The sequence below is a fragment of the Terrapene carolina genome, unplaced genomic scaffold (assembly GCF_002925995.2).
Source record: "Terrapene carolina triunguis isolate 2854851 unplaced genomic scaffold, T_m_triunguis-2.0 Scaffold165, whole genome shotgun sequence".
NCBI lineage: Eukaryota > Metazoa > Chordata > Testudines > Emydidae > Terrapene > Terrapene triunguis.
The window spans coordinates 595,224-665,408 of NW_020664516.1; the positions used below are offsets into that span (position 1 = coordinate 595,224).

A 70,185-nucleotide genomic window follows, 5' to 3' on the forward strand; every position below is an offset into this window, starting at 1 on the left:
GTCAGAATGATTAGTCTAAGCCCACACTCCACTGCTTGTGTGCCATAGTCTGCGTGGAAATGGTGCTGTGGAATATTATATTATTGAATACAGAGCCGAGCAAGAAGAAGCTGTTGCATTAGATAACTCAGGCAATTGAGCAGGAAACACATATTCAGCCTATCCACATAGTTTGGGTGGTAGCTGCATGTTTTAGCCACAGTTGTAATTAGCATAAGCTGGTATTAGTTTAATGCTGTAAAAGCTAGCAACTGCTTTCCTCAGACTAGTAGCCCCATTAAGATCATGTGGGGTAACTGTCAAACGTACTGAGGACTCACCACTTCCATTGATTCACTAAGTGTCCTCAACATTTCCGACGCCAACCCCTACTGATTAATAATTTATTTGGGGGTGCCCTAGAAGAGAAACGCGGAGACAACTGAGTAACCACACTGAGGCTATACTGACAGGCTTTCAGTCACACAAATGAAATCAGAGACATCTCGAAACAGAGTGAAGCAATTTAAATTCACACACACTTTTTCATTGATACACTAATACCAACGTTTGAAATATCAGGGTCTTTAATGCCTACAAACGCTAACACGGCAAAGGATCATCCTTTCATCATACAAGTTCATCTGCAAGGCTAGGTGCTGTTGAGCAGGTGTGATGAGGAACACATCTGTGGAAATCTCTCACTCGTGGAAAATCCTACTAGAAGTATAATCTCCATGGTCACTTTGCTGCACGGGGCTGGTATTTATCGATCATCACTTCTGAGGCACCATAAATGTATATGGTGCTTTATGAAATAAGCCACAGTCCAGCCTCAAAATGCATCAACTTAAGGTAGACAAGACCCAAAATATACAAGACTTAGGCATAAATCGACATGCCTGGGACATCTCACTAAATCTCATGCAACCTGAAAACGCAGGAATAAAACGTGTGCTGTTCACATACACGTTACTGTCTCTTTCTTCCACTGCAAAAGTGCTTCTGTGTTCTGCCCTCCCTCTGTGGCTTCTCCGTGGGCAAAGTCCAGCTTCCATGCTAGTATCTGAAGTTGTGCCGCATGTGCTGGAAGTGGGGATGTCAGAGACAGCTCCTGGTCTTGACAAGTTGCCCTGCTTGTTTGGCATGTCTGTTAATGGCCCTAGAGACCATTGGTTATAGATGTCCATACACTGCACTGTGTTGTTGCTTGCTTAGAGTCCATAAGAGGGATGCTGACCAAATAATGCTATATAGAACTCTGCGTAGGGCTTGGAAAATATATCCGATATTAGCGAAAAGCAGACAAAAAAGATAAAGGTTCCTGCCAGCAAAGTCCATGGCCCTCATGCTGGTAAGGGAAACCAAAGACCATTCAGGTTAGGTTGGCTTTAAGTTTTTTGCAACTTTGTCAGGGGAGTCAGATACCACAGTGAGAGTGGTAAAAACTAACTAAACAGACTCAGCTGTTTAAAGCCAGAGGGGACAACTATGATAATCTATCCTGACTTCTCATCTAACAAGGGCTGTGCAATTTCACCCAGTAATTCCTGCAGTTGAGGAAATCATTCATCCCTTCTATGTAAGTGAACACTACTGAGCTGAGTAACTTGTGGTTAACTATAGTATTATCTTTTAAAAAAAATCCCATCTTGATTTAAAGAATTCAAGTAATGATTAATTTAACATTTCCCTTGGGAAGCTGTTCCAGTGATTTGTTATTCTCACTGTTAAGATGTTGCATCTTACTTCCACTTTGATTTTTTCCTCTAACATCAGCTTCTAGCTATCAGATTTTGTTATGTCAGTGTCTGTTAGATTAAAGGGCCCCCCAACATCTCAGCTTCTCTTTGTGTCAGTACTTATATTGATCAAGTTGCCTCTGAGCACCCTAGGTTACTGAAGATTCAATCTGTTTAAGGCTCTCATTATAAAGTGGATTTTCCAGACCTCAGATAATCTGTATGACTGTTCTCTGAACAGACCATTCCAGCTTTTCAATATCCTTTTCAAGTATGGACACAAGACCTGAGCACAGTATGCAATATAAAGAGGTAATACCACCACCCACCCTCACTGCTACTGCCCTGTTTGTACCAAAGGGTGGTGTTTACCCTTTTTACCATAGCATCACACTGGGAACTCACATTCAGTTAGTTATCTCCAGCAATATCCCAAATCTTTTCCAATCACTGCATTCCAGAAAACTGTCCCCTTTCCTGTATGTAAACTGTATGTATGAAAACTGTCCTCCATTCTTTGTTCCAAAGTGTGTGACCCTGCATTTAGCTGTATTAAAACATATTTGATTGCATTTAATGTATTTCTTTATGACTGCTGGGTCCTTGTCATTATGTGCCACCCCACCAGTCTTTGCATCATTTGCATAATTCATTAGTATGATTTTATTTTCTTTTTTGTCACAAATAAAATATACTGAACTGTGTTGGGTCAAGAACCATTTGAACTAAAAGATTGCTATGTTAGCCAGGACTGCTTCTGTGTTTATTTTAAATTCTCCCATACTAGGACATGTCTATGCTTGCTTTCTGTATCGGGACTAACTGAACATGAGTGATTATAAAAAAATTGCTTTAAAAACAAAGTCTAGGGGTTTCTTCCATTCGTCAAAAGAGAAGGAACTTCTTAAAAATGTTCAGAGAATGTTGATGGAAGGAGGTTGTGCCTAAGCCAAATGAAAGAAGACACTTGCAGAAGCACACAGTTAAAGTATTTCATTTTGATACAGCAACCCCCAAACACTGATTGTTGCTATGTCTGGATGTGCAACTCTCCCACTGACATCCTGTTCCCTCCCCGCCCCATCTACCACGTTATGTAAAAACAGACCCATTGCACAAACATCCATTAGAGAAAGACAGTAAGAGCTGACTTCTACGTCATTTCTACCCCACACAAATCACGAATCTTTGAGACCTAGGGACAACTATCCCAAATAAATAGGAACAAAATGAGATTCTTCTGCTGTTTTCTCTCCTATCGCAACAATCTAACTGTCAATGACAAGCTTTTGATCCCCGCTACCCACATGCTATTAGTGCACCGGTTGGGAGATTTAACGACAGTACTTATCAGATGGGCCGAATCACGGACACTGCTCCAGCTCCATTGCTGCCACCTGCGCTAACGTTGGCTCCCATCACTCGGAGCCGAACCCCCCCCGCACAACCATCCAGGGCTTGGCGGGGCCCCCGGCGAGGCGGCTTCGCAGGGTGTTTGTACACCGGTTAGAGCCCAGGGGGACTCCCGTGGAAACCCTTCCGGGAAGGCAGCCACGCGTTCCCCGATCACAGCGGGAGCTTCTGCCGCCCGGCCCTGCGCTCAGGGTCCTGCCCGTCTGAGGGCCCCGGAGGCGCACCTGGGAAGCCGCTTTCCTTGCCGTGGCGCTGGGGAGGCTCAGGGCGGACCCCGGCGCACCGGCGGGGCGAGGGGCCGGGGCCGGGCCCGCACTGACAGGCCGGGGGGGGGGGTCGCGGAGCGCGCGCCACACAGGCTCGGCGCGGCCCCGCCGCTGAGGGGCGACACGGACAGAGCGCGGCCCCGAGGGAGAACGCGGGCCCCGGCGCGTCCCTGAGGCAGGTGGATGCGGGGCCCCGAGGGAGGCGGCCCCTGGGGCCGGGCGGGCCCCGCACTCACCTCAGCCCACGGCGGCTGCGGTTCCGGCCCAGCCTGGGGGCTACGGCCCGGCGCTCGCGTCATCACGACGTCACCACTGCGCGCCGGGGACGCCCACGGGGCGGGCCTGCTGCCCCGCCCTGCGATTGGCGGTCGGTCGGGCCCCGGGGTTCACGGGGCAGAGGTCAGAGGTTAGCCTGGCTGCCATGGGAACCGCTGATGGGACGGTGTCCCCAGTCCCTCGGCAGCGCTGCGCCCAGCCCGGCCTGGGCCCCAGGAGCGAACCGGTCCCTCCCCCGGCGGGTTCTGGGACCCCCGGGGCGATGCGCGGGCCCGTTAAGGGGGCGGATTGCGGGGGCTGCTGCTCCCGCTGTGCTGGGGCCGAGCCTGAGCCCGCCCCCCGAGAGCCCCCCCCCCCCCCCCCCAACGGCCCACTCCCTCCCGGAGCCGCAGCCCCCCGGCCTGACCCGCCCCCAACACCTGACACACACCTCCTGGCCTGACTCATCCTCCTTAGGCCTGACCCCCAAAGACCCGATTCCCCCCAAACCTCACCTGCACCAGAGCCCACCAAAGCCCTGAGATCCCCCCCGAGCCCCAATGCTCAGGAGCCCTGAGCCCCGCTGAGTCTTGGCCTACCCCAACCCCCACCCCTGGGCCCTGACTGTTCCCCCCACGGCCATCCCTCCCCTCCCCACCAGCCCTCACACACACCACCCCCTGGCCTGATTCTTCCCCTTCCCCCCAAAACCTGACACAGCCCTGTCCCCAACCCTTAAATCCTGCCACCACACACACCCCCAAGCCTTGACACACACACCCCTCCCCATCCCCTCCACACAATTTTAAACACCCCCCCCCAAAACCCCACATTTTAAAAGACAGCTATTAACATAATGCCAATACATAAATTTGTGGTAAACAAATAAAAAAGAAAGCTGTGGTGCTACTGTGATTTTTTTTAAAGAATGAATAGAGGCTCCAGTTCAGGGGCTGGCAGGTTGAGGAGGCAGCTGGTTTTAGGTTAGATTGATCGAAGTTAAGATGTTCTGTCACTATGACGGTTGTTGTTAGTAGCCCTGAATTAAGACTGGTGAATAACTTGAATATAAACCAACACAGAACATAGTCACCAACTCGGCTACATCCCAAAGGCCGTGGTTAGGGCTCCGTCCAACTCCCATTGTGGGCTGTGCACACTGGCTCAGCCCCTTCCTGAGTCAGTGAGACTCAGGGAGAGTTTGGGCAAGAAAATAAATGAACTCCGAGGAAGGACTTCAGAGCCTGGCTGATAATTGTTGTTTGTTTATTTATTAGCTTTATAGCTCCCCATCATGGTCATCTCTAGGTGCCAGTATGTAAAAGGGTATAGCCTCAGTGCCTTCTAGGAGAGGAGCCAGATTCTCTCTTCCGCAGGATTTAAACCACACACTTCTCAGAAGATCCGGTGTGGTGGCTCCTTATTGTATTATTTATATTGTGGTTGTGCTCAAAGGCCTATCAAGGCTGAGACCTCATTGTGTTAAGCATGGTACAGCTGCCCTGGAAGACAGTCATTGCCCTGAAGACTCTCCGGAAGTAACGTCGTCAGGGTTCTGCAGCTCATTGCCAGAAAAAGAGAAGTCTTGCAAAGTGCCCAAGTCTCAGATCCATGGGGCCAGTGATACACCCCAGCTATTGAACAGTCTCTTTGAAGAACCCCTTCAGTGTGCCAGACCCCCAAAGGGTCTTGCTGTTCTGTCAGGGTAGGCCACACAGCTTCACCGCTCCCCTAGACTGAGCTGTTGGGCTCCAGCACTGAGCTCTGCCCAGCAAATATAGACACCTGGTAGACACTTGTATGCTCTTCGGGGACTAATGCACCCCAGCCAGTATTTGCAGTGAAACCTTAAATAGCCTTTTCTGAACAGAGCAGAGTTTATTAGGTGGAACACAGTGCTGGAAATCGTTAGGTTGGCATAGAGATAAAAGTCAAAGCATCGTCCATTCTAGTCAAGCCACAATTCAGCAGCCAAGCTGTAGTGAGCTCCATTGTCTGACTCCCTTCATCGGTTCCCAGATGAGAGAGCCCGCAGCTTCCTCCAGAAGCCACCTCTTTATTCCCTGCTGGACACGTCTGTCCTTTGTTCTCCCAGGCTGGGCCATGCTGAGGTCAACCACCCCTCTCTTTCACTGGAGCTTCCTGATGTTAAGTGTCAATTCGTGAGTCACTGGAGCGTGCATTGTCTCTCTGGACCCATTGTTGATCTGGGTCAGTTTCAGCCAGTTCCTGAAGGACTATGTCACATCCCTGTCTGGGTGGAATGAACAGACACACCTATGTCTTAGTCTGCCCTGAGAGCAAACAATCATTTCCCCCCACTGGGTAGCAATGTAACATAATGGGGGGAAACTGAGGCACACATAGGATTCATAAAAATATTCCCACTTTGTCGCATCTCTTCCTCCTGCAAGACTGAACTACGCGGGTCACTTTAACCAGTGACCAGGGGAAGTTCAAACCCACACATGCTATCCATAGATGCCACAGGATATTTCTCATCTTGGTAGCTATCCTACCAGGCACTTCCGAGATTCTTACAGCACAGTTTCTAATTAACCAAACTTACAGTTTCCAGTATCCAGTTCAGAGCAGTTTCACATCCTCCCTTAGGTCTGGTCTGTGAGGTGATACTAGCAGGGGGCACATGGAGAGTTTTCATGCTGCCCCATACCCTTTTGCCACCCCAAAAACCTTTGGGTTTGAAAGTGGATGAAGTCCTGACCATCTTCCAGTGAGTGATGAGGGCAGTGACCCCACATTCCTCCATGTGTCAGCCATCTTGGCTGCACCCTGGGGTGTCTTGACCCCTTGTTTGGGGTAGGAAGTGACCTCCTGAGCATTTGGGTGGGAGGTGGTCAGTGTATATTTGTCCCCCTGCAAGGGGAGTCAATCCAGCCTTATCTCTGAGGCTCTGGCATCCCAGGGTCTGGTGATCCAGGCTGCCCCCCACATTGGCAGGCCCCCTCTGGAGTTGTGTCTCAGTCCCAGAGCTGTGCATGTGCAAGGAACCCATTTCCCCTTTTGGGGTTAATGTATTGCCCTCACCCCCAGGACAGAGTCTCCCCCACTCCCAGGGGGTTCTGATTCTGGGTCTCTTGGTTAAGAGAACCCCACATGACCATGGCGACCCTCTGACCGGCTGTCTGTTACCAGTAACAGCCTTCCAGCTGCTTTACCCTTCTATGGGCCTTCTCTCACCCCTGGACAGGGGGCAACCATGTCTGGCAGTTCTCCTTCCCTGCGTGTGTCTCCCCACACTCAGCAGGGGGCTCAGCTCTCTCTCTGCTTCCCCAGTGAGGGTTGGCTGTGAGCTTGCTGCTGTAGTCACAGCATCAGGGAAGTTACACCTGAGGCAGTGTGACACATCTCCCATGTGGATTGGACAGTCATTCCCCAAAAGGACATCAAAGCTGATATCCTGGAGAAAAAACGGTTACTCACTTCTCGTAACTGTTGTTCTTCGAGATGTGTTGTTCATGTCCATTCCAATCAGGTGTGTGCGCAAGTGCACGTTGGCCGGAAGATTTTTCCCTTAGCAGCAGCATCCGTCGGGTCGGCCTAGGTGCCCCCTGGAGTTGTGCCCTCATGGCACTCAATATAGAGCCCTGCCGACCGGCCACCCCCTCAGTTCCTTCTTGCCGGTTACTCCAACAGAGGGGTAGGAGGGAGGGTATTGTAATGGACGTGAACACCACATCTCGAAGAACAACAGTTACGAGAAGTGAGTAACCGTTTTTTCTTCTTCGAGCGCTTGTTCATGTCCATTCCAATCAGGTGACTCCCAAGCGAAATTTAGGAGGTGGGGTCAGAGCTGTCCACTGATTGGAGTACTGCTCTTCCGAAGGCCGCATCGTCTCTGGCCTGCCGAGTGATTGCACAGTACGCGGCGAAAGTGCGTATGGATGACCACGTTGCCGCCCTGCAGATTTCCTGGGTGGGAACTTGAGCCAGGAATGCCGTCGATGAAGGCTGCGCCCTGGTAGAGTGAGCTGTTATCGGGGGCGCGGGAACCCCTGCTAGATTGTAGCACTCACTAATACAGGCCACAATCTATGATGACATGCGTTGGGCTGAAACTGGCTGACCCTTCATCCTGTCCGCCACTGCCACAAAGAGCTGGACCGACTTTCTGAACGGTTTCGTCCTCTCGATGTAAAAAGCCAGCGCTCTGCTGACGTCCAGAGTGTGGAGCCTCTGCTCCCTGCTGCTCGAATGAGGTTTAGGGTAGAAAACCGGGAGGAAAATGTCCTGGTGGATGTGGAACTGCGATACCACCTTCGGGAGGAAGGCCGGATGGGGTCTGACCTGAACCTTGTCCTTATAAAACACGGTGTAGGGCGGCTCTGAAGTTAGGGCCCTGAGCTCAGACACCCTCTGGGCTGAGGTTATTGCCACCAGGAACGCGACCTTGTAAGAGAGGTAGAGCAGGGAGCAAGTTGCTAAAGGCTCAAAGGGATGCCCCATGAATCTAGAGAGGACCAAGTTGAGGTCCCAGGCAGGAACCGGTTGGCGGACATGCGGGTACAACCTGTCGAGTCCCTTCAGGAAGCGGCTGACCAGAGGGTTAGCGAAAACCGAGCGGCCCTGTACCCCTGGATGGAAAGCTGAGATGCAGCCAAGTGCACTCTTATAGAAGGCAATGAGAGACCCTCCTGCTTCAGGTGTAGAAGATAGTCCAAAATGTGGGGCACTGAGGCTAGCATCGGGGGCGAGTCGCACTGTGCCGACCAGATTGAAAATCTCTTCCACTTGGCAAGGTATGTGGCCCTCGTCGAGGGTTTTCTACTGCCGAGAAGGACCTGTCTGAACTGGTCTGAACAGGAAAGCTCAGACGGATTCAACCATGGAGCTTCCATGCTGTGAGATGGAGCGACTGCAGGTTCGGGTGTTGGAGACGTCCGTGGTCCTGTGTTAGAAGGTCCGTGGAGAGTGGTAAGGTAATCAGGGCTCCCACGGACATGTCTAGGAGAGACGTGTCTAGGAGAGATGGCTGACAGGGCCAGGCCGGTGCTATGAGAATGACCCGAGCATGGTCTCTGCGGATCTTGAGCAGGACCTTGTGAAAAAGCGATATCGGTGGGAAGGCGTATTGAAGAGGCCCCCCCACCCCAAATGGAGGAGAAATGTGTCCGCTGTGGAACCCGGTCTGTGATTCTGGAAGGAGCAGAACTGCTGACACTTCCTGTTGCGTCGTGTGGCGAAGAAGTTGATCAGGGGACATCCCCACCTCTGGAAGACCGAACATGCAACGTCAGGGCAAAGGGACCACTCATGACTGCGGAATGACCTGCTGACGTGGTCCGCCAACTCATTCTGGACCCCGGGGTGGTTCGACGCCTGTAGGTCGACTGAGTGTTCTACACAAAAGTCCCATAACTTGAGGGCTTCCTGGCACAGGGGAGAGGAGCGTGCACCCCCCTGTTTGTTGATATAGAACATCGCAGTCGTATTGTCCGTCATGACCAATACATATTGTCCAGTTAGATAGTGGCGGAATATCTGACACACTAGGCGCACCGCTCTGAGCACCGTGCGAAGTACCAATCGGTCCGAAGTGATATGGGCCCATGCATGGTAGAAGGGGGATAGACGGGAGGAAAAGGTAAGGCAGGGTAGATCCAGTCTCTGGTCTGGAACACTGTCCTTGATCGCACCTTCAAAAGGCTGGTTTAGGGCCAGAGGGTGGTTTGGGCTGGCCAGAGCCTTGACTAGCAGAAGGGTGTTGCCTCCTCCTGCTGCTCCTGTTCCTCCTCCGAGAACCGTCTGTCACGGACTCACAGATCATGCCCACTCGTCACACCGTCCTGGCGGTTCTGTTGCTGGAACCTTTGAGGAGGTTGCGGGCAGAAGTGTTTCTGCTGCGTGGCAGGGGTGTGCAGGCTCAAGGATCTGAGGGTGGCTCAGGAATCTTTTAGGCTGTGGAGCCGTTTGTCTGTCTTTGCTGAAAACAGTCTCACCCTCAAACGGGAGGTCCTGAATCATTTGCTGGACCTCGTAGGGTAACCCCAAGACTTGGAGCCAAGCGCCACGCCTCAAAGCCACCCCTGTCGCCATCACTCTAGTGGTGGCGTCTGCAGCGTCTAATGCTGCCTGCAAGGAGGCCTGGGAGACTAGCTTCCCTTCCTCCACCAAGGCTGTGAACTCTGACCGGAAATCCGAAGGGACGAGCTCCATGAACTTCGTCATTGCTGCACAGGTGTTGTACGAGTACCTGCTCACGATGGCCTGTTGGTTAGCGATACGGAGCTGCAAACCACCAGTCGAGTAAACCTTCCTACCCACAAGGTCGAGGCATTTAGCGTCCCTATTCTTTGGGGAGGGACGTTGGAAGCCCAGTCTCTCCCGCTGGTTAGCTGCATTGACCACCAGCGAGTCCAGAGGCGGGTGGGAGTACAGATGCTCGAACTCTCTGGAGGGCACGAAATACCGCTGTTCGTTGCGTTTGACAGTAGGTGGCAAGGATGCCAGCGTCTGCCACAAGGTCTTAGTGGTGTCCACAACCGTCTTTATACAGGGCAAGGCTATGCGTGAAGGTCCCGAGGGTGCGAGGATGTCCACCATGGGATCTGCCTCCTCTACCACCTCCTCAGCCTTGATGCCCAGACCCTGGGTGGCCCTGTGGAGCAACTGCTGCAAGTCTATGTTGTCCTCTAACACAGGGGCTATGGCCGTCCCCGCCAACCCTTCGTCCGGCAACGAGGAAGAGGAAGCGTGTGCCGGTAGTGGAAGCTCCCTACCATCTGCCCCCGAGGGGTCACGTGACTCCCAGGGCAGCGTTGGAGGAGGTGGTGCCGCTGACGGTGCCGGGGCCATCGGCATCGGAACAGGCGTCGGCATTGGCATCAGTCGCACCTGAGGGAGCTGGGTCGGCACGCTCACAGGAGCTGCTGAGGTTGGGGGGCCCGGTGCCGACATCGGTACCGGGGGCCATAGGTGCCTGCATCGAGGTCAGAGCCGAGCACAGTGCCGGAGTTGCTGACGGAGCCAGAGGCAAAGGTGTCGGGACCGTAGGTGCCGAGGGCAGATGTGCAGCAGAAGGTGGCACGAAAGTGGCGGAGGCCACAGAAGATGCTGCTGAGCTTGGATCCTGGGTTCCTCCCTGGCCCTGGTGAAAAGCCCAGAGGGTTCAGAAGGGCCACTGAGGCGGATTCTGCCACTGCAGAGGTCATGCCTGGGGCTCTCTTCTGTCTCTCCCAGACCTTGATCTACGGCTTCTGCTCCTACCAGAGCGATAGGAGTCGGACTCTGACTCCAAGGTCTCAGACACTGAAGACCATGGAGGAGCCAATCCTCAATGCCTCGAACGTCGAGAGCTTGGGGACCAGGAAGGCTCTCTGTCAGAGCGGGTAGGCGCCGGTGGACAAGGTGAGGGGAAGCATCTCGACATCATAGCCGGCTTCCCTTACAGTGCACGGGAGGACACGGCTCCATCGGTGCTGAAGGTTTCTCCCTGGCAGGCGAGAACGGTGCCGTCAGGTGGAGGAGGTCCCGAGCAGCCTGGTACGCTTCTGGTGTGGACGGGAACTGTAGCTGCTGCATAGGTGCCGGTGATCGAGGCGGGGCCAGACTCAACTGCCGCACCTGGGCAGGAGTCGACATGGCCCTGGAAGGAGATCCAGAGGTGTGGCCTGCCTGAGGAGCTGTGATGGTGCCGAGCGTCCCTGGAAGAGTCCTTCCTCGGCGCTGAACTTGCCGATGGTGCTGGGCGCTCCGCATCGAGGATGACGCATTGGGGTCGGGTCTCTCGAGCCCGGGTCAGAGTGGGGGTGTAGAGCTGCCTCCATGAGGATCACCTTGAGCCGCTGTTCCCTTTCTTTAAGAGTTCTCGGATGGAACTTGTGGCAGATCTTACAGTGATCTTCCTGATGTGTCTCCCCTCAGCACTGTAGACACGACGAGTGCGGGTCACTCTTCGGCATGCGTTTGGCGCAGGCCACACAGTTCTTGAAACCCGGGGACTGCGGCATGCCACAGCGACAGGAACCAGAGTAGGGGGAAAACCCCCAACAAACACTATACTAAACTCTAGTAACTCTAACAACGCTAAGAACTAACTATATACAACGGAATAGACAGGAAACTTACTGAGCAAGAGCCAAGGAAGTTCCAGCCCCCGTCACTGGCGGTAAGAAGGAACTGAGAGGGTGGCTGGTCGGCAGGGCTCTATATTAGGCGCCATGAGGGCGCGACTCCAGGGGGCGCCCAGGACGACCCGACGGATGCTGCTAAGGGAAAAATCTTCCGGCCAACGTGCACATGCATGTGCGCGCGCACACACCTGATTGGAAGGGACATGAACAAGCACTCGAAGAAGAACCCCAGCTACCAGCCACCCCGATCCTTCCTGTATCTGCTAGGGATCTGAGCCACAGGCAAGGAAAATGGCTTCACATTTGGAACCTTAACCCAGGTTTCACCTCCTTTCAGCATTCAATGGGGTTTTACCACACAGGCTTTGACAAGGGTTCTCTCTGTCCCAGAATCTCTCCACCCCATGAATGTCTTCCCATTAATGACTCCCTCCCACTCCTACTGGGGATTAGAGGAGTCTGAGCCCAGGAGAGCACAACAAGACATGTATACTGGAGCGGGAGCCAGTCTGCCAGCACACTGAGCCCCAGAGGAACTGGCTGTGTGCCTGCTTTCCCTCAGAAGTTCACACTCTGAGCCGGAGCTACAGGTTGCTTTCTTTGTTGGACAGAGGGTGGCTAGCTCTTCTGTCCCAGGTAACCCGCATTTCAGCAGCCATTCGGCATTTTGCCCAGTTATGCCTAATTGCACCTCAGGTCTTTGGGATCTCTTGCATGTTATATACCCCTGGTTTGGGTTTACTCAAATCCCACTGCTGGGCTCCCCTTGTGACCACCTGGGGTTTATGCAGGAGCCAACCCTGTGCCCTGCCCACCTGTAACCAACCCCCTCGCAGCATCCGCTGTCACCTGAGTGCAGAGGCTGGGGCTCCCTGATGGACAAACAAGGGGCATGCGATGGAATTAATTGTAGCACCAGTTTATGGACACTGCTCCCAGGGACTGAGTCAAATGCAGGGCCAGGATTTTGAATAGGGATGGGAATGTTCTGACCATTATGGACACTTGTAGGTATCTGGGCTAAGGCGAATCAGAGCTCCTGGGGCAAGAAAACCTCTTTCACTCACATCCAGCACTTCACAGCTGCCCAGTTCTGAAGTGAGAGGTTCTGCTGGTCTTTGACGCACCAGGCTGGGGGAAAGACACAGAACTAGCTGGACCAATGATCTGATCCAGTCTGGCAAATCCCGTGGTTCGTGTGTGTGTGACATACCAGGGTCCAAGTCAGAGCGGGGGCGGGGGCTATGTCACCCCTGCCCTGCAATCTTGGGTGCCTTACAATGCCTTGCTGCAGTACCTCCCACCTGGGCCGCTTTCAAACAGGCTTCCAGCCTGCAGGTCACACCCGGTGTCTGCCAGTCTCCCCGCTACACCCTGGGTCTGCCAGTCTCCCCGCTACACCCTGGGTCTGCCAGTCTCCCCGCTACACCCTGGGTCTCACCAGCCTGGGTTATTCTGCAAGGTGACCCCAACACACCCCTAGTCCCACTTCTTCCCCCAGAAATGCATGTCCTACTCTGCCCAGCCCTCTCCTGGACAGTACAAATATATTCAATCCATTATCCCTTTAGGGGAATAATATGCCAGTTTATTACCTTAAATAGTCACCCAGACACTTCAATTTAAACACACTAGATTAGATAAACCAGTAAAACAAGTTTGTTTACTACAAAGTAATTTTAAGTGAGTACAAACAATGAGGCATAAAAGTCAGAAATGGCTACAAGAAAAATAAAGACAAAACACTAGTAGCTACTTAAGACTCTATCTTAGTTGCAAAGCAAATTTTCTCACCACATGCTTCCAGCAAGGTTACTGACCAAACTCTTCAAGTCAGAACCTCTCCCCCAGAGTCCAACAGCTGTTTCTTTTTGTCTTCTCAGGTGCAGGGAAGGGAAGGGGTGCCTTGAAGTGTTTGTCCCTCCTTTTTATGGTTGTTGTCCCTCTCTTGAAAAACATTTCCAGCTGAGACCCAGGAAACAAAGAGTCTGTGTGGAAGGATGTTCCCTGCTGTTTTTTTCAGCTGTTTGAACTTCTTTTGTTTCCCCTTCCTCATTGATGACTCTGCTTAAATGCCAATTAAGGCAAGCACACATTCCTTCCTTTGTTTAGGACAGACCTGACTTCTGCCTGGTCAGGGCTGTGGGTTTTGGAACAATACTTTTGTACAAAGATTATTACAATAGTGTGCACGGTGTGAATACGGGGGTGTATTCCGTCACACCAATGAAGATCTATTAGTGCTGTGTCAATGGGCTGCTTGAGGGGGCTGTCAATCACAAGTCTGATTTCCTCTCGGGTGGAAAGCACTGGTGGTAATCGCTTAGCGCCGTGCTGATCAGATCTGTGCATCACACTGAGGCTACACAGATTAAAGTGTCTCTGGTACAAATAAGCAGCGTGACTTGCTAGCATTCCATATTACGTCAAAGCAGTTTACACCTCGCCTCCCTGAAAGGTTTAAGGAATGATCAGACCCCAGTTCTCCTGCAGCCCCTGTTCTGTTCCTGTACTTGGAGCAGGAATGAGGAGGAGACGGCTTTAAGCCCTGTTTGTGCCCCTTGTGCCATAAGACCATCTAGGTCCTGCCCTGCCCCAGTGTAAATTAGAGCAGCCCCAGCTAGTTCATGCTCTGGTTGCAGTGGCCCCCTAGTGGTTGAACACTAGCTGCAATACAGCACACTGCTGCCACTCCCCCTGCATCCGAGGCTGCGAGGAGGGCTGGCATAGCCAGGGTGCAGTCCCCTTATACTGGAGGTAGTCCCTGGGAGCCCCTTCACACTGCTGACACAGTATAGGGGCACTAGGGGTGGAAGAGAAAATGGAGCCCACGGTGTGTGGTCAGATGAATCTAGATGTACACCTGTAAGGGAATCTGGGCTGACTCGAAGGGACTGTTTGCGTAGCACTTGAACCAATCCCACGGGAATTCTGCCCTGCTTGATCCCACTTCCTGCCACTGAGATGCCCACTGCTGCGCTGCATTTCAGTGCCGGCCGGGTGCATCAGCCGGTAGGAAATGTGGGAAACAGCCCTGTAATGAGCAAGCTCAAGGTCACCGCCTGCACAACAGGGTGGCGGCCAAGAGGGATGGATTCATGTTCAATTAAATCTGCTTAAAAAAAGCAATCCCACTTTACACACGCCCGAGTGGGGAAATAGTCCAGGAGCCGAGCTTAGAACAGTGTCGCTGGGTGCCAGCGTGGGGTCCTGCGCCGGAGGTGAGGCTGGATCAGCTGTTCCCTGCCCATGTTTGGAGCCGTGGGGATTTAGGCACAGCGGAGATCCCTGAGCAGTCGCAGAACAGGGCCAGCTCCGGCCTGCTGGAGTTTTCCAGGGCTACTTCTGCGCCATGACACTTCGTCATCAAGACGCAATCTGCAAGGGTCGCCTGCGTCTCTCCATAGGCTGGAGGACCAGCGAGATTCCTGCCTGAATGTGCTGGTATCCACCATGCCATGGGCATAGCAGCCCCATTCCCTGCACCCAAGGCCATGTGAGCCAGTGCACTGAGTTAGCACAGCAGCATCACAGCTGTGCAGAAAACACTCTGGTGGGAGTTCTGCCTTTTTGCGATGGCTCTTCTAGGGGTGGGTTGCCTGGTAGACAAAAGCAAAGCTCCAAGAGGAGTGCTTGGTGGCGCAGGCAATTAGCGAGAGGCTCCGGAGCCATTCGTCGCCCGGTCAGGGACCCCAGTCCTTGCCAGGTTGACAATGACCTCGCCGCTTTGCCTCCCGATGGTCGGACGTGGGGTTACTGTCCTGCCCTTTGCAGCTTGCCGTGGAATCATTTGGGGGCGGTTGTGACGCCTCATTGCCTTGCAGCGTGATGGTCTTCGCACACAATGGCATGCCGGGGCATTGTGGTGAGCCAGCTTAGCGGCCTGGAGAGGAGTCTGTCCCTAGACTATTGCAGCTCCTCGTCACGGTGACATTAGCAGGGCCCCTGACAAGGACCAGTCAGGCCATGAAGACTGGACTCCCCGCCCCGCCTGAAGGTCCCTCCGGGCAGAGGCAAAGCACATGGCGGGGGCCATGTAAGGGAAACCTGACCTGCCCAGGCTGGACCTGTCATGAGGCTGACGCGTGGGCTTCATCCCCTAGAGCAGGGGGGGTTGGGAGCCCTCAGAGGGTCGCGAGGTTATTACATGGGAGGTCGCGAGCTGTCAGCCTCCACCCCAAACCGCACTTTGCCTCCAGTATTTATAGTGGGGTTAAATATATAAACAAGTGTTTTTTAATGTATAAGGGGGGTGGCACTCAGAGACTTGCTATGTGAAAGGGGTCACCCACCAGTACAAACGTTTGAGAGCCACTGCCATAGAGCTCCCAGCCCAGCCGCAGGAAATCCTGGGCAAATAGAAGAAGGATTAAAAATTTGACAACCTAAGATGGGGAGGGCAGTGGTGGCTGTGACGGCTCGGGCCTCACGTCCCTGCTCCACGTGTGGCCGCCTCTGTCACACAGCTGCCTAGAATAGTCTCACCATCTGCTTCCCAGCCTCCCGACAATGGACTAGCCCCCGATTTCCCGCTGCGATTACAAAAAGTGACTTTATGCATCAGCTCCTTTTAACTCTCCCGTCTTTCCCCTCTGTGTGTACATATATAAAATTCAGGTTTGGCCCTTAGAAAAGAGAGAGAGAGAGATAATGTCTGCAAAGCATTTAATCTTCTGCCCGAAGAACAGCAGAGAGCAAATTAGGATCAACTCCAATTAATTTGCCTTGATGGGCAAAATCTGGAGAGCAGCCATTTCTAGGCATTAAGAACAAAAGCAGAGCGCGTAAAGTAGGTCGCAAAAGTTTCATAACCAGTGAGAGGGGCTTTCGCCACACGCCTAGCATACCAGAGCTGCCCAATGCCCAGGAGGGGTGAACCCACAGCTGGTTTCACATGCAGCACCATGGCCCCCACCACCAGCCTGGGGCTCCGAGCCAGCAGGGCTCTGCACTGGTGTTCGAGGCAGGGAGGACACGTACCTGCCTTGATCTGGGGAGGAAGCCAGGCTGTATTTCAGTCAGGGGCAGATTTAAGGGGAAAGGCTGGTGGGCAGATGCCCTGTGTAGGGCCTGACAGCATCATCCAGTGTGGGGACAGGGCTGGGGGAGGAGGAAACATAGTTCCGTTTTTGCCCTGCACGGGTGTTTGCTTTTCTCCTTCATCCCAGTGTCGCCTTGCAACTTGTCCTGGTTCGTCTCTTCCCCCACGTGCCCCTACCTAGCTCCCAGTCACCCCAGCCCCATGCTCCTCCCCTTCTTGGGCTCTGAGCACCCCATACACAGACTCCACCCAGCCTCCCCTGGGTCAGGTGTCTTGGCTGCCTCAGCCCCTTGCACTACGGTATTCCTTCCCCCCATGGGCACTGCCACTGAGTTCCCAGCCCCACCCGTGGTCCCTCAGCCCCCTCCTTCTCCTGCCCAGCAGCCTGGGGGTGGGAGCAGGGGAGGAGCAGTTAGCAGCTGAGCTGGTGGGAAAATACCAATTTTTTTTTTTAAGATAAATTTGGGGGAATTTTTATTTAATTTCCCACCATTCTTGTTTTGTTTCAGAGTTTGTTTGTTTGTTTTTTGGGATTTTTTTTATTTTTTCAAATCACATGTTCAGGAGAAATGTTTCGGTTTTGAAACCCCAGCCCAGAATTGTTCTGGTGTCGTCTTGGTAAAACAGAAAAGTCCATCCAAAATGAACAGTTACAAAAAAAAATTATAACTAGCCTCCCCTAGAGATGGGCAAAGGGAGAGGCAGGGCCAGGGGGAGACCCACTGACCCCCAGCCAGCTCCTACAGATCAGTGGGCTTCAGCCCTTTCTGTACAATACCGGGGACGAGGCCCATAGGGCATTTGCTGATCTGCAGCCCATGATTTCTGAGCCCATTTGATGGGGCTCCGAGGGGGTCAATTAGCAAAGCAATTCAGCCTTTAGCAGCTGCTGGAGACTGATCCCCTGCCATGGGATAGGGTATTAACCTGTTTGAACCCACATCCTCATCAGGGAACTAGGGCCAGGATATAGGAATTAGTAGTAGCCCTGCATGTCACCCCTCTCTGACACAGCTCCCACTGCTGCCAACCCAGCTCATCCCCAACACAGCCTCTCCCCCTTGGAGCCCCCAGCCGGGGGAATCTAGAATCATTTGAATGGCTGTAATCAGGCGCAGACTCACCCCTGCGGCACCTCCTGCTGGTCGTCTCGGGAATTAGCTCACCAACATCCAGAGCACCCTCTGCAGGCCAGGTGTCCCGCCTGTCGTTGGCCCCGTGTCCCTCCCAGACCCCAGTGCCCTTGGCTTGGGTGCTGCCCCCCCCCCGGCAGTACCCCACTCTCTCTCTGGGTCTCCCCACCCAGGGGAACCCCCACCCCCTATCCCAATATCACCTCAGTCATGGCTACTGCTAGTCACCATCTAGCCCCTGTGCCCTGGGGCAGACTGCAGTCTATCAGCCAATCATCACAGGCAACAAGGGGTTTGGACTGGCTGCCTTTACTCACCCTCAGGCTGCCCCTCTGCAGCCCCAATACCTATGTGGGCCTAGGACCAGGCCCTGCAGCCTGGGGAGTTGCTGGCCTAGGGCTTCCCAGCCCCCAAGGCCTTTCCCCAGCCCTGCCTCACTCTAGGTCCCCGGTGAGCTCCCTGCAGCCAGGCCTGTCTCTCTCTCCTGTCAGAGGGAGACTCCTCAGTTTCTGGCTGCCCTGGCCTTCTTATAAGGCTGAGTTGCTCAGCCACTTCCCCAGTCAGCCGGGGTTTTGCCCCTTTCCCCAGCCCCAGCCCTCTGCAGGGCTTTTCCAACCCCTTCAGGGCTGGAGCGGGCGTTCACTCCGCTACAATGGCCTCTATTGATTGCACACTGCTATTCCACCCGGATACGCAAGGGCCAGTGTTAGCATGTAAGCCTGTCTCTTAGCCTGGGAGATAATTTGGGGTGCGATTTTTGATACTTTTATGTCCCGACTAATATGTGTGAAGAAAGAACAAAGACGCTGTGTGTTGCTTCTACCTAACCAGATGGGGTTTACAGCACCATGAGAAGAGATAAGGAAGAGAGTTAAGGTGTTGCTGGGTATGGTGGGAATTTACTATATGCGTGTGCACTTGAAGACGGCCTCGACTTCTATCTCAAGGCAAGGTCAAGCAACCCGTCAGGAGGGAGAAGTGGGGATGGGTGGGAGGCATAAGAAACACTAACAAGCCAGAGAAAAGGGGACCCTGGGCGAAACATAACCTCACTCCTTACGCCTCCCAGGGGGTACAAAAGAGGTGGTACCGAAGCCCCCAGACTTACAAACCTCCAAATGGAACATGACCATCAATTGTAAGGGGTGGGACCAGGGTGTGCACTACAGGTATCACTAGGCCTGCTGGGAAAGAGGAAGGGGAACAGCGAAAACTGCAGTGTACAGACCTGTGGCTATGCTTGCTTGAGTAACCCAGTAAACATCGCATTGCCTGCACTTCGGACTATGGTCTTCTGCTTCCGGTCTGTGTGACAAGAACCAAGGGAGGGGCAAGGGAAAAGCCCTACCAGCCAACACAAAGCTAGACTGTGCTCCCTGCCCCACAACTTAGTTAGCTCCGAGTTAAGACTGACAGGCAGTACCCCGTTCCCTTCCAGAACGCGAAGGGCACCTAGCTTACAACAGTGAAAACCGCCTACAGCCCCACCCCACAGCCTTTAACTCTGCCCCCTGCAGCTGGCAAGTGACTATGCTTCAGCCAGGGCTGCCCTGTAACAAACCGACAGGAGGAAGGAGAGAGCTGTTGGGCAGAGTGCTGCCTGGAAAGAGAATTGGAACTCTGAGCAAAGAAACCACCTCCTGCTGTTTGATTCCTACTGTGTTCAGGGAAACGGGACTTTGTAAATAAACAGGATTGTATCAGAAGAATACTTGACTCCATCCCCAATTTCTTCCCTAATAGGAAAAACCCACAAGACCCCAAATTTTGGATAACTGCTCTGGTCAAAAGATGTAACAATGTCCTTTGACAAATATAAAAAGGGCCTTATGACTAAAATTGGTCCAATGCCTGACACTGTTTTTGGACCACTTATTTAAATAAACTACAGCATTTTGAGGGATAAAATGGATAGTGTGAACCTTTGGCTTGTGTAGATTGGATGAATTATTGTAGACAGCTTAAATTTGTTTTCTGAGTTTATTTTTCGTGATAAATAGATGTCACTGTTTTGATTGCGACCAGAATCATGTTGACCTTACGCCAGTCATTAGAACAGGGCTTTCTAGTATGGGCACATTTCCTGGTGCTCAGTAACCCCTTTGATCATGCTGACATTGGTGAGAGTCAAAGCTACTTGCTTTTCTTTGATCACACACAGTCCCACTGTTGAGGAGAGGAACACACATCATGAGTCCATAACCCTAATAATGTTGCTTAGGGTAGTCTTTTGCCTTTCCCTTATTTAATGCTATTTTCCTTAACACTTCTAAAGCAAAATCTGAGCCTGCAAGTGAATTTTAGAGCACTTTGACATGTCAACTCTTAGACCAGAAACTTTGCTCAGAGCAAAACTCCCAGGTGGAGCCGCTGCAGGCAGAGAGCAATTAAGTGCACAGCTCACTGCCTCTGAAAGCTGCCAAGTACAGGGTTTGAATTCACAGTATCCAGGTAATTCCTAGGGCTATAATTTGTCACCTTGAGCCCCCAACTTCCTCTAACCGCAGCTTGTCTGCAAACACTCTGGCTTGCAACACAGCCCCTACCCAACTGCACAGTGCAAATTATTTTCTCCGGCATGTTAACTTAGCTCAAGCCACATTGTCAAGCTAGTTTTCAAACAGGGCTTCCTCAAAGGGGCAATGGGGTGTCAGTTGCTCGCAGAGCTCAAACCTGAGCAGGTGGTCTCAGTATGGCAAGATCAGAGTCACAGTTTGACCCCCACATGTCTATACAAAAACCCTTGTAAGAACCATCACATTTTTGTCATGTGATTTTAAAGTGGGGGGAGGCTATATCTCAGGAAATTCTTGCTCAAATAACCTCAAATTTGGGCCACTAACCCTACCCCAGTCCCCAGGAGGCTCAGCAAAGTTAAAGAAAATCCAAGTAAACATGTGGATTTGAGAGTACTTAGAAAAACTGACTGTTGAACAGTAAGATGGTTTCAACCGCACCTAGTAGTGCTCCATCATAATCCTCACCTTCTTTTCCCCTGGCAGGAGGGCTGAGGCAGCACTGGGACTGATACAACAGTGTCCCCTGATCAAATCCCTTTGAAACCCACTGGCTTGAAGAAAGACGGGGCAAACTAATTGTTCTGTGCTTCCTCCAGGCCTCTGGGGCCCTGGCTTTTCCCACACGTGCCAGCTTGGGTGTGTTGTTTAAATGCTGCACACAGCACAGGAAGCCAGGACTGCTATAAATAATCACTGATATTAGAGCGCCCACTAAAATGTGCCGGTTACTGTGCAGACACAGGAAGACATTCTCATTGCCCAGAAGAATTTACAATTTAAAATCCAGGAGGCTCCGTTTCTAGCTGTGGGCAAGTCACTGCTCAGTGCCCGAATTTGCCCACTAGTCAAATGGTCAGGTCACAAACGAGACGAGGGAAGAGACAGCCCCCCAGTTTTCACTCCGGCCATCACTGCACGTCCGCTACGGAGACAGCAGTTTGCACTCACTACATGCCCTCTTATGTATATTATTTAATCAAGTGCTATCAGTGGGCAGTTCTCATTATGTCTTTCCAACTACAGCCGCTCTCAGTAACAGTTCCCGGTAACTCCTACACATGGATCACCGACCATTCCACTCAAACTAATCAAAACCTGCCGATGCTTAAGTGCGTCCCGATCTGTAACAAGCAAAGCCCGGTGTGCAGAGTGGAGCGTGCGACCGAGTGGGTACATGTTACACGCCTGATTCTGAAAGCAGCAGAGCTAGCTAGCCAACCCAAAGAGGAACTGCTTTGTCTGGACAATTAGTCCCCCAGTGCTGGGGCCCCGTTAGCAAGCCTGGCTCTTGTAAGATTCACATCCTGCACAGGACCCTTTTTTCAACTTTTACAATGGAGTCAGAGGAGTTCAGGTCTCCTATTACATAGATCCAGCCACAGCCCCTTCAGTTCCAACTCGCTCGGATTCCCGTGTTGAATCCCAGGTGCAGTATACCCTGCATCACTGTTCGGGCTTCTTACATCATTCGCTTTGGGACAGCGAGATGCTGAGGGGTGTTGCCCAGCTGCTAGGAGCGTAAGGAGCTCTGTGCTACAGAGAGTGCGTGGGCTGCTCACCAACATTACCGCCACTGCCTACCCCAACCGGTCAGAGACCAGGGGTGGGGCCCCAAAAATCATCACCTTGGCTCAAAAATCCAGAGGTTTTTAAAAATCCTAACTTTTTGGTTCTGGTCCTTTGTCTTCTGGCTTCAGAGCCTTTCGGTCACAGTCTGGGCCTGTTTTCAGGGATTTCCCCCCCGCAATCACGAGGGCAAGACATTTCCTTCTTTTTTCCAATGCAAGCGGACAGTGTCCACTAATCTGCTGACTCCAGGCCGTTACCGTCAAACACAACTACTGTGGTGCTCGTGATAAAATGGTGGCTCTCTGCTGACGGTGTGGGGGTGGGCTCAGCCAGAGCGGAAGGGTGGCCCAATGGTTAGGTAGCTGCTGTAGGAGTTCCCACCTCTGCTGCCACAGACTGCCGGTGTGACCTTGGGAAAGCCACATGGGCCCATGTGAGACAAGGTGCGGGAGGTAATATCTTTTATTGGACCAACTTCTGTGGCTGGTTTGCGGAGGTGATCAGCTAGTATAGTGATGGGGCAGACATGTGTCTTAGCCAGCCAGCTAGGTCTTCCCATTTACAGTCCTGTCTGGTTTTGCAGAGGTGATGCCAATTTGCTGCTTGGCTTGTACGGAGCGTGCTCACACGGACTGAGCATGCTCAGTAACAGTGCTGAATCCGGCTGTCCTCACTCTGCCCCTATCAGCAGGTGCGGGTCATCTGTGGCCGTCAGGGACAATCCCACGCAGCATTGCTATTGTGATGGATGCTATTTCCAGACCGCCAAAGATTGAGTTCACTCTTAGAGAGGAGTGAAACTCAGACCTTCCATCCTGCAGGAAATTCTAACTCTTCAACGTTTGTTTTCATCCCGAATGGAGAGGAAAAATATCAAATTTTTCATGGAACCAAAAATTCTAAAAAGTTTCCCCTCGGAAATGTCAGAAAGTTGCACGTCGGCATTTCTGATCGAAGCACAACGTCTCCCGGTGGCCTCCTGGTTCCCAGCCCAGTGCACCTTCACCTAAGCTAAAAGGCAATTTGAGGGGGGAAAGCATGAAAATGATAATGAGGCTCCATCTCATCTGGTCCCTGTCTGGAGCAGTGATGTGCGGCATGCCGAAGCGAGCAGTCTAAATATGGAGCTCTTCCTAGAAGAGTGCTCATCAGAACTGCCCACTGAAGGGTATTGCATTGGTGCTGTCTATGGCAGGAGACAAGGCTAGTGTCTGACCTGGGCTGGCAGCTCCCAGGAATGCTCTTCTTTTCAGAGCCTGTCTTTGGGTCTCTCTTGATTTGGCCCTAGTTTTCAGACCCTGCAGAGCGGCCAGTTAGAGGGGCTGCCAGGCAGCTGAGCCAGGGATTCTGGAGCCTGAGGGTCCAGGCCCCATGTCAGTGCAGCCCCCTGCACCCACCCCGACAGCCTCAGGACAGTGGGACCCTCCTCCTTGGCAGGTGGGTGACAAAGCCCATCTCACCCATCCCAGTTTGGCTGTGTGTGAACCTGCTTCAGAGCCCTGCTATGCTGCTGGAAGAGGGGAGTCAGCAAAACCCCTCCCGGGGCTCCCCTCCAACGCTCCCCCGAATCCACCACAGCTGGGGAGCTCCATGCTGTTAGGGGGAGGGGGCTGCACACTCCCACATTGCTCCATCTCATTAGCATAACTCCACCTGTGCCACCTTGACAGCAGCTCATTAGCATAGACATGCCCAGCCTGATCCCTCTCTGAAGGAGCATTTCTCTAGGGCATGGAGTGGAAACTTTTAGTCTCTTCACCTTCCCGCAGAGCCTCAAGCATGGAGCCTGTGTGAAGAGCAGAGACTCATTCAAGAGAGGAGGTGGGGTCTACCGGTTAGAGGAAGGGCCTGGGAGTCAGGACTCCTGGGTTCTAGTCCTGACACTGGATAAGTCAATTCACTGCTCTGTGCCTCAGTTTCCCCATCTGTAACTTGGGGGCAATGATCCTGACACACACCCCCCCCGTCATCAGTGTTTGTAAAGGTCCTCAAGCAGGTGGTGCCAGAGGAGGACAGGGCGTGTTGCCATCATGGGGATCTGTCCCAGACCTTGTCTGCCTTCCTTTGTGGGGCATGAGACCTGGCCAGTGTGGCTCCTTGGGCTCGCCCTCTGAGCCCCCTGCCACACTCGCTCCAGCCTCGCTGGGGCCCAGATAAACAACCACCCGCGGCTGGGAACAGCCCGTGCAGCCGGCAGCTGATCCTCTTAGCCCAATCCTGCAGGGATCCAGCACTAATTCACCCTTAAATACAGGATTGTCGGCCATGGTAAATGAACGAAGCGGCAGCTTATCCGCCCCGTCGGCTTCCAGAACGACAGTGAGCGTGCAGGGGCCTGCTGGAGCGGGAGGGGGCTCGCCCCAGCTGGGCAGCCCAGCCCCCAAGGGGCGCCGGGGGAGCGGTGAGCAGAGCGGATGCGTGGAACACCCTTCCCACCCAACTGGCCAGGTGCCAGCCTGTGGGTCAGGCAGCAGGTGGCTGGGCAGAGCAGGGAGCTTCGCCCCTCCCAACTCCTTCCCTGCCCCAGGCAGAGTCAAAGGAGAGGGAGAGTCGCCGCTGGCCAGGGAATCCTGCCCGTCCCTGGCTGGGCGCTACCCAACCCTGCAGGGGATCAGGGTATTAGGATAAAGGGGTGGGACTGGCCCAAGGCGAGCCCCATCTGCAGGGGCTCCCCAGCCCTGGCTCTCGCTGGCTTCTGGCTGTGCTGGGAACAAGTGACCCTGCCTCACACCCGGCTCCCCTGCCCCCAGGGGTCAGCAGCATTTAGTTCAGTGGGTCTGGGCCGCCTGCCCAAGCGCAGCTGTAATGACAGGGCGGCCCGTGGAGGGGATGGATCCATTAAGGGGTCTAGAGAGCCGCGGGGGCCAGTCAGAGCAGGGGATACCAGGGGGAAACATCGGTGGGTCTGGTACTGCATGAGCCAAGGGGCAGGGGGCTGCAAGTCCCTGCAGGATAGTTAGAAGGTGCATGTGTTTGGCAAGGATCTGAGTGGGGTGCAGGGGAGACTCACTGTAACATACCAGTGTGAACAGCCCTGTCTTGCTGAGACCCTACAAAAACAAACCAGAGCACACAGCCCAGCCTTCCTGAGAGAGCGCCTACACTAACAAACCACCATGTACAGTCCTACTCTGCCCAGTGACCCTACAATAACAAAGCTGTATGGGGCAGCGCTCTGTGTGTGTGTGTGTATCTTCCCTCAGTGAAACCCATTGACACTAACTCCATGACTCCTGTCCTGATTGTTGCCTGGGTCAGTCGCTGTATGGGCATCAGCATGTGTCGCTAAGGGAGGCTGGCTAATGCCTGTCCAGCCAGGAGCTCTCTCTCCGGCCGGTGGCTGGGCCCCGTGCTGCGCTCGCTGGCACGGTGCATTAGCTGGCCCTGGAGCTGTCGCCTTTCCCCAGGGCACAGTCCCGACACAGCTGGCTGCTAAATTGAGCTGTGACCAGCTTGGTGCGTCCCCAGGGCAGGTTACGAGATGGAAACAGAGGCCTCTGGGCTCCAGGGAGACCCAGCTCTTGTTTGTGCTGTTCAGCAGGGGAAATGCTGAGCTCATGGCACAGGCTCTAAGCTGCACCCCCCGGACCCAGGCGCAGCCTCGGCCCTGCATTCAGGAGCCCGCCCACAGGCACAGAGCGCCCAAGACCAGGTGACACCATCCAGCCGGTGCCTGAGCGCCCTCACCTCAGCTTGGGCCAGGGAGAGGAAGGCTGGCCCAGCGCTGGGCTCAAGGCTCAGTATGCCTTAGGGTGAGGCCCTTAGCCCTCTGAGCCTCAGTTTCCCCATCTGTACAACGGGGAGACCAGCCCTGCCCTGCCTCACGGGCCGTCGTGCAGCTAAAGATACGAATGGCTGGGACGTGCTCAGACAGTACTGTAACGGGGGGGGAGGGGGGGCAAAGACATACCTGAGCTCCAAAGTCAGGCCAGGCCCAGCCCCGCAGCCGCTAACGCTGCAGTGGCATGGGGGGCACAGCTGGGCTTCAGCCCTTGGCAGCAACGTTACTTGGGCCACTGCTCTGTGCTCTCACCCACGGCCAGTGCCCCCCCCCAGCACAGCCCACAGGCTGCTCCCCAGAACGTGCCCAGGGCGCCAAAGCCCAGGCCCAGCAATGGCAGATGGCGCGCTGCCCAGGGCTGGTAGCAGAACCCCCCATTCATCTCCTCCCTCCTGAGAGCACAATGGGGCGGGGCGGGGGGGTCCTTGTGGCTCCCAGCTGCAGCTTGTGAGTCACCATCGCTGGGCTCAGCTTGATCATTTGCTAATTAACCCAACCCAGCGTGCCAGGGGCCAGGTGTCCGACATGAAACTGCCTTAACCATCCATCAGAGCTTGGCACAGGTGACTCAGCCACCCCCGTCTGGGTCTAGCCCTGTAGCAGCCTTCCTGGCCAAACAGCGCAGCCTTAGCCTGAAAATGCAAAGGGTCCTTCTGCTCTTCTGGGCTGCAGCAAGGTGCAAAGCCCGGCGAGCCAGTGCTTGTTTGTTTCAAACCTCTGCTCTAGGAATTATTTCCGGGACGTTCGCTGGCCTGTGTCATCCAGGAAGGGTCAGCCTAGAACGAAATAGTTCCATCTGGCCTCGGAATCTATGAAACTCCCAGCGCTTTACCCACTGCATACAAATCAACGCTTCACCCGCTGCTAAAATGCAGCCAGCTCTGGGGTGGAGCGCAGTTGTCACGCTGAGCCAGCCGCACTGCTGTGCATGGCACTGCTTGTAGGAGGTGAAGCAACGCAACTGCTCAAGCTGGGGAGGGGGCCAATTGCAGACAAGCCATAAGGGCCAAGCTGGCATTTAGCCAGGACACTGGGCTCACACCCTGGCCCTTGGGAACGGCTCTGCTACTGGAGAGCGGGTTGTTGCAGTGCCAGGGGCCCCACTCACCAGCCAGCAAATGATGGCAGGGGGGGCAGGGCCCTGCGGGCGGGCACAGCAATGGCTGGTGTGTGGCATCGGCAGTGCCAGGAGCACTCGGCTGGGAGCAAGGGCGCAGGCGAGCTCGTCTCCTCAGGCAGCTGGTGGGAGCCCCTGGCACAGGAACCGGGAGCTCCAGACTCGCACAGCCGGGCCCTGGTTGTGCTGGGGTCTGGGGAATGCCAGCAGCTCTCACTGGGCACCCTCTGCTCGGGGGAAGACGGCAGCATGGGCCTCATGTGCTTTGCTCCCCGGCGATGGGCGCAGGGCTAGAGAGGCCCTGGGGAGCAGAGGCCCAGGACTGACTTAGTGCCCAGCTGCCCAGGGGGGTAGGGATGAGGGGAGCAGTGGGGAGCTGCCTGGTTGCTGCCAGGGCTAAGCCTGCCCCATAGGCGATGTTGCTGTGAAATCAGAGCAGGCCACCCCCTGCTTCATTCCCCACCCCCAGCCCCATGGGGAAGGGCTCCCTGTGACTGGGAAGCAGGAAGTCACCTCAGCTGTTAACAGGAGGGGTGGCACTGAGGGGCAGGCACCCGAGGTCGGGCTCACACCTGCCCAGGAGAGGCCTGCACAGAGCACGCAGGGCACCAAGGCACCCCAGTGCTAAGCTCTGCGACCGCAGGGTCAGGCAGGGGGAGGGGAGGCCACGCTGGGGGAGCACGGCCTTCCCGTCCACAGCCCCCCCGTCCACAGCCAGCGCTCTCTGGCCCCACTGCAGCAGCATAAGAACGTCCATAGTGGGTCAGACCAAAGGTCCATCAAGCCCAGTATCCTGTCCTCTGACAGTGGCCAATGGCAGGTGCCCCAAAGGGAATGAACAGACAGGTTATCATCAAGTGATCCATCCCCTGTCACCCAATCCCAGCTTCTGGCAAACAGAGGTTAGGGACACCATCCCTGCCCATCCCGGCTAATAGCCATTGATGGACCCACCCTCCATGAATCTATCTAGCGCCCTTTTGAATCCTGTTATGGTACTGTCCTTCACAACTCCCTCTGGCAAGGAGTTCCACAGGTTGACAGTGCGTTGCATGAAAAAATACTTCCTTGTGTTTGTTTTAAACCTGCTACCTACTAATTTCATTTGCTGGCCCCTTGTTCTTGTGTTATGAGGAGGAGTAAATAAAACGTCCTTATTTACTTTCTCTACACCAGTCATGATTTTATAGACCTCTAGCATATCCCTGCTTAGTCGCCTCTTTTCCAAGCTGAAAAGTCCCAGTCTTATTAATCTCTCCTCATACGGAAGCCATTCTATACCCCTCATCATTTTGTTGCCCTTTTCTGAACCTTTTCCAATTCCAATATATCTTTTTTGAGATGGGGCGACCACATCTGCACACAGTGTTCAAGATGTGGACGTACCATGGGTTTATATAGAGGCAATATGATCTTTTCTGTCTTATTATCTATCCCTTTTTAGGGTTACCATCTGTCCGTATTTCCCCGGACATGTCCGGCTTTTGCGTCTCTAAATAGCCATCCGGGAGGAATTGGTAACAAGGTTAAAATGTCCGGGTTTTTTTCTCCCTCGCCTCCCTCCCTCCCTTCCATGCACAGTGCGGCTGCTGATTGGGCGGCTGGGCCAACTGACCCACTCCCATTGGCCTTCAGCAGCCAGAGCCCTCCCCTGCTCCCCCCTCCCTCTGTCTGCAGCCCTGTGTAACACACAAACCGACCCACCGGGCAGAGTATTTTGCAAACACATGGAGCCAGAATGGTAAGGGGGGGGGCAGTCAGGGAGCGGGGGAGTGTTGGATGGGTCCCCGGCCTCCACCTGCCAGCCCCCCTCCTTGCGTCCCGTCCCCCCGTGGGCCCCCCCCGCCTGCCTCTCCCTTGTCTGCTGCCCCCAGGTCCTAGTGTCCCCCATCTACTAATGGGAAGACAGGCTGCCCTTACCCTGCCCTTCCACCCTAGCCCTGAGCCTCTCCAACGCCCCAAACCCCTCAGACCCAGCCCTCATCCCCCACACCCTAATCCTCTGCTCCATCCCTGAGCCCCCTCCTGCATCATGAACCCCTCATCCTCAGACCCATAGCCCTCACCCCTGCATCCCCTCCTATCCCCAAACCCCCTCCCCACACTCCCCTCCTGCCCTCAAACTCCCTCCCAAAGCCTGCACCGCCTCCCACCCACAAACTCCATCCCAGAGCCTGCACCCCTCACCCCCTCCTGCACACCCACCCCCTGCCCCAGCCCGGAGCCTGCACCCAGCACCCAAACTCTATCCCAGAACCTGCACCCTGCACCCCTCCTGCACCCTAATCCCCAGCCCAGGACCTGCACCCCAGACCTCCTCCCCCCACCCAACCCCCCTCCCAGAGCCTTAGGCAGGTGTGGGGGGGGTGGGTTCTGGGCAACACCAAAATTTCTACAATCCTGCCACCCATGCGAGTGGATAAGGGTCGGGGCAGTCAGGGGACAAGAAGCAGGGGGGGTTAGGGTTCGGAGGGGGGCAGTCAGGGGGTGGGAAGTGGGAGGGAGTGGATGGGGGCAGTGTGGGGGCGGGGCTAGGGCGGGGCTCCCCTCCGTGTCCTCTTTTTTGATTGTGGAAATATGGTAACCCTACCTTTCTTAATGATGCCCAACATTCTGTTCACTTTTTAGATTGAGTGGATGTTTTCAGAGAACTATCCACAGTAACTCCAAGATATGTTTCTTGAGTGGTCACGGCCAATTTAGACCCCATCATTTTGTATATATAGTTAGGATTCTGTTTTCCAATGTGCATCACTTTGCATTTATCAACATTGAATTTCATCTGCTGTTTTGTTGGCAGAGAAGATGGCCCTTGCCAAGCTCAGGCCAGGGCTCCCAGGTGTCGGGGGAGCCTCTCCCTGGCTCACAAGACTCAGGGAAATCAGCCGTGGAGTTCTGTGCCCACCTGGGATTGGCTGCACCCAGCTCCCCATCAGGCTCAGCTTGTCCCCCGACACCCCCCGTGCAGCAGGTGTCTGCCTGGCTCCCGAGGGGCTGGGTGTGGCACTGCAGATGGCACTGCCATGGTGGGTATCGGGCACTGGGCAAGCTGGGGCAGCCCTGGCGCCAGGAGCTAATTGGGGGCTGGGTTGAGGGCTCAGGCTCATGTAAGCAAGAAGGCAGATTAATTACATTATGGGCAAGCAGTGCTGGCAAAGCCGAGCCGAAATCCAGGCAAAGCCCTTAATACCCTTTAAGGGGAAATCACGCTGCAGCGCAAATCCCTGACTGCCCATGGTATGCCCAGGCCGTGCTCCTGCCTGGGGAGAGGGGAAGGGGCCTGGCCGGCTTTCCCTGCCACCTGGCCACGCTCCAGCGCCATCACTGGGACCTGGCTCCTGCACCGCCCCCAGGGCCCGCTCCAGGGTTTTGGCCGCCCCAAGCAGCCAAACAATTCGGTGGGAGGTCCTTCGCTCCGAGCAGGAGTGAGGGACCGTCCGCCGAATTGCCGCCGAAGAGCTGGAGGTGCCGCCCCTCTCCGAAGTGGCCACCTCAAGCACCTGCTTGGTAAGCTGGTGCCTGGAGCCGGCCCTGACCGCCCCAGGGCGATGGACTTCACGCCCTCATAGGGCCCAGCTCCTGGCAGCCCTGCCCGGGTGGATGGGGGGAAATAGGGCGCCGGCCTATGCTGGGTGCCTGCCGTTTGCAGGGTCAGGGAATTCAGACTCCACAACCAGCCTTAACTCGGTCCTGGCACCTGCTCAACCCGGAGCCATGTGACCCCAGAGTGGACAACCAACCCCAGTTACCCCTTGTGCTGAGCTGTGAGCCACTTCCCCACTATCCCCCCAACCTGCTTCTAGCTGGCCCCACCACAGACTGGCTAGGGGCCAGAGATTACTCCCCATCTCCCAACATCCTGCTCCAGGCAGGCAGAAACTCCAGCTCCCCTCTACATACGGACTAGAATGCCCACTCTGTCCCCCGCTCCTCTCGGCCCCCATGGACCAGAGCCTGCCAGGCAGGGCCAGGGGCACCAGCAAGTCTACGTCAGCTGGAGTGATGGGGCTGGAGCGGAGACTCTCTGCTGGGGTTAGCAGGGGTTCTCGTTCTGCAGGCCCACGTGGGAGAGGCAGGCCAGGCACCAACCCACCCTCCTCCCCAAATACCCAGTCTCAGCTCTCAGCCGAGCTCCAGGGGGCAGCCAGGGCCCTGCGCCCAGCACCGGACTGCCAGGGGTTAACACCCATCAAGCAGCTGCAGCCTGGCACCAGTGCAGGGGAGGGCCCATGTGGCAGAGAGAGCCTGGCCACGGACACCTGGCGCAGCAGCACATCCAAGATTTCCTGCGAGAGGGTCGCTGGCTCCTGTTGAGTGGGGGCGCGTGTGCTGCGGCAGGGGGCTCGCCGCCCCCGACAGGGCCTCAGACTTGGTGCCTTTCCTTTCGGCAGGGGAAATAATCGTAGCAGGGCCCAGCTCCTCCCAGAATGCCTTCATTGCTTCCCACCAGGACCCCAGCCACTGCCAGCTCGGGGCATCCCCAGCACATGGTGCGTGGGGGGGCAGGAAGGGGGCGTTGGACTTCTGGCTTCATGGACCCACCTGCAATGAGCAGCCCTCTCCCGGTCGAGGATCACGGCTCCAGGAGCTGCCCTGCCACCTCCCAGAGCCAGATGGATGGGCCAGTGCAGGCCCTTTGCACCTGGCATTACAGCAAGTGCTGCTGAGGGAAGTGAGGTGGCAGCAGGGCACACGCAGCTCCAGCATGCCAGCGCTGGGGGCAGGAGGCAGACGCCAGGGGCAGCCACGCTCTGGGATGTGCTTCCCTGGGGCATAGAAAGCTGCTGGGACCTGATTAATTAGCTTCTCTCCACCTGGCTTAGAGATGTCATGGGAGCTGGGCCACCCCACAGCTGCTTTCTCCAGGAGCCGCAGGGCAGGTACCACCCCCTCCCTGCTCCCACCCCGGGAAGGGAGAAGGCAGGGCCCATTCTCCAGGGACCGTGGCCTGTCCTCCCTGTGCTACGAACTTCCCCCAGCCCTGCAACACCCCCAAGCCAGCTTCCTCTCCAGGCCCCAGTGCCCCAAACAGGCTGAGCCACCACCACCGCTAGTATCAGCTTTAGCCGTCCAAAGCCAGGCCTACTCCCCCTTTGCCAAGCCTGGCGCTTCGCCCCACTTCCAGCTAACCAGCAGGGATCCCCTGCTCCTTCCACCTTCTAAGTTGGGTCACCTCTCCAGCAGGTCAAGCCCAGCCCTGCACGAGGGAGCAGAGCTCCTGCCACCAGCCCCGGGCACTGCTCCCACGCAGACTCTTCCTAGGGTGGGACTGTTTCATGCACTGGCCACCTTCTCTGGACGCAGCCTCCCCAGGACCCGAGGGCCAGGCTGCCAAAGGTATTTAGGCCCCTAAAGGTTTTCAAAAGTTGCACTAGGAGTTCAGAGTAGCGACCGCTCCGCCCAGGGCCAGGGAATCCGAGGCAAGTGGCAGCCACACACGTCACTGCAGGAGAGACAGGGAGTGAAATGTAAAAGTGTCTTTTAATATAAATATAGATACATCTGAGTGGGTCCAGGACAGAGAATATACGCACGGCCTCCAGAGACAGGCAGCCCCGACACTCACATGGGCTTGGTCACTCTTTGCGCGTTTAAGTCAACTAAAGAATATTTGTGTGGCAGTAAAACCCTGCCCCCCCCCAGCCCAGTGGTGTTAATTAAAGGGGGGGGGTGCTCTGTGCCCTTGGTGCCCCAGGGCACACAGCTGGCCTCTAGGCAGCCAGAGCCTGATCTGATGGACTCCCAAGAACAGCCTGACACTAAGTGACACTATCTCCTGGGGACATTCCAGAGGCTCTGCAGGGCCCATTCCAATGGTTTAGGCCCTCTTGCGCCCAGCCTGGGCAGGGAGTTGTACCCGGATGCTGATCTCGCAGCAGTGGGAGCAGGTCTAGCATGGCATGCTGCCAGCAAGACAGCCAGCTTCCCCCAGGACCGGCCCTGCAGGTGCCAACCAATGCGGGACACCCAGACAGCCGGCCTGGGGGCCTCCTGGGAAACAGCGAGCAGAACTCCCCCTCCAGCTGTCAGTGGGAGGGGCTGGCGTTGAGCAGTGCTGAAAGCCCAGGCGCACGCGACGGGCATGGATGCTGGTACCTTCCTAGATGGTGAGTGCAGGTCCCCTGCCGGGCTATGCCCACGGCCAGGGCAGCCCCAATGCCCACCTGCAAGTGCCAACAGCTGAGCCGAGCTGGGCAGGAGTCGGCTCTGTGCGGGGGTGCCCTGCCCCCTCACTGCCCATCGGCGTGGCCTGACCGGGGACGCAGCACCCAGCGCTTGTGGCAGCAGGCCAGGCCAGGCCTTCGGTGAAGCACAGCGAGGATGGGAGCAGAGCACACGGCAGAGGGCTGGGCCACGGCCAAGGGGAAGGAGCTGAGGGACGTCTCCCCTGGAGGCAGCAGCAGCTCCAGGGGGAAGGTTCCCAGGCTCGGCTTCCCCCACATGGCCACGTTCTGGCTTCTCGCAGGGACAGGGAGGCAGAGGAGCCCGCAGAGCTGTAGGGGTGGGATCGGGGCAGCTGGCCTGAGGAGTCATGGGCCGAACCTTTGTCCACAGATCCACCTTGGGCACTGAGACAGGCCCAGGTGGAAAGCAACTCCCTGGGGTGGGCGTGGGGGGCACAGGAGAGCTGCCGGTGCAGGCCAGGCCAAGGGAAGAGAGGCTGGGATCAGGCTGGCCTCTGCAGGGAGAGCTGTGCGCACAGGGCGATGGGAGAGGGGGAGCTCAGTCACCGTGGTCCAGATCTCCCTGGAATCGCAGGACCCCGGGGGCTCCAGCCTCATTCGCCACATGGGACACGATGCCCCTGGCCCCAGGCTGTGCCAGGGGAACCCGGCCTCTGGCTGCCCCACAGCCCCGGGCTGGCTTGAAAGAGGCTGGAAACACCCCGTGGGCAGCAGGCTCTGGTGCCCACAGCTCCTGGCGCACGGGATTTACAGAGTAACCCTGATCTCTCTCGCAGTGCGGGTGCCCGGCCCTGCGAGAGTCTGTGCCGGGTGCCGGCAGGGGGTGCCTGGCCGCGGCTCCCTGGCTAGACGAAGGGCACCAGGAGTGATGTGAGCACCAGGAGCGGCAGGGCGGCCAGCAGGCTCGGCCGGGGGAGCCAGGCTGAGCCCCGCAGGGTCTCCTTGTTAGTCTCGTCCGCGGCCGAGCCCCGCACGCTGCCGGGCGGCCTGGCCCGCGCGCTGCACAGGTCGTGCAGGTTCCCTTGGAACTGGATCTTCCTGGACTCCTGGCGCAGCGACTCCCAGATGGCAGCAGCTTCATCGGGGCAGCGGGACAAGACCCTGTTGGCGCAGGTGTGAAAGTCGTCCCAGGACCTGGGCCGAGGAGAGGGAAGAGTCAGAGACAAAGGCCAGGAGGGTCCATGGCGATCAGGCCTTGTGATCTGTGTGTGACACCGACTGACAGGCCCCCATGCCTAGAGCCAGCCCAGGCCTGCTCCGCCCCACTCCAGCCCCGCACCTAGCCAGTTTGGCCCTGCCCCACCCCGCCCCCCGCCAGCCTGCCCCCCGCCCCTAGCCAGCCTGGCCCCTCCCGGTCCATAACCAGCCTGGCCCCCGCCCCACCCACCCTGCCCCTAGCCAGCCCCTCCCTGCCCCCAGCCAGCCTGGCCCCCCCTGCCCTGCCCCTAACCAGTCCCTCCCTGCCCCTAGTCAACCTGGCCCCACCCGGCCCCTAGCCAGCCTGGCCCTGCCCTGCCCCCCCCTAACCAGCCTGGCAAGGTTGCTTGGGCTAGCGCAGATCTTCTAAAAAGAGCTGTCCAGCCTCCCTGTGCGGAGAGCCCCGTGCCCATGGCTAGTCCCCATCCCTGGCCGACGAGCAGGAGGAGACGTGGCCCTGTGCAGATCAGCCCTCCCGGACTCCACCTCCATGCACGGGCCAGCTGGCTCCTCCCGGCACCGGCTTCCCGCAGAGCGAGACCCTGCCGTCCCCTGCCCCCACTGCTGACAGGACACACCCCAGGAGCCAGGCTGGGAACCTGCCCCCTTTCCCCTGGGCCCCTCGACCGGAGGTCCAAAGCGTTCTGCCGAGAGCGCCAGTGCTGTCCCCTCTGCCCCCCGGCCACAGCCTAAACCCCACTGGCTGGGGGGCAGCTGCTGGGAGACTGGGGCGCTGCTCCTCTCACCTGCAGACGGTGTCCAGCTCCTGCCCCTCCTGCCCACTGTCCTCCTGCTGCTTCTGGACACTCTGGGCCATGCTGTCCCCCAGGCTGATGAGGCATTCGGCAAAGCCCTTGTAGATGGTGTCACATCTCCTCCCAGCCGTGCTCACCGGATCCTCGGCCACAGCTGCACAGGGGACAAGAGTCACTGATTAGCCCCCTGCCCCAGCTCTCAGCCCTCACCGGGCAGGTCTGCAGCCCGGCCCCAGCTCCCCCAGGCCCCACACTGGGGCTTCTCTCTGCCCCCCCGCTCCCGGGACGCTCACTGTTCCTGCCTGTCAGAGTCCCATTCCCACGCCTGCATGTACAGGGACTATCCAGCCACATGGGGGGCAGGGCAGAGCTATTGCCCCCACAGGGCAGAGCAGGGGGAAGAGCTGACTCCCCCCCCCCCCCCCCGTTGAATCCTGGGCTTGTAGAAGGGACACGGCATTCAATGCAACGCCCTCCTCATGCCTGAGGCCCGCACACCTCTCCCAGGCTGGGGCCCACTCCGGACCCTCCTGTCCCATAAGCCCGTGGGATGTTGCAGTGACTTCCACCCCAGCGGAGGCTGCATGGCAGCGGTGGGAGACCCCGCCACTGATCCCGAAGCAAAGCACTTTGGGCTGTGAGCTACAAGGGGATCTCACTGAACTGGGCGACAAAACGACAGAGGAAATTCAATACGGATAAGTGCAGAGACATGCACCTTGGAAAACATAATCCCAACGGTTCATACAGAATGACGGGGTCTAAATTAGCTGTTACCCCTCAAGGAACATCTTGGAGTCATTGTGGATAGTTCTCTGAAAACATCCGCTCAATGTGCAGCGGCAGTCAAAAAAGCAAACAGAACGTTGGAAACCATTAGGAAAAGGACAGATCAGATAGAAAATACCATAATACCATGATACGCCCACACCTTGAAAGCTGCGTGCAGATGTGGTCACCCCATCTCAAAATAGATAGATTAGAATTGGAAAAGGTACAGAAAAGGGCAACAAAAATGATTAGGGGAATGGAACAGCTTCCGTACGAGGAGAGATTAATAAGACTGGGACTTTTCAGCTTGGAAAAGAGATGACTAAGAGGGGATATGAGAGAGATCTATAAAATCATGACTGGTGTGGGCAGAATGCATAGGGAAGTGTTATTTACCCCTTCACACAAGACAAGAATCAGGGGTCACCCAATGAAATTAATAGGCAGCCGGTTTAAAACAAACAATGGAAGGACTTCTTCATACAACGCACAGTCAACCTGTGGAACTCATTGCCAGGGGATGTTGCGAAAGCCAGAAGTATAACTGGGTTCAAAAAAGAATTAGCCAAGTTCATGGAAGACAGGTCCATCAATGGCTATTAGCCAAGATGGTCAGGGACACAACCCTGTGCTGTGGGTGCCCCTAGGCCTCTGACTGCCGGATGCTGGGAGGAGAAAGGGAGGCACCAAGACGCCCTGGAGACGGGTACTCCTGTGTAGCCTCCATGCCCCGAGCAGGGGGCAGTTTGCTGGGCAGGGGGCGCTGGCTCTGCTCACCACCTCCGTCCGCGTCACGCTCCAGCCCTGGCATCCGCGGGAGCAGCTGGAGCTGCAGACAACACCCCACCCACGCGTAGCTGTCTGTGTCTGGGGTTTGCATTCGCTCCCCAAGCCTCCTTCCGGGGCAACGAGTGGAGCCCAAAGCTGCCGAGCTCAGGGACGTCTCCCCATTCAGCTTCCCATGGCAAGGGAGCTCCTGGCATGGGCGAGGTGCCCGCGGCAGGTGGCTGGAAAATTCCCCTCAGGGCCCCCATTGCTCTGGGCAACCTGGAGAGGGAGGCATGGCAGTTAGTTGCCTTTATCCTGCGTGGTCCCTCCCAGCCCTACGCTAGGGCTGGGGCGCTGGCAGCAGCTGCAGTGGGCAAAGCGGTGCTCCAAAGGGGTTGCAAGAAGCCAGGAGTGGGCTCCCCATGGGCCTGGCCCATGTCCCACGCGCTGGAGCCTGGTCCTGCAGGGAAAGTCCAGGCACAGCATCCCTCAGGCTAGAGAAGGGGCTGGGACCGGCTGGGACGAACGAGATCTGGAATGCTTTACTGCTGGGCACAGACCGACCCCGTGGCTCGGTCCCAGGCTGCCTCGTGTTGGCCTGAAGTGCTGGCTGGTTGTGGCTACAGCCCGGAGGCCTGGCCTGATCGGATCCTGGTGCCTCATGCAAATCCAGTGCATTGTGGGAGTCCTGCAGTGTCCCTCCTGTGCACGCAGCTGGGAGCAGGAATGCCAGCCGCGAGGTGCTGCATCGCGCCGTGACGCGAGGACCAACGGAGCTGCGCCACAGGGAGGAGGCCGGCCTCCGCATCCCTGTTGTGAGCAGCTCCTGGGAAGTGCCTGGCAGGCTGCTACGCGAGTCTGCGAAGCTCTGCCCGGGCACCGGCAGAAGCAGCACCTTGACAGGGCTGTCCCTCCCACAGGGAGGGAAGCGGGACAATCTCAGAATTCTTTATTAAAGCAACAAAGTTGGGTTAATGACAGACAAGCCAGGGGCAGGGGGCAACCCCCCCAGGACTCCCAGTGCCCGGCCCCACAGAACCTTCCAGGATGCCTTATGGGATCTTGCAGGATAAGGCGGATTTAACCTTCGCCATCAGCCAGAGGGCAGAGCCTGGCACAGCATCGCCCTGCCGATGCTGGAGGGGGGGGCATCTGACCACCTGGGGCCCTCTCCTAGTCGTCTGGGATGTGGCACCTTCCCTAACCCCCTGCGTGCCCACTCCCGGCCCGGCTCACTGGCCCAGCAAATGCCACGCAGTGCCATGCCAAGGCAGATGCCCATGGGCCACTCTCCAGCACAGGTATAGGGGACACATGGGCCCGAGGCTGTGATAACTGCCTTGGCTGGTGCGGGCACTGCCATGGTCTGTGGCAAATCTCCCCACCTTTGGTACCAGCTGAGCAAGACGCTGTACTGTCAGCATGAGGTCACTGCTCCCAGTCTTGGCACGCCTGCAACGGGGCTAATCGAGGGGTGCGGGATGAGCGATCCCAGGCCTCACACACTCACTAGTGCCAAGGGACACTGACAGTGCCACTCCCTGGGGCAGGGCAGTACCCCACCCCCTCCATTCCCAGGACCCCTGAGGCTCTGCAAATGGTTGAGATCAACTCAGGAGGAGAAAGCAACAGAACTAAATCGGCGGCACTTGGTTAACCAGTGATGGAGGGCGGGGTGAGAACAGCCTAGGAACACCTGGGGTGGGGGCACCACACGGGGGAGAGGGATTTGTTGGGGGGCTATGGGAGTGGGGCTGAAACGAGCAAAGGAAAACGTAGGCTGTCAGGGAGCAGTCCCTGGCAGAAGCTCTGCTGGGCTGGGAGACAGTCTCCCCAGGACAGGGGACACCCTGGAGACACCATGCTGCAAGGAGCTGCCCGAGGGGTGGAGCAGGCATCTGCTCTCGCTCTTCCCTGCTCGAGTTTCTAGCATTTTATATGTACAGGCCATTTCTGTCCAAAGCTGAGATCACGTGACTCCAGCTGCTGCTACCCTAGGGCAGAGCCCTGCGTGGGACTACGTTTTTAATCCTGCTCCCATCCTACCCCGCAATACCCACCCGCTCTGCGTTGGTTCTTGCATTTTTATCCCACTCCCACCGGCAAAAACTGCAGCTCCCCCAAATCCCCCGAGAGAGCCAGATTCTCCCATGCTACTAAAAACACAATAGTCAGTTAATAGATTATCGATATAAACGGAATTCAGACAATTTTTACCACTAAAAGAATAAACAAATTTTGCCTAAACCATGTACAAAAATACTTTAACTCCTGTTATAATAGACATCAAAGCTCTTTCTATCCCTCACTTAAATTTAAGTATTAAAACCTTTATTTAAAAATTAAAACACAAAACAAAAAAACTTGCTTTGCGTTGCTGAAGTTCGATCTATGACAAACTGCTGTGGTGTGTATATCCCACGGAACGTCAAAACAAACTGCACTACAATTTTGCCTTAAAAGGTGCAGATTTTTGTTAATGGTTATAAAAATTAAGTTATTTAAAAAAAAAAACTGGGAATTTTTAAACTGCTGTGACATTCCCCAGGCTACAGTCTGGGCTGATGGACAGTTGTGACCCCTCAATTCCCCAACCTGGGGTCTTTTACCCTGCTTTGCTGAGAGCAATCACTCCTGGTCTCCAGCATGTCAATCACTCCCAGCTATACTGTCTGAGTGCTGTAGCCAACCCACTCCTGAATTATATGGCAGGGCAACACCAGCAAACTCCCAGTCCCAGACTTTCCCCCAACAATGTGCATCTTGTACTGCCCAGCACCCTCCTGGACAATACAAGCTCATAGAAAGGCCGTCATTTCATTAATAGAAAATTATATGCATAAACCTTGTTATCTCAAATGGAGTTTCACAAACAATTCAATCCAAACACACACTGGTTTAGATAAAACACAGATAGATGTTAAGCGGTTACAAGTAAAGAGGCATAAAAATCAGGATTGGTTATAAGAAAATAAAAAGATAAAACATATCTAATACCTAACTTAACAAGCGAAATGAATCCAAAGCAAAGGTTTCTCTCACCACATGCTCTAGTAGTCTTACTGGGTGGAAACCTTTCAGCCAAGACCCCTCCCCCAGTTCAGTGTTAATTTTCTTGTCCTTCAGGTGTTGTTGATGCTATGAGCAGAGAGAAAGGGAGGAGCATTTTGGGGCATCTGTTCCCTTTTTACAGCTCTCTTTTTGAGAATCTCTCCAGTTGAGGTTCAGGAGACAGAAGGTCTGAAGGGATGGGAACCTCCAGCTTTTTCTTTGCCAAAATGTACATTTCTCACTCACACCCTTTTTCCTGCCAAAGAACGGCCACTTAACCAGACAATATTCCATCTTTGATTTTGTGGACACCTGGCTGAGGTGTCAGTTTGCCTTTGAGGCACTGGTTTATGCCTGCTTTTCTAAACTTGGAACATGTCTCAGTAATATCATACAGTAGAATCTTACAACTTTATGTTGCCACACATTTTACCAGGACAATAATGATCAGCAAATTATGAGTTTTCAAATGATACCTCACTTTGGACTTTGTACAAAATCCATTATAGTTTTGTAAAAAGGGTGAGCATAGGAACACAGACAGTCACAACCGCTTAAGCACCGTTTCTAGAACTTTGAAATATTCCATTCAAGTTATTTATGTCAGGATTATTATTGCTTTTTGACAAACATTTAACAGGAAAACTGATCACTGAACTAGGTTTTTGATAGAAATAAATTTTAAAAAGAGGCTCAAACTAAGCGATCGATAATAAGGTCAACTTAAAGAGCAGATGTACTTGCACTTGCATTTTGTTTTCCCACAAAATATCACAGTCTGTGGGGTGTTTTGTCCACTCGATCCTGCCTGCAACAAAGTACATTTTACCCGCTCCTGCTAGTATGGCAGTGGGTCCTGCGGGCCCCCAGTCCCGCTGCAGGACTCTACCCTAGGACAAGGGCCAGACTGCTCTCTGCTTGTGGTCCCTGGGAGAGATGCGCTTCACCCCCATAGGACAGATCATCACTGCCCCATTCCCATGCAAACCCGCCAGGGCCAGCAAGAGCCCTGAATTCAACAACAGCTTCCGAGCCAGCTGCTGCCACATACCCGCAGGACCCGAGCCCCAACTGCGGAGCAAGCAGCCCAAATTACAAGGAAATTGTATTAAATGTCCTAGACACAAGGAGATTAACCACTGGTGGGGGAGGGGGAAGCTGTTTTCCTGATCGTGGTGATGTCAGTCAGGGGGTGGGGCTCCCACAGTGGCACCTAGGCCGTGCCCACTTCCAGGTAGCAGCGTGGAGAGGGGGACAGGGATTCCCAGAGCCTGAGGGCTAGCCTCTCCCACACCGGCTCTCTACACAGTAACCCCAGCGGTGTCCCTTTAACAGCAGGCAGAGCCCCCCCCCCCCCCCGCCCATCACGGCCAGATGCAGCGCGGGAGAATCAGGGTGGGATGTGGTGGCTGGCAGGCAGCCTCCCCATGGCGAAGGCGGCAGGAGGCGCTCAGCGGGGAGGCGCTCTCTGCACATCCCCCTGCAGCAAGCAAGGCAGGAGAGCGAGCAGGCAGCCCCAGGGTAAGGCTCGCCAGCCCTGCGCTTGCTTTGGAGCTCTGCGCCGACGAGAAGGAAGCTGATGAATATTTTAAGGATGCTGGCCTGATTGAGCCTGATCAAACACATCAATAGCCACCCCCGCAGCCCAGCTCCTCCACACGGGCAGGGCTGCCGAGAGCCGCCGGGCTGGAGTCCCCAGAGCCCGCTGGGAAGCGAGCACAGGGGAACTGGCCAGAGAAGAGGGCAGAAAGCAGATCATTAGCTGGGGAATGCGGCCAGCCCCTGCTTTGGGAACAGGCTGCATGTTCCTCTGGGGCAGCCTGCCAGGGCGGCACTAGGGGTCAGGCTGGCAGCTTGCCAGCGGGCCACCCATGTAAAATCAGATCCACGTCCCCACAACCTTAATATTTGCTTAGGCTCCTCTGCTGGCGCTAGCCGGCTGGTGGCCGGGGCTGCCTGTCAGTCATTCAGCTCTGCCCATGCATCTGTGACTAGCCAGAGCAGACTGGGGAGGCCAGGGTCCATATGTCCCTCCCCATAGGGCTGCACTGCAGCTTGCCCCGCAGCCCGGGGTCACCAATGAGCTCAGACACTCCTATGGGGCTGGGCACCGGGCCAGCCTTAGGGACAGGCCATCAGGGTGATCACCCTGGCTGCCAGCTTGGGCTGGGGTCTTTTGCATTCAACCACTTGGGGACAGCAAATATTTTCCAGCAAAACACCAGGGGCCGGCCCTGCTGGCCACCCAGCACACACCCCAAGCCTCCCCACGAACTCATCTGACACGGGTCATGAACAGACTCCAGGTCTCCCGACTCCCACTCTGGTGCTGTAACCACTTGCCCACGCTCCCTTTCCAGCCTGGCTGCCTGCAGCCCACGTGCCTAGCGTCTGAGCCAGGCAGGACCCCTGGGACCATCCAGCCCGGCCCCCTGGGTAACGCCTGCTCACTAAAGCAGAGCTTTCCGAAAGAGATCCAGCCCTGATTCCATAACGGCCACTGACGCCAATGCACCACTGCTCAAAGTCAGCCCGACTTCCAGTGTCCGTGTTACACCCTGGTCTGCTCCCCACACTGAGCTCCAGCTCCCAGCGCCCCTGCAGGTGCCCCCCGCCCCTCCCCAAGAGGGCACACAGGCCCTTCCAGGAAGCGGCTGGGCTGGCAGCTCTCACAGATGCACTTCCTCAGCTCCTCAGCCAAGCCAGCGCCTTGCATCAAACCTCCTGGGGCTCAGGGCAGCATGTAAACAGGGCCTTGCATCAGCGGCCTCTGGGGCGCCAGCAATGACACAGCATGTGCTCTGCTCGGGCATCTAGGGCCATGCTCCCCTCCGCCATTCTTTGCATCGGTCACGGCTGAGGATGTGAGGAAGATTCTCAAACCTGAGCCATTCTTTCTGGCTGACAAATCTAAGGAACCGTCCCAGATTGAGGGGTCATTAGAGGAGGTTTTGGAACAAATTGATGAACTAAACCAGGGGTCGGCAGCCTTTCAGAAGTGGTGTGCTGAGTCTTCATTTAGTCACTCTAATTTAAGGTGTCACGTGCCAGTAATACATTTTAACCTTTTTAGAAGGTCTCTTTCTATAAGTCTATAATATAGAACTAAACTGTTGTTGTATGTAAAGTAAATATGGTTTTTAAAATGTTTAAGAAGCTTCATTTAAAATTAAATTAAAATGCAGAGTCCCCCCCCCGGACCGGTGGCCAGGACCCAGGCAGTGTGAGTGCCACTGAAAATCAGCTCGCGTGCTGCCTTTGGCATGTGTGCCATAGGTTGCCTACCCCTGAACTAAACAGTGATAAGTCACCAGGACCAGATGGTATTCACTCAAGAGTTCTGAAGGAACCCAAATGTGAAACTGCAGAACTGTAGTCTGTAACCTGTCACTTAAATCAGCTTCTGTACCAGAGGACTGGAGAATAGCTAACGTGACACCAACTTTTACAAAAGGCTCCAGAGGTGATCCCAGCAATTACAGGCTGGTAAACCGAATTTCAGTACCAGGGAAATTGGTTGAAACTATAGTAAAGAAAGAATTATCAGACACACAGATGAACACGATTTGCTGGAGAAGAGTCAACATATTTTTTTGCAAAGGGAAATCATGCCTCACCAATCTACTAGAATTCTTTGAGGGGATCAAACTTGTGGACGAGGGGGATCCAATGGATATCATGTACATAGATTTTCAAAAAGCCTTTGATAAGGTCCCTCACCCTCTTAAGCAAAGTAAGCTGTCACGGGATAAGAGGGAAGATCCTCGCATGGATCATTAACTGGTTAAAAAATGATAGGAAACAAAGGGTAGGAATAAATGGTCTGTTTTCAGAATGGAGAGAGGTAAATAGTGGTGTCCCCCAGGGGTCTGTACAGGGCCCAGTCCTATTCAACATATTCATAAATGATCTGGAAAAAGGGGTGAACAGTGAGGCAAAGTTTGCAGATGATACAAAACTACTCAAGATAATGTAAGTCGAAAGCTGACTGCAAAGAGTTACAAAGGGATCTCACAAGACTATCTGACTGTGCAACAAAATGGCAGATGAAATTCAATGTTGATAAATGCAAAGTAATGCACATTGGAAAACGTAATCCCAACCATACATATAAAATAATGGGGTCTAAATTAGCTGTTACCACTCAAGAAAGATCTTGGAGTCACTGTGGATAGTTCTCTGAAAACATCCACTCAATGTGCAGCGGCAGCCAAAAAAGCGAACAGAATGTTAGGAACCATTAGGAAAAGGATAGATAAGAAGACAGAAAATATCATAATGCCACTGTATAAATCCACAGTACGCCCACACCTTGAACACTGCGTGCAGATGTGGTCGCCCCATCTCAAAAAAGATACATTGGAATTGGAATTGGTATAGAAAAGGGCAACAAAAATGATTAGGGGTATGGAACTGCTTCCACATGAGGAGAGATTAATAAGACTGGGACTTTTAAGCTTGGAAAAGACTAAGGGGGGATATGAGAGAGGTCTATAAAATCGTGACTGGTGTGGAGAAAGTAAATAAGGAAGTGTTATTTACTCCTTCTCATAACACAACACAAGAACTAGAGGTCACCAAATGAAATTAATAGCTAGTAGGCTTAAAAGAAACAAAGGGAAGTATTTCTTCGCACAGTGCACAGTCAACCTGTGGAACTCATTGCCAGGAGATGGTGTGAAGGCCAAGACTATAACAGGGTTCAAAAAAGAACTAGATAAATTCATGGAGGATAGGTCCATCAATGGCTATTAGCCAGAATGGGCAAGGATGGTGTCCCCAGCCTCTGTTTGTCAGAAGCTGGGAATGGGCGACAGGGGATGGATCACTTGTTGATTCCCTGTTCTGTTCATTCCCTCGGGGCACCTGGCATTGGCCACTGTCAGAGGACAGGATACTGGGCTAGATGGACCTTTGGTCTGACCCAGTGTGGCTGTTCTTATGTTCACTCTCACCCCACAGCAGCTGGGAGTGGAGGGCCTGGCTTAGGGGAAGCAAGGCAGAGACCCTTGAGCAGCTCAGCCAAACAGCAGTAAGGGGGAGTCAGTTCAAGCCAGCACGGCTGTGAAAGGTGCTAGTGCCACAGAGGGACAGGCCTGGTGCCAGGGCACAGGGCTAGGAGCCAGGGCAGGCTAGGGAAGGTCCAGAGCCAATAGCAGCGGCTATTTCCCAGCTGGGAGAGAGAAACACCACGGTTTTGGGAGGGGTAGGAGCCGCGCCACACTCCAGAAGAGGAACAATCCTACGCTAGCCCCTGGGAAGGGCCTGATGGGACCCAACGAGCCCGTTCACTCCAAGTTCTTGCTTGGCCTGGGCATCAGCCCTGGAGGTGCCCGCTCCATGGGGCTAGGAGCCCTGGGAGGCAGGAATGCAGGCTAAGGGCAGCTGGCAGCCCAGGCTTGGCTCTGGGGAGGTTTCCAGGGGGCACGACGGGAGCTGCCCTCTGTCTAGCACCCTTTGATATCCCAGCCATTGGACGCGGCTGACCCTGCCCACGCTGGCAGACCAGCGGATCCCAGCAGCGCTTGGAGTAGGGGTGGTAGCAGCTGTGCTCCCCCCCCTCAGGCAAAGGCAGCCCAGGGGGTTCGTGGCAGAAACAGCGTCAGCCGGGGCAATGATTCACCCACCAGCTCAGCCAGCAGGGGCGAATCCTTCAGGGAACCAACAGGCTGATGCGCCCAGGGCCGACAGCCACCCGGCCCACAGCACCTGTGCAAGGGGAGGGGGCAGGTGAGCTACAGCTGGCACCTTGCGCGGCAGAGTCAATGCAGAGCCCCCCTGCCGGGCGCACCCACCCTGGGAGTGTGGCTGGGGGTGGGCATCCGCTCGATGAGACAGCGTGCTGAGAGTAACGCCCCTGGGCCCCGCCCGGCCGGGCAGCACACGCCCCCACTCACGGGCCTCGCCCGGCAGCGCCCAAGTGCCACTTTTAAATGTCACACGTGCATGGCTTGGCGGCAGGTCAATTAGCCAGAATATTTCCACGGCCCCTTGGCTCGGAAGAGCTTGGAACATCTCTGGGGTGCCAGCAGCAGCCGTGCTCCATGGTGGCTGTACAGCCCAGGGCCCCTGCCAGAGGGGACCTCACCCCATCACGGAGCCAGCTGGAGCCCCCTGCGGCGTGAGGGAGAGTTCCTTAGCTAGCCAGGACACTCATGTGGCTGCGTTTTCAGGCCTCAGGTGCTGGGCGCCCTGGGTCCCCTCTCCGCCCCACTCGGAAAACCTGCACCAGAGGCAGATCAGAGGCCCTCTCAGCTGTGCTCTGCTGTCCCCACCCACACCGTCCCCCGATTCCCTGCTCTGCGGGGCCCTGGGATCCCTTCCCAGCCAGCAGCATTCAACACGGTCAACACCCCAGCTGTGAACCCACCTGGGAAGTACGTTAACCTGAAAGTGGCTGGGAGGGGCTGCAGTTTTATGAAACTTAAAGTGACTTTTCCAAACAGCACAGACTGGCCCCTGCAGGTTTAGCAATAAGCAGAGTCAGCTCCCGATTCGTCCTCCCGAGAGGAAAGGACTCGGGGTCTCCCGTTGCAGGGCTTCCTCCCACCGCTGTTGGAACGGAAAGCAAAGTCTCGGGGCCTTCCTCCACAAAGCACTTGGCAGAGCGGGAATCGCCCGCCACTGCCAGCCACCTCGGGGCAGAGCAGACAAAGCCGGCCCCGCAGTTTCAGGCAGGAAAGGAGGGGGAACGTAGGGAGGCAGAATGGAATCAATCCAACTGGACCGTGGCCAGGATACTGGATTAACACCTGGACTCTTAAGTGCCTGCGGATTTATAACAATCTCACAGCTCCTCCAAGACCCCCTCCCACTGCAGAACAGCGCCTCCTAGAGCTGCAATGGGGCACAAAGGGCAGCACCGAATCAGCTACACCAGTGCCTGCCGCTGTCCTTCGCTCTCCAAGCCGAGGACTGACCTCTGAGCGATGCAAAGACAAAAGGGGGCGAACAGAGAACCCAAAGGGCCTAGCGGGTGCCTACAGAGAGTCGTGGAACGTTTTCTCCAGCGTGGCACTGTCCCGGTCTGGGACACAGAGTTCCCAGAGGCCAGACACAAACGTTCCACAGCCACCAGCGGCTCATACCTGCTGTACCACCGGGATCACGTTCCTGGCCTGCCATTACCCGCAGTGCGTATGGAGGCGCCCAGATCTGGCCGAGCCCACCCCAGTGGCAGTGGGATGCCGGAGCATCCCCTTTCATCGGCGGCCAGGGAAGGCCTGGGGATGGGGATCTGGTTCGAGAAGAGGGGAAAAGCTGCCATGAAGTACCATCAGGGTAACTAACGAGAGGACAGCAGGGGCCTGTCACATGGCACTGCCCCGGGAGGGCTGAGAGCTGCGGACGATGCTGTCACTTCCATCGCGTGCCCCCGGACCCTCCTGGGGAGAGTGAACAGACACCCATCAAAAGGGCACTCGTGCAGGAACAGGGTCCCAGGTCACCTGCAAGTGGATGGCAGGTGGCACGGAAATCCACACCGGGATTTCACTGCCAGATGGAGCGCGCCCTCTGCACACTCCTGGGGGAAGGAGAGGAGTTGAAGGCAGCTCCTCCAGCCCGGCAGAGATCCTGGAGAAGCACCCAGCTCTTAGGCTACAGCACACCTACATTCTGCCCTGCGGCTGTGCTGAATGAACGGCTGGGCTCGGCTACCAGAAGCAGACACTCAAAGCGCAGGCAGGGGCTGTTAAAGGAGCTGGGGAAGTAGGGGAGCGTCTGTAACCTACAGGGCAGGTCCGAGGTGGGAAGCCCTAGAGAACTGGATCCTTGATCACCACAACCCTCCTCTGCTTTCCCCATCCTGTCTGGGCTGGGCTGAGAGGGGCAGTGACCTCCCAGCCCCGCAGCCCCCCTCCCTGGGGCTGTCCTGAGCACCCAGCGGGAACGTTCCCTGCAGCGGGGCCTGGAGCACTGACTGCTGCGCAGCTCCAGCCCTGCCAGATGCCAGCCTAAGCCAGAGGAGACAGGGCCCTGCAAAGCCGGAGTGAAGCCCCTCCCCTGGCCTTGCCGTTAATTAGGCAAATGGGAGCCAAATATCACTCCAAGGACTCGCCACTCAACCAGCCGGGATAAAGGATCCAAGAATAACCCTTGGGATGAGCCTGCCCAGCTGTCACGAGAGCCCCCAAGCCAGGCCTGCGCCCCCTGCTCCCAGCCGGGACCCCAGACACGCGCCCAGTTCCAAGTGGGACTACTGCCCATGGACACGTGGGAGGAACCTGCTGTGCGTGGGGAAGGAGGAGCTAGCAGCGGATGAACCCCAGCCTAGGCCACGCTCAGACATGGCTCGGAGAGGTTCATCTCCCAGGGGCGCTCCGTGGCACAGCTCTGCCCCAGCCGAACGGAACACAACACTCCTCTCTCGGGGCTGGCGGGGGAGGCCAGAGGGTGACTGGGCCACAGGAAATTCCCAGACAGACGCACAGATGGTGGCAGGACGGAGAGTCCTCATCGGGGACGCATGGCACAACCTCACTTACCCTCACCCGGGCCCTGGCAAACCCGCCATGCCGAGCGAAGCTTCTGACCTTCAAAGCAGCCGACCGGGCTACGGGCTGGAGATGCCCAGGCAGACACGCAAACCGCCTTACCCGTGTCCTCGTGCGACACCAGAGGGGCCCAGAATGAAAACAGCTGCTGCTGATTCTTCGAGACTTTTTCCAGGTTCTCACGGTGTGAGCAGCCCTCCAGAGTACTGCCACCACTAGACCTGGCATCTGAAAGGCTGAACACTAGGGACAGGGGCGTATTTCATTTGGTGAATGGAAATGAACTATCGGAAGAGTTCAAAGGGAAGTGATGAGAAAAGCCAGGGGCTCGAGGTGCCTCCTGGTAAGAAGTGAATTACAGAACTGCTGGGAAACCTAGAGGCGAAGGGACGGGCGGAGCCATTGGAGGGAGAGGCAAGTGCAGGGAATCACCTGGCTGTTGGAAAGTGGGGGGCAGAGAGTGGAGTTGTGAACCACAAGAGGGGTTTGGTTTGTTAGGGTCTGGAAGGTGGCCAGGAATCTGACAGTGCCGTTCTACACAAACCTGGCTGGACAGTCACTCGCTGGCCTTCGGCACCAAGTTCACCACGGAGCTATTTAATCCGAACCGCAGTCAGTGTGAATGCTGCGATCAAACAGCCAATCAGCATCTAGTGATTACCAAGAATGCATCAGCCTCAGCCTGGCTGAAGTGGAAGGGAGTGGTAGGAAACAGAGGACGAAATAGACCGAGCCAGTGAGAGCAGCTCATTCCTAGAAGGCAAAATGTGGTCACCTCCAGGAGTCACCATGGAGCAGGAGTGAAAGGATCCACGCTCACCCCAGTCTGCTAAAATTAGGCTTTTTGGCTCCTCCAAATGTGCCTTGGACTGAATCTTTGCTACTGAAGCGAAAACAGAATATGGATGAGTTTGATGACCTTGCAAGTGAGATTTTCAAGGCCGTCATCAAAACGTGTCCCTGAGACGTTGGCCTTTGCTCCAAGCCTTCCAGTAGCTCTCCAGCACCAGTGTGTTTCAGGAGGTCTGTGCACTTTTCGCCCCCAAAATGGCAGAGATCAATTGGCAGCTGCGCGGGCAAAAGTGAAAACAAAGATTTGAACTGGATGACACAGTTGGGGCCTTTTATTCTAAAAGCAACTTTAAAGGAGCACCCAAAGAGCGAGACAGAGAAACGCCTCAAGCACTCTGTCCTGGACATCCTCCTCCGGCACCTCTGCACTCACTACTCAATGCTGTGAGAAACTGGGGGGAAAATTAAAAGCAAACTGAAAGAATCAACATTGCCATTAACGCACAAGGGCTGGCTGAAGCTGGGAAGTGACGCAGTGATGGCTACTGGCATCCCATGCAGAGAAAACGACATTCCTACGTAACGCTGTTGATTCTGCAACTGAAAACATGCTGACGATACCAGTCAGGAATGCAGAGAACAGTCTGGCCGTGAGGCCTTTGCCGTTTGCTCAGACGGTGAAAATAAAGCAAGAGACATAAACCCTTCATGGGCAGAGATCCGGGGGCTCACCACCCTGCTTAAACCTCACTGAGAAAGCAACAACTGCCGGCCGTCCTAAAGTGCATTGTGAGAGGTCAAGGGGAGTCTGAAGTCACCATCAGCCTTATGGTTGGTTGACTGAAAAGGTGGTGGGCTGGATGCCCCAGCTTCCCAAAGAGGCTTGCTGGACCTCTCCGGAAGACTCTCCACCTGCGTCCAGGCGTCTCCATCAGCAGGAACATGAGGGTGATGCTGATCCAGACAGCTGAGAGAAAGCTAATGCTGTGCCAGTATTAGGTCTGACATTGATCCTGGTCAGCTGATATGGGACTTGATTAATATAGAATGAAAGGAGGGTGATTATTAGTGCCAATCAACATGGATTTATGGAAAATAGATCCTGCCAAATTAACTTGATATTTCTCTTATGACATTAGAAGTTTGGTTGACAAAGGCAATAGGGTTGGTGTAATATATTTAGAGAAGGTGTTTGACTTGATACTATATGACATTCTGATTAAACTAGACCGATATAAAATTCACATGGCCCACATTAAATGGATTAAAATCTGGCTGACTGATCGGTCTCAAACTGTAACTGTAAATGGGGAATCATCATCGAGCGGGTGTGCTTCCAGTGGGGTCGTGCAGAGATCGGTTCTTGCCCCTATGCGACTTAACATTTTTATCACTGATAATGTTTGCAGATGACACAAACATTGGGGGAGTGGGAAATAATGAAGAGGACAGGTCCCGGATACAGAGCATTCTGGATCACTGGGTAAACTGAGCACAAGCAAACAATGCGCATTTTAATATGGCTACATGTAAACGTACATCTAGGAACAAACAATGTCAGCCAGATCTGACAGAGATGTGGGGGTGGATAATCAGCTGAATGTGAGCCCCAGTGCGACGCTCTGGCCAAAAGAGCGAATGCCACCCTGGGATGCATCAGCAGGATACAGAGGTAGAGCTGTTATTTACCTCTGTATCTGGCATTGGTATGACTGCAGCTGGAACCCTGTGTCCAGCTCTGGTGCCGAACACCTGAAGAAGGATGTTGATAAACTGAAGAGGGTTCAGAGAAGAGCCATGGAAATAATTAAAGGGTTGGAAAACCTGCCCTAGAGGGATAGACTCAAGGAGCTCCATCTTTTTAGCTTAACAAAGACATGGGGTGACTCGATCACAGTTTTATGTACCCACTTGGGGAATAAAGAGTTAATCAAGGGCTCTTCAGTCTAGCAGAGAACGGTCTAACATGAGCCAATGGCTGGAAGTTGAAGCTAGACAAATTCACACTGGAGAGAAGGTGTCAGTTTTTAATGGTGAGAGTAATTAACCACTGGAACAATTTACCGGGGGTCGTGGTGGATTCTCCAGCACTGACAATTTTAAAATCAAGCTTGGATGTTTCTCTAACGGATCTGCTCTAGGAATGATTGTGGGCAGGTCTCTGGCCTGGGCTCTACAGGAGGTCAGACTAGCTGATCACAATGGTCCCTGCTGGCCTTGGAATCTCTGAATCTATAAAAACCAAGGACCAGACAGAGAGGCACTAGAGTCACAAAAGGAACTGAGGGAGGTTTCAGAGGGACAGGGCAGATCACGAGCTGCTACAGCCACTGTGGAAAACTGACTCCATCTAACTACCAATAAAGACCAGGAGCCACACAAGGGGAGAAACCAAAAAGTGACTGAGAAAAGCTGTGGAATCTTTCCCTTGCTTAACCCACCTGACTGAGCCCAAACACAAGGGGGCACCGGGGAACCCAGAACAGGAAGAAGAGGCTGAAACTCTGCTCAGTTCCTTCCGTGTCCCCAACACTTACAGGGAAAGATCCAGGTTTGCACCCGCACCCGTCCACGCAGCCCACTGCGTCAGAACGGCAGCAGAGCATGGGAGTAGAGTCATGGGAAGCAGCACCAAAAGTCCATCCAGAATTGTTTGAGGTTTTAGCCCTGACCCTTCCTCTCCAGCCAGCTTAGAGTCAACGGAGCAGCTTTTAGCACATCCGGACCGGCTCAGTCTCAACCTCCTAACCGGTGGGATGCTGGCAAAGGCATTAAGGTGGGAAAACTGGCAGCACCTTAGGGCAGGTACAAGAGAATGGGAGGAGGCTAACCAGTAGCAGTTGGGGACTTGCAGGGTCTTGACGTTTCCAAGGCGGACGACAGGTGCCTTTCAGTCTCTGAGGAATAAGCCTGCTTAGAACGTGGCTCGCAGCCTGGGTGCCGGGTTTCAGCCCCGAGACACTTCTGGGGGGCGGTTCTGGGTTCTCCCTCACCCAATTAAAACAGGTTGGGGAAAGTCACAGCAAACCTGATGGGAAAGGGGGAATGGAGCTGTGCACCGGGGTGGGGTGATCAGGAGGGGAAAGGGAGATGGGGCAGTGAACGGGGGGGGAATCAGGAGAGGGAGAGGTGCTGACTTTTCCCTCTACAACAAAATCGCAATGGAAAATCTGCTCAGAGTTCAGGTGACCAAAGCCAGGTTTTGACAGCGCCCCAGGGAGGTGGATTCAGAAAAAGCTACCAAACCTGAGCTGGGTCCCCGTGGGCACCACAGCTCGCTGCCCGGCAGCGAGGCACAGGCTGGGCTATTGAGATCTTGGCGCTCCGTGAGCAAGACACTTAAACAAGCCACAAAAACAGAGTCCCTCTGCAAACCGTCACTAGCTGCTTCCCCTCGTCTCTGCTGTCCTGGGGACCAGCCAGCCCCGAACCCCACCTGCCCTACCCGTGTCCCATTCACGAAGAGCCCCTAATGCTGCCATGCTTCTCTTCTCCCAAGCAAAGCCAAGCCCTGGATGATTCCCAGAGGAAGGAAAGCTCCAGCAAAGTCCTGCCTCATTCAGCACAAAGTCAGCGACCCAGGGGCACAGACCCCCACCCGACTGCATGGGGCCTTTCCACAGGCGCAGAGGGGGAAATCACACATTGGCTCCCAACACGTGTTGTTTTTATTCATCTAAACAATCACACACACACCCCCACAAAGAAAAAGTTCAGGAGCATGCGGAGATCTTTCCGCAGGGGGGGTGAAGTTGTCCTAGCCAGCCCTCGTCTCCACATGGCTGGACAGAACGGTTCAGCCCTCGGCCCCAGAAAGGCTGCTGGGGCGCAAGGCCAGGATGGGGACAAAGGAAGCCAGGCGCATGAGATCTGGAGCCCAGGGGCACACAGCAGCTGAGCAGGGTAGAGGGCTCAGGAGCCGGCTGCGTGTTCGGTCCGGGGAGCTGCCTCAGAGCAGGCAGGGCCCGAATGAGGCACAGACCAGGACACACCTCAACAGAAGCAGCATATTTGTCAGAAATCCCAAGCCACTGCCATGCCCTAGGCGAGGGGCTCACACTGGTTAACCCTCATGCCAAGGCAGCCATCTTGTCCTGCCCCATGACCGGACGTCAGCACATCCTCTGCTCCTGCCTCTCTCCTCTGCCTGCAAACTGACCCCAAACCCAGTCGGCACCGGGTCTGCCCCATAGCCACGTCCCTGCTGAGGGCGGGAAAGCGCCTCCTCAGGGAGCCGCTGGGCTGCCCAGGGGTGCTTTCCTGGACATGCAAAACAAACCAGACTGCACGCGAGACTCTCCGCATGCCCTGGGGTAACTCAATCCTTGCTCCACCCTGGCCCACAAAGGAGACTCCGCAGAGCAAAACAGCTCAGGCCTTTCACACTTCCAGAGAACATTGGTGGCCAAGTGGCCATCTTCCCTCGATGCTCGGGAAGGTGACTTCTCTCACCCAGGCCAGCCAGCTGGCCCCAAGCCTCTCAGGGAAAGCTCGGGAGTTTGCACCCACCTTGTGTTTAAAGGAGTCTCAGGAAATCACGACTTGCATGGGAAGGGCATGAAGCAAAAGGCACTGGGGTGGAGAGTGGCCACTTGCCCTAGGGAAAGCGACCAGGAGATTACTGGTCGTCAGAACTCTCGTTTGGACCAAGCTACAGCAGCACAGCGACGGGAGTGCAAGGGAGCAGACGGCTGGAAGGGGGGTTCAGGGAGATGATCCCAAGGCCAGAAGGGACCATTGTGATCTAATCTGACCTCACGTACAGCACAGGCCAGAAACCTGCCCCAAAATCATCCCTAGAGCAGATCCTTTAGAGAAACAGCCCATATTGATGGAAAAATTGTCACCGATGGAGAATCCACCACGGCCCTTGGTAAGTTGTTCCAATAGTGAATTACTCTCACCGTTAAAAATGTACCTTCTTTCCAGGCTGAATGTGTCTAGCTTGAACTTCCAGCCATTGGATCGTGTTAGACCTCCCTCTGCTGGACTGAAGAGCCAGTATTAACTATTGGCTCCCCGTGTAGGTACTTACAAACTGGGATCAAGTCACTTCTCTTTGCTAAGCTAGATAGATGGAGTTCCTTGACTATCACGACTGATCCTTTAATCATTCTCATGGCTCTTCTCTGACCCCTCTCCAATTTATCAACATCCGTCTTCAGCTGGTTGGCACCAGAACGGGACACAGAATTCTAGCAGCGGTTGCACCCGTGCCAAACACAGAGGTAAAATCTCTCTGCTCCCCCTCAGCCATCCCATTTATCCATCCCACGGTCACATGAGTCCTTTCGGCCACAGGGTCACACTTGGAGCACATGTTCAGCTGATCATCCACCACAACCCCCAAATGTTTTTCAAAAAGTCACTACTTCCCAGGATAGACTTCCCCATTCTGTAAATATGGCTACATTCTTTTATCCTAAATGTATAAATTTACATTTAGCCATATGAATATCTCATTGAAAGGTGACAGGGCCAGAAAGAGTTAATTAACTCACGGACTGACCTGACCTATGGCCGAACCTTAAGGACTGGTTAGGAAGATAGGTAAATGAATAGAGCTTTGAAATGCAAGTCTGCATTGTTAGAGATAGAAGGGGAGATGTTTGCTCAGGGCTTGATAAGCAAACAAGTCTTATCTAGTTCTATAGTTTTAATTCAAAGATCAAAAAAGGAATATTAACATTTAGGAAGATACTTGAGTGAAATTGTATTATTGTCTCTATGTCTCTTTGAAGGTTGTGGTAACCTGTATCCGAACTGTTTAATGGATAAATTACCCTGTGCTAATTGCCAGGATGTTTGGAAGAAGGAGAGTTAGGCCTATTGTTTTCTCAGGCAGAAAGTCTGCTGGAAATGTATAAGAACCCTAGGACATGATCCTACTTCATCTCAGATCTGCTTTGGGTTTCAAGAGGGGGAAAACCTTAAGCCACAAGGATTGAGATCCCCAGTCACTGACTGGAGCCACCCTGAATATGCACATTGGACTATAACCTATGGACTATTTCTAAAAGGACTTTTGGCAACTACAAGCTCACCTCTGCTATGTATCTAAACCTCAAGAATTGAATTCAAGTCTGTCTGTATATTGATCTTTTAACCAACACACTCTCTCTTTTCTTTTTTAATAAATTTTAGTTTAGTTAATAAGAATTGGCTCTAAGCGTGTATTTTGGGTAAGAGCTAAGTTATAATTGAGCCTGGGTATGTGGCGGATCCTTTAGGATTGGAAGAACCTTTTCTTTTATATGATGAAGTAAGATTTTCAATAATCATCATCATATCTGACAGGTGTGTCTGGACGGAGGCCTGAGGCTGGGCACTTTAAGGGAACTGCGTTGTTTGGACTTCTGAGTAACCAGTGAGGTACTATAGAAGCTGTTTTGTGCTGGTTGGTAAATCTAAGTATTGGAATAACCACCAGCGTTTGGGGTTTGTCTGCCCCGTTTTGTTTGCAGTTCACCCTAATTGAGTGACCTCAGCTGGCTCCCATGGCAGCACCGTCACACCATATGAAAACACATGTTGTTTGCTTGCATCCAGCTTATCAAGCAATCCACATCTCTCTGTATCAGCGACCTGCCCTCTTCATTATTTACCACATCCCCAATTTTTGTGTCATCTGCAAATTTTATCAGTGCTAATTTTATGTTTTCTTCCAGATCATTAATAAACATTTAAAATAGCATAGGGCTAAGAAGTGGTCTCTTTAGGATCCTCCTAGAAACACACCCACTTGATGATGATTTCCCATTTACAATTACATTTTGAGACCTTTCAGTCAGCCAGATTTTAATATATTTAATGTGGGCCATGTTAATTTTATGTTGTTCTAGTTTTTTAATCAAAAATCCCTTTGCTTCCCTTATCAATTTTCTACAATTCCTAACTTCTGACTTATATTCATTATTATCATCAACTTCCCTTTTCTTGCATTTGTTATATATGATTTTTTTCCCCCATAGCTGTCTTCACTTCCCCTCTAAACCACGTCAGTTTAACGAATATGGTCTTATTCCTTGATTGTGGCTTTTGGGGCATCTAGTAAAGTATTCTTAAACCATTCCCAATGATCATTCACATTTTTTTCTGATTAAATTCTTCCTCTCAGCTGATTTGGCTCATAAATTGTTTTCAGCCCTGTAATTTGAGCTTTTTAAAGCACCAAGTATATATTTTATATATATCATTCATCTGGACTTTATTCTATTTGTGCATTATAAATGTGATCAAGTCATGATCACGTGCACTTAAGCTACCATTAATTTTTAGTTCTGTGATCAGTTTCTCTTTATCTGTCAAGAAGAAGGTTACTATAGAATTCCCCTGTGCTGGATGCAACACTTTTTGAGTTAGGAAATTGTCATCTATCATATTTAGAAATTCCAAGGATATGTTAGTACTGGCCGCATGAGACCTCCAGCGTGCGTCACTCAGATCGAAGTGGTCCATGATCATGCAGCATCTTTTCCTACACATTGTAGATAGGTGCGTAAGGAGATGGTCATCCTGCTCCTTAGTGTGTTATGGGCATCTGCAGCAGACACCAAATACCCCTTCTCGTGCTTTATCTGTTAGCACATTGATCCATAAGCATTCAGGATCATTTTCTTCTGAGTTATCAGTGACTCGGAAACAGGTAATGCCATTTTGGACACAGAGTGCCACTCCCCTTCCCCTTGGCACACTCGATCCTTCCACTGATTTTAATATTCCAATCACGGGACTCATTCCCCCGGGTTACAGCAGTACCAACTAGATCAAAGTTATGCTAATAAATGAGCAATTCCAATTCCTCTTGTTTGTTATCCTGGCTCCTAGCATTGGTGGGAAGGGAGAAATCAACACACAAAGAAACCTGAATACAACCACACCAATAGGAGGCAGAAGCAGGCAATTGTCAAGTCAGGGATTTATTTGTGTACATGAGTTGGGCGGCCAAGAGCCCGGGGACCCCCTCGAACACACACAAGTTACGTTCCAGCTCACCTGACCATTGCTGAATGAATTAGGACATGCCGTTTGCCTCGGTCTGCAGCTCTGAGATGTTTCCTGTGTCAGGAACCTCGCTGGTAAGTTACCTGGTCCAGCAGAGAGGGCAAACAGAGTGCCAGAGTAGGAGAAGCTGCCCAAGGCTCTCCCTGCCCCTTAATCCCACCCTCCTCCCTAGCTCTGGCCAGGAATGGCCACCTGATAAACGTGGTATTTTTATTTGTATTTTTAATATGCTTACCAGGAATAAGACCTGAATGTCCAACAAATAATCCACCCGTAATAAGATCTACTTATCGTCATGCAAAGCAATCTTCCCACAGACCAGACCTGCAGCCTCTCAGGCCTCCTGCATTACGCAGCCCCTTCAGTAGGGCAAAGCAAAGCCTGCCGTTCCTCTCAAAGCAGGGAGAGCGCCCGTCAGGAGCCGACAACATTCCCACTGGGGGAACAATAAATCCATCTCCTTCCTGGGCCAAACTTTACAAAGAGAACCTCCAACAACTAAACTCTGGCCTTTTAGTGGGCCCTTTCCTACAAGCCTCCTCTGGGAATAGGAGCTGGGCCATTGGGGTTACAGGGACCTGTGAAGGAGGTTTGGGCCCTTCCCCCCTCTCTGGATAAAGGAGGCCCTGAAATAAACAAGAAATAATGGACAGAGGCGAGGTGCACACAGCGGGGAACTGTTGCATCTTTTTACATTAGAAACCCCCCGTTTTCCCCGGAGAAGTGGAAGGCGGACGTCAGAAATACCAAGGAAGGAAAACCAGGTTCATTGAGAGGGGAAGGGATTTTTCATTCAGTCTGTTTTGAGCTTCTTGTTCTGGTTAATGTCCACATAACCCCAATCCCCAGCCCAACGTTTGGGAGAAAAGCTCTTCGGTTAAAGCCACAACCTCACGCTGCCCCTTCAGTTAAGGGCTGAGAAAGCGCCTTGTCCAGCCCTCCAAGGGAAGTCAGGTGGCCTCTAATTTAGTTGTAGCCATGTTGGTTCCAGGATATTAGAGACAAGGTGGGGGAGGTAATATCTCTTATTGGACCAACCGCTGTTAGTGTCGCTCGGAAGCTTGTCTCTCTCACCCACTGAAGTTGGTCCAATAAAAGACAGTACCTCGCCCACCTTGTCTCCAACACAGGAAAAATAACCCATCAAATATCAGCCTTTATTTCTCCATCAGAAAGAAGCAGAAAGGGACAAGCGCAGGTTCCCCATCCAGGGCCGCCATGGAAAGGGGCAGTGTCAGGCTAGCCTGGAAGCTCCTAGAGGGGCAGGGACTGTAGGGTGACCAGATGTCCCGATTTTATAGGGACAGTCCCGATTTTTGGGTCTTTTTCTTATATAGGCTTCTATTACCCCCTGCCCCATCCCGATTTTTCACATTTGCTATCTGGTCACCCTAAGGGACTGTCCCTTTCCCACACTTGGTACAGCGCCTAGCGCAATGGGGTGCTGACCCTTTGGGCCTCTGGCTTCAGAAGTGTAAAGTGTTCTGAAGTCCAAGGGGAAAGTGTTGTTACAAGGCACGTTTCAACCCAGACACTGCAGTGTTGGGCTAGAGGTGTGGTTCTCAACCCCGGGTACACACACCCCTGGGGTACTCAGCGGGCTTCCAGGGGTACATCAACTCAGCTAGAGATTTGCCTAGTTTTACAACAGTCTCCTTAAAAAGCCCTAGCAAAGTCAGTACAAACTAAAATTTCATAGAGGATGATGGCTTGATCATACCGCTCTGTCCCGCGCACTGCGATGTACGTAGGACAGTTCTGTTCCAATTGATTTATTTGAGAACTCTATGGTAGCAATGAGAGAGTCCGCACTTCTCCAGCAAGTGTGGCTGTGACACTTCTGGACTTTTATTTAGGTCTGATTTTGTGAGCAAGTCGTTTGGAAGCGAGGTGGAACTTGGGGGTCCGCAGGACAAATCAAACTCCTGCAAGGGGGGCAGTCGTCTGGAACGGTTGGGAGCCACTGGGCTAGAGCATGAACTCCGGGCGGACAACCGAGGGGCCGCCTGCCACTGCCCCGGCTGGGAGAAACCCGCCCGGGGTGCTGGGACTCCAGAGGGGACGGACCGTGCTGGGAGGCGGCATCAGACCAGGGTCACCCCAGCGCCGGGGCGGGGCCGCGGGGGAGCAGAGGGACCGGGAAGCCCCCAGAGCCTGGTTTCTCCGGCGCTAAGAGCAGCGAGCTCCGGAGCCGGACACGAGCCAGGTGCAAAGCCCGGCGCGCTCGGATCCGATCGAAGCGAGGAAATTCCCCGCTCGCAGCCCCCCAGCCCGGCCCGGAGACCCCGCGGGGAGACCAGTCCTGTGCCCCCGGCAGCGGGCAGCGGTCCCCCCGGTACGCCCAGCCCCGCCCCGCCGCAGCCGCCTGCTCCCCTCGGGCCGGGGACTCCCTGCTGCGCCCCGACCCCCAGCCCGAGCGCGGTCAGCCCAGCCCAGCCCCACGCCCGGGGGGCCCCGCCGGAGCCAGCACCGACCCGGGGACTCACCCACGTGCAGCAACAGCATCGTCCCCAGCCAAGCGGGCAGCTTCCAGCGGCCGCAGCCCATGGTGCCCCGGACCCCGCCCGCCCGCTGCCGCCCCGTGCGCCCGCTCCCAGCAGCCGGCAGCCTCCACTGAGCGCCCCCGGCGGGTCCCCTCCCCGGGCAAGCCGGAGCGCCCCGCCCCCAGCCGGCCCCTCCCTCCGCCCCGGCCCCGCCCCATGGCACCCACGGGGGGCGCCACGTCTTCCGCGCGGCTCCCGGGCCCTGCCCGGCCCCTCCGCCGCGGGGGGCTGGAGCCCCGGGGCCCCCGGGCCGATGGGGAGCCGAGTCTGGAGCCAGAGGCTGGGAGCTGCCTCTCCCCTGCAGCCCCGGTACCACCCGGACCCTTCGAAACAAGCCCGTCTACACTGGCGGGGAAAGCGCCCCGGGAACCCGGCTAGAAACAATCCCAGCACCTGCCCTGCGCCCCGCTCCTCAGCTTCCCCGGGGGCAGCCCGGCAACTCCTCCCGGCTCGGCCTAGCAAGTCATCCCCACGTCCTCCTCGTGTCTGCCGGCCTCCAGCTGGCCTGAGTTCTGGGGCGGGGAGGGGGTTACAATACAACCGGAGGGAATTTACCTCCTCACCCCCCTCTGCTCCCCGGGCCTGGGCCCTGTCCTCTGATCCTCTTCGGTTTGCTATCACACCCAGGCTCACGCCCCAGCGACTGTTACAGCGCCGGGGTTTCTGTCTGTGAAGCAGGGTTCAGGGCAGGCTGGCAGAGTTTACAGAATTGTTCTAGAGCCATTAACAGATAGGCCCCATCAACCAGGGTAATTTGCCTAATTACCCCCCACTACTGTTAGCCCCCAGAGGGCTGTGGTCACCCCCCCCCCCATGGAATTACCTACAATCCCTGGCCCCCGATGATCCATAACCGTAGCGCAGTGAGCGCTCCCACAGCTACTGTCCGAAATAGCCGGATCTGCCCCAGGGAGGATACGGCTTTTGCTTCTATTAAAACTTGACATTCAAGAAAGTGGGTTAAACTTGAGGAGCCTCGACTCTGCTGAGAGGTGAACGTGGGGTTTCTCTAGCATTTTGCGGTCTCGCTGCACTTCACAGAGACTTGAGTCAGATCCTGACAGCAGGGAAATGGGGCAAGTGGTGCTGGTGGCCAGGGCAGTGGATCACTCTATGGAGAAATGAAGCCCAGCACCTTCTCCCTCCAGGCACTACTGCCGCATTCGGGCATGGGCTGAGCGGGGCAAGCCAGGGCCAGGGCTGTGCAATTTGGTGCAGAATCGTGCCCCCAAATCTAAGCTTTCATTAAGAAAACAGGAAGTGTCTGTGTGTGGAAGTCATGCTGGGAAGGAAATCAAATGCAGCATTTGCTGACCCCCTGAAAAGAAGAGGTGTGAAATGTTCTTATTCCTCTTAAATAAAGGTTAACTCTGAAACTTAAGGATGACAGTGTAAAAGTCAACACTGTTAACTTTTTCACTGATTTTTTTTTTTATAAAGAAACACAGTCAGCTAGTGAGCTTTCTCCAGCTAGCTCCTGGCACAGTTACCCACACAATTTAGGGCTCTTTCCTCCCCCTCGGGGTACAATGGCTCTCTAAAAGTTAACGGGACCTTGTCTCAATAAAGGAGCCTTTATCACACAGTAAATATTCTTAAAACATGTATTTATTAGCAATTGAGAATACACATGCCAAGCATCTAGTGCTCACCTCTCCCACTAAAGCAGACTGCTGTCTCCCAATGGGCAGTCAGGACTCCGGCTTCCACACAGTCTAGTCATGCAGGAGTTAAAAATCCTAGCAGCTTTGGTCTTGAGCTGTATCCCGGTGTAAAGGTCCAATGAGCTTGTTTCCTGACCCTCATTACATAGTTAAAATGAGGATTTTGCTTATCTATGTCATAACCAATTATTTGACTCAAAGCATAGCTATGCAAAACACTAAGCAATTATTTTCACTACACAAAGATGCACATGCCTAAGACCACCTACTCATTAGCTTTTGTTGATTTCAAAATTAGCAAAATCTTTTCAAGGTCTACTTATCTTTACGCTTCATTAGTGGGATACACTTGCAACAGCAAAACCTTTTGCTTTTTATTATCAAGAAGAAGCTGCAGACACTCAAGGCTCCCATTCTCGTGACTTCGTTAATCTCTATCTATCCCTGTTAGCAATGCTGCAGCTGCTACATTTCTATCTGTCTGCCTACATCAAGGCCAAATTCTCCTGACTGTGTAGTTTTTGTTTTCAATTTATGGTGGCTAAACGTAGAAGATGGCTGCAGGTTACGCTAAGGTGGCTGTGGGTCATGTCAAGTCCAGGCCTCTAGTTACAACTCAGGGAATTACAAGTTCAAACCCACCCTTCTTTCCCCTTCCTTGTTAGATGAATGGAATTTGCAAATGAAGCACAAGTTAAGAGGAACTCAGCAAAGAAGTTAGTTCATATCTGTACTGTGAGGGACCTCCAGTAGCAGGAATGCCAACAAAGCTCTTGGAGATGAGCTCAGTCCAACAGCTAACAATGCTCACTCTCTGTGGGGCTGCATGGGACGGGGTTTTAACAGGAGTCCCCAGAGCCCGTCCTGCCCTCTCTGCAGCCTGGAAGAGGATACCCCCACAGCAACGCTCACCCTTCAGAAAGAAAAGGACACTGACAAATTTAAGAGACTCCAACAAAGGAGGGCACAGCTGATAAAAGGATTAGAGGGTATCAGCTAGGAAGAGATTAAGGGGACAGACTGTGCAAACCATGCAGGGGAGGGGGGAGAGACCAGACCAGTCAGACTGGCGGTTATTGTAGGGACCTGAGCAGTAGTAACAGACTAACTCCAAGGCAGGCGACCTGGCTGGAAGGGGGCATGGGAGTCCCATTACCACAGCTGTTCAAGGCTGCTCTGGGTTTTGATCCTGCTGGCCCTTTCCAGGGCGGCTAGGTGACCTGGCCAGCCCATTCTGGCTCCGGGGATTGGAGTGACTAGGCCGCAGCTCTTCAGCTGGCTGTACACAGAACGCACGGGAGCCCAAGGTTTCCTGCACAGTATTTTAATCCTTAAAGCCTTTTTGATTTATTGAGCTGCAAGAACCCCCCGAGCAGCAGCCCCATCTAGGCTGCCCTGGAGCAGCTGGAAGGCTGTTGCCAGGCCTGCCCCAGCTGATTGCCACCCCCGCATTCCCCACAGCCGGCAGGAGTCTTCCACGTGGCAGAGATTTTCACTGCATGGGGGGATGGGGCAGCTGCCACTGCGCTCGCCTGCAGTGGGGCTGGCTCCATGTCTCCAGGCACAGCTTCAGGGTTCACATTGTGCACGAACTTCTCTTGCTTCCAATTCCTACAAAGCGTTGCAGGTTTCTGCCACGCAGCAACGCTCCCGTCAGCTTGACCAGGAAGAGCGGCAGCATCGAGGCTGGGTTTAGCGGCCACACGCTAGCCAAGCCGGGCTGGATTCTCCTCATGGAGCTGCAGAGCAACACTGTCAGATCGCTGTGTTCTGGCCGGCCAGAGCGAGCCAGGAGGCGTCCCACGCCTGCAGCTGGCTATGGGGTGCGTTCGGGCGGAGGCAGGGTGCAGGACACAGATGTTCACCCTCAGGTGGGTCATGAAATTATTACTCAGGCCTGGTCTACACTAAAAACTAGGTCGACCTAGCTATGTCACTCAGGGGTGTGAAAAATTCACACCCTGGAGCAGCTTAGTTAAACCGACCTATTCCCTAGTGTACACGCCACTCTATTGATGGAAGAATTCTCACTGACCTAGCTACTGCCTCTCGGGGAGGTGGATTAACTACACTGACGGGAGAGCCCTCCTCTCCCGCCCACTGGCACAGGTAGCGTCTACACTGAAACGCTGCAGCTCTGCTGCTTCAAGTGTAGACGAGCCCCAAGGCTGATGAACTGCTCTTCCGCGGCTGTAGGGGCCTGACGGAGACACAGCCCTGCCCCAGAGGGTGCTCCTGGACCCAGCCACTGCTCCTGAGCACAGGGCAGCATCAGAGGAGCCAAGCTCTAAATGACAGTGACGCAGCTGGTATCAGGCACGTCACAGACCGCAATCAATGGGCCGCCTCCTTGGAGCAAGATCTTGTCCCCATTGCACCAGTGGCTTTGATCAGGCAGGTCAAAGCTAGTTGAACAGCAAGTTGGAGGCAGAGCCAGGAAGAGAACCCAGGAGTCCTGACCCCCGTTCCCACACTGCAGCCACTAGATCCCACTGCCTCCCAAGACTCCAGCTGCAGCTCTCCTTAAGAGTCCCTCCCCCCAACGGGAGCAGCTGTCCCGAGACGCCGTGCAAAGGGACGAGAACAGAGGCAGCGCCAGCAGCTCGGTTTTTCTCCAAAAGTTGTTTATTGAACGTTTCTTAATGTTATCCAAAAAAGAAAGATTCAAATTTTAGATAAAAAGAAAAAAAAAAAAACGTGTGTAAAATCTGAACTGAAGAAAAGGTCTGATCCATGGACATGTTCCAGCACACAGGAGGGGCTCACAACATGATACTCCCTGACCAACCTGCCCCGCTTGGCTCGCCCTTCAGAACCGATGCAGATGTGCACACACTGCCCCCTGCTGGTGCCTGACCCGCCCTGCATGGGGGACTAGCCAGGCTTCTTGCTGCTAGGCCAGTGCCACTGTGGGAACCAAGGGGCTAACAGAAACCATTTCCCCCCATCTGGCTGGGAAGGATTCTGTGGGCTCCTGGACTTCAGCCTGGGGCCCCCTCCCGGGAGTGAGGAATGCGTGCCCAGCTCACAGCCCCATCCCCGCTCCCCTCTCCTCCACTCCTGGGAGCAAACGCCCAACTCAAGGGGGAAGCAATGGAATGGCCGTGCTGCCGTGTGACAGGTGGTGGTGACTCAGGGACGGACGGGGGTGGGTGCCGAGAGGCCCAGCGCTCCCAGAAGAGGCTGTTTAAGAAAAGAAGCCAAGTGAGCGTGGAGTGATTATTTGGGGCTATACACAGCTGGCGTTAGCCTTAGCGACACCACACATTTACCTGGCAAGAGCTCTTAACACAAGCCACACGGGGTTAGTAACTACTGGCTCTGCAGGGCAGGCTCCCGTGCAGCAACCCGCAGGGCAGCCGGGCGCCGTTAGGTCATGCTGGGGGTGACCAGGCCCTGAAGCATGATCATGAGGCGGCGGGCCGGCTTGCTCAGGGTGTTGTGGGGCTCCGCCTGCAGGAACTGGAAGAGCTTCTGCCGCACCTGGTTCATGACCGACCCCATGTGGTCTCGGGTGATGGGGTCACTGTGGTCCAGGTGCATCACGGCCTCCTCCAGGTAGCTGAGGGGAGAAAGGAAAGCCCAAGGTTATCTCTCCACTTAGTGTGCAGCCCCAGCCAGGGAATGTGCAGGCGCCTCCTGTCTCACCTGCCCCGGCTCAGGTAGCTAGCTCCTGATTTGCCTCTTAGCAAGGAGTCCGAGGCTGCCCCCCCACTTCAGCACATGGGGCAGCCTGCAGACAGCTCCCAGCGTGCCATGTGCAGCATGGTCGCTCGGACTCACGGGCTAGAACTCTGCCTGGGCTGAACTTTGTGCCGGGTCTATAAAGCACAAGGGGTTTCTTCAGTGGTGGTTTTCACTGCATGAAGCAGAATGAGAGATTTATTTGGCACTGGGGCAACATGTGACCTACCAGTTCTCAAGCCCCAAAAAATAGGCAGCAGGATGATCATCAAATCTGAGCATATGGCAGGAAATCACCTTGACCCAGACAGCAATTTAATGTGTCCTTCCATAGAGCCAACTTAGGACTGTTGGGGGAATCAAAGGCTAGATCTCCCTTTTCAAAGTCCCTCTATCGAGTCCTAGGGGAATTTGCCTTTCCAGGCTTCCAGACAGTTCTGTTGTCCTTCTCAAGCTCTTTTATTTCAGAGGCCATGTGCACTGCTGCTCTGCAATCATGGAATCAGCTCCTCTCTGCTCCAGGATCTCTGCTGTCCTAGTAGAGAGCTGCGTCTCCTGCCCTCATGGCTGTGAGGGAAACCTTCACCCTGTGCAGCCTAAGAGCCAGTTCCCACCCCTGAGAGTCACTGCTTCAGGCTAAGTGGGACGTTGACTCTGAAACCTAAAGATGTCAGTTTTACACGAAAGTGTTAACGACTTCACTGCGGAGCACTTTAGTAAAAACACCCACAGTCCCAAACTGCTATCTACCAACCCTCCCTCCAACAACTTCCGCCAGGCACCATCGGCACATGGAAATTAAAGCTCACGGGGCAGCGTAAAGTTATATTAACTATCAAATCAGCCCAGATGAACTGCGCTGGCTGTCCTGTTCATTAGTGGATTCAGTTCAACAGACACCTCCACATTTTCATATCTCTGAACCTCCAGTGAAGTGCCCCAGAATCCAGGAGCCTGGCCTGGAGACTGCCAAGCCGGGGCTAAGCCCATTGTCCCATGGGGTGACCAGAACGGAGCACAGGACTCCAGGGGAGGGCACATCACTGGCTTAGAGCCACACTCAGCCAACAGCCCAGCTCAGCACTCAGGACAGTGGTGATGGAAGCTAAAGCAAACTCTATGGCTGAGTGGCCGTTATTTTTCACTGCATCCGTGCTCTGAGCAGAGCCTCTCACTGAGCCGTCCACAACGACGCTCTGGTCTTCTCCTGAGCTGAGAAGCCAGGAACACGCCTGAGGAGTTCGAGTTGTTCCTCAGAACGAGCATTGCCTGGTACGAGTCTACAACCGACACACGCTGGTATTGCTGTCGCTGGGGTGGGGCAGGGCGAAGCTCCGGAACGACACTCACTTCAGTTTCAGTTCGGTGCGGGTGCCCAGATCCGAGGAGAGCTGCTGAATGAGAGACAGGAGGACGGGCTGGGAGAGCGGACATGGGTGCTGTCCAAACACCTGCTGAGGATCCATCGTCTCACAGACGTACAGGACCAGGTTCAGATCAGCTGCCGTGAGAGCCTACGGGAGACATGTATTTAGAGATGTTGGGGTGGAGGGGGACTGAGGAGCACTACAATGGAGGGAGGAGGCCCTGCTGGGGCACAGCTGAACACCAGCCTTCCTGCCCAGAGGTCTCAGCTCACTCAACGCACCAGCTGAAAGGCGCTTGGGGGGACGCACCACGCATGGCAAGGACAGCTGTCTCCACTCAGGAGCCCCAGGACTGGAGCAGCGGATTGAGACTGCAGGCCTCAGCACAGCTGCGTGGGGAGCTCGCTCGGTGCACTGCCTCCACCGTCCATGCATGTAGCCCCTTCGCTCCCAGGAACACCATGAGCATGGCCTGCATTCGTTCAGAGCGCGGGGCGGGGGAAACCAGGGTAGGATGGTGCTCAGATCCCACCTGGGACCAGGAGAGGAATCTATACACTACAGTTCTGCGCCCCCTGCTGGCTCAGTGGCAGAGTAACAGTGCCCGGCACTTACAGATGTTGGTCTACAGGGGTCAAGCACATCCGTTACTTTAATACACAGCACTACAAGGCTTTCTATGGTCAAGGGCTTCACAGTTAACCCTTCACCTGCCCCACCCCAGCGCCGTCAGAATGGGAAGCACCGGCTCCACAATGCTGCAGTGGCCAGAGCTGCCGACCCCCTTGGCAAAGCCTGGCTCCTGAGGACCTACAGCAGAACAAGGGGGCCTCTCCTCCCTTGGGCAGAGCCAGGGGACACGTCTTGGTGCCTCTGGGAGGATCAGGCCTACGTGGCGGCCTGCGTACCTGCTGGAAAGCCTGGTTGAGGCGGCCCTGCTGCAGCAGCTGCAGGACGTGAGTCTGCTGAGACTGGAAGTCCAGGTGAGCAGAGGGGATGGGCGTGCCTGCTGCGGAGCGCATGGCCTGCACGATGCTCGAGGTGACGGCCGCTTGCTGCTCCTTCATGGCCAGGCTCACCTCGCCCTTGATGACCCTCTGCACCTGGGTCAGAATAGAGTCCTGCATGCTAGAAACAGAGGGAGGCGTGAGAACAGGACGGAGCTGCCAGGGATTTCGCTGCTCTCGCACTGGTCAAGCAGGGCTCCAGCTATTAGCATAGGCACTTTTCACGGTTTACATTTGCATGAGCCCCAAGGGTTAACATGAAGTGCTTTGGTGCCCAGGCACAGACACTAAGTACCTGGAATTCGGCAGAGCCCCTGCACAGGCACCCTGGGGCTAGGAATCTGCAGAAGAGGCATTTGTTAACGATCAGATGTTTGAACCTCTGAATGCATCTGGTGCTGGTGAAAGGCCGTAGAGATCCACAAGTCTCCACTCAAGCCGTGACAGGGGAGAGTTAGTGCCAATGCAGAGGGTGCTCTCTGAGATGTGGACACCTGTCTGCCGGGACACGGGCCCCAGCTCATAATGGGCATAAAGGGCCAAACTCTGGCCAGCTGCAGCCATGTCTGACCAGCGGAGACTTCCCAGTGGGACAGGAGAATCCGCTCTCGGGCAAGGTACATGCTGGGCTGGCTGGAAACACGCAGGGACGCTCCCTCCAGGCCTTTCAACAGCGAGTGTCGAGGATCAGCTCCCCCAGCTGCAAGTTTGTTTCACTGCTGGGGTCCCCCTAGATGCCAAGGCATGCGCTGCTGCAGAACAGGCGGGAGAGTGAGGAATTCCCCCAGGTTGGCTGAGGACATGGCGCATCAGGGAGACGCTGCGAAGAGCAGCGACAAATCAGAGTCCTTATGGAAGGGAGTGGCTGTGCCCATGGTGTGCCCGGGGCAGCGTGTGCGTGCCAGGGACCAAGCCTCCATTTAGAACGAAGAGGCAGCTGCATGTTACAGAGAGAGCCACAAGCCGGGTCTTTGGCACCCCCCCCGCTGCCCTTGCCCGTCCCTCCTGCACATCCAATCCAGCGGGACCCCAGACCCAACGCCCGACTTACTTGCCCACAATGACGTGCAGCTGATGCTGCACTTCGGTGTGCACGCTGGTGGTGATGCTGGAGGCTAGCTGCTCTGTGCTGCTCTGGAAGGTGCTGATCAGCTGCCGGAGCTGGCCCAGCAAGGAGTCTCGAGCCTCCTGCTCTCGCGCCTTCTTGTTCTTCATGTGAGTCTCCAGCTGCTGGATATCTGCAACAGCCAGGCGGTCCCTCAGAGGGCTGCCCATCACCATGCCACCCCCAGCAGAGCCCAGCCACTGGGGGGCTACCAAACCCTGCGTGTGATCTGTGAAGGCCGGGCTCCTCCCCATCAGGCGCAAAGGGCCGTGTGCCTGGCAGAACAGCGAACCCGACAGGTTCTGAGTGGCTGGGCTTTGCTGGGCTGTTCCGGTGGGGCGGGGCAGGGCAGGGTGTATACTACAGCCCAATAAGGCCACAGGACAGGCACTTGGGACATTTCCTAGGCTGGAGCCAGGAGCGGGGAGGCCTGCAGAGATCAAAGGGGCTATTTCGTGACTGATTTTGTGGTTCAGAAGATGGTCTGATCAAAGGCAATGGGGATGCAGGGTCTGCAAAGGAGCAGCAGCCTTTGAGAGCTCGCAAGGGAAGGGAGGGGCCTGCCGGCCTGGGGAACGTGTCGCTGGGCGAATGGCTGGAGTCAAGCAGTGCCTGTGGGCTGGGGTCGGAGGAGCAGGTTGCCCGACAGCACGCTGGGGAGCAAGCTCAGGGCTCGGCTCACTGGGGGGTGCAGACAGGCAGGGACGAGAGCCCCTTGTGCAGCACTGCACAGTCCCTCCCAGCCATCCTGGGGTGCCCAGGGGAGCTCACTTCCTCCGGCAGCATCCCAGGTTGGCCACTGACAGACAGGGTCCAGCGTGGACACGGTCCTGCCCTGCAGCTGAGCAAGAGAAATGGCTGGTACAGTGGGGCTATCTTGCCAGCAGAACTAGAGACACGGCCCAGCAGTCTGAGAACGGGACTGGGAGCCAGGAGCACCCCAGATCTAATCTGAGCTCTTAATGTCCTCTCCAAGCTCCCCTCACCCCTTCCTGTTTCCCCATCTGTAGCAGCGGGATTACACTTCCCTTCCTCATGGAGCGGCCGTGAGGAGCAGTGATTCTCCGTGAAGCTCTCGGGCAAGGAACCGCGCTACATGAGGGCAGATCTCGGTTTCCAACAGGACTCACATTCCTGCGTCCCCTGCTTGAAGGTGTCGTTGATTTGCTGGAACATGGACTGGCAGCTCTTCTCAAACGCCGGCAACACAACGCTCTGGAACGCCTCCCTGTACGCCGACTGGATGGGCCCCTGCAGAGCGTCCGCCGCTGCCCTCGCAATGGCATCTGTCAGGTTCTTGCAAGAACACACGGGACCCCGAGTTTAGCATTTTCCTGCTGCACGCCTCGGATGGAGGCACTTTGTCTCCCCCGGCCCATCTGCAAGCCCCTGGGCAAGCCAGAAGCAGTTAACCCCCCTTCCATTTGCCCTGGGCCACGAGACCACCAAGCCTAAGCGTTGACACTACGATCTGATGGCTGGGGGACCTGAACGAGTGCGCCCGAAGGAACATCCAGGAGCAAAGAGGAGCAATCACAGCAGTGATCTTCCGCCCAAAGCAGAGCGAGCCTGGACACGGCAACCCCACGGGAGGGAAATCGCTGCCCATCTGGAGAGCGACGGGAGCGCGAGCACTGAGCAGCAGGAACTCGGACTCTGGGAATTCACTCTGGTTAGCTTAGACCAGGGGTTCTCACGCGACTGCCCTGCCCTGTCATTGCACCGCGACCCCTTCCGACAACAAAATTACTACATGGCCCTGGGGCAGAGGGGGCCGGAGCCCAAGCCCCAGGTCTCAGCAAGTCTAATACTGGCCCTGGCCCGACCCACAGCTTGAGAACTGCTGGCTCAGACCAACACAGTCTGAGAGAAAGCAGCTGGATGGCCAT

At 54.9% G+C, this 70,185-nt stretch overlaps 2 protein-coding genes across 2 annotated transcripts in view; both read right to left on the reverse strand.

Annotated features, from left to right (window-relative positions):
* Window positions 1–33,833: 33,833 nt before the first annotated feature.
* LOC112103247 (neuritin-like protein) lies at window positions 33,834–59,479 on the reverse strand. Its single transcript, XM_024194910.3, has 3 exons — window positions 59,413–59,479; window positions 35,037–35,199; window positions 33,834–34,227 (listed from the first exon to the last, which is right to left on the reverse strand). The coding sequence occupies exons 1-3, from the start codon at window positions 59,471–59,473 to the stop codon at window positions 33,939–33,941; spliced, it is 513 nt and encodes a 170-aa protein (XP_024050678.1). The 5' UTR covers window positions 59,474–59,479; the 3' UTR covers window positions 33,834–33,938.
* Window positions 59,480–64,095: 4,616 nt separating this feature from the next.
* The window catches only part of LOC112103250 (enhancer of mRNA-decapping protein 4), a 56,649-nt gene continuing 50,559 nt past the window's right edge, over window positions 64,096–70,185 (reverse strand). Inside the window, exons 24-28 of the mRNA XM_026653818.2 lie at window positions 69,427–69,592; window positions 68,243–68,429; window positions 67,093–67,312; window positions 66,168–66,331; window positions 64,096–64,695 (exon numbers count right to left, since the gene is read on the reverse strand). Coding sequence (XP_026509603.1) covers window positions 64,503–64,695; window positions 66,168–66,331; window positions 67,093–67,312; window positions 68,243–68,429; window positions 69,427–69,592 — 930 coding nt within the window. The 3' untranslated portion in view covers window positions 64,096–64,502. The remainder of the gene's footprint in view (window positions 64,696–66,167; window positions 66,332–67,092; window positions 67,313–68,242; window positions 68,430–69,426; window positions 69,593–70,185) is intronic.

Coding starts and splice junctions, on each gene's coding strand:
- LOC112103247 (XM_024194910.3), bottom strand. CDS start 59,473: ATGGGCTGCGGCCGCTGGAAGCTGCCCGCTTGGCTGGGGACGATGCTG. Junction 35,200..59,412: donor GATGCTGTTGCTGCACGTGG/GTGAGTCCCCGG, acceptor TCCCCTGTGCAG/CTGTGGCCGAGGATCCGGTG. Junction 34,228..35,036: donor GAGCTGGACACCGTCTGCAG/GTGAGAGGAGCA, acceptor TCCTCGGCCCAG/GTCCTGGGACGACTTTCACA.